Raw genomic sequence first — 60851 nt, 5'->3', positions numbered from 1 at the left:
CCATCCCTTTAACTCCTTTAACTTTTGGTCGAAACTAAATAGTAGTTATGAACTACTCAAAAGAAGTCTAACATTGGGTGGTAAAGATACACAAATATGACCACAGAAAAAACTTTATGCAAGGCTCAGTACTTAAGCCAGCGTGATGCTTCCCTTTCTTAACACTGTTTGATTTTGAAGATACGTGCAACATTCGTGAGGATCAAGTGACAATACTTTATTGTTTATATAACGCCTTAGGCATTTGGAGTATTTGGGGGTGACGGACTGTGTTGATCAGACCCCTTGAAAGACCGATAAACTCAAAGCATACAAAGCCAACGGTTTATTATAGTTTAACATGGCGTCTTTCTGAGCACTGACTTTACTTGGTTTTCTGTCCGCTTGCTTACTTTGCGCAGCAAAACAGGAGCCGTTCGTGATAATTAACGCGGCAGGAGACAGCTCTTCAAGGGTAGAGGGAGATGTTTGTAAACCAGCGTGAAAACAGATGCCTTACGGGGGGATCAGCGGGACAGGGAGGACTTTACTACAGCACAAACACGTGGGGCGGGGGGGAGGACACAGCCCCGCGGCACCCAGCGGCGGGGGCACGGCGGCCGATGGCGGGGGGCGACGGCGGCCCCGCCCCTCCAGGCCTTCCCGCCGGAACGGGACAGAACAGCCCTGCGCAACCCAGCCCTACCCCGCCGCTCGGGCCCGGGCGCGACCCCGCCGTGCCGGGGGAAGAGGGGCGTGCGTGCCGCCGCCGGTCAAGCGCCGGGCCACGGCGAGACGAGCGCCTGCCGCCCGGCTGCGCCAGGCCGCCTCCGCCGCCGTGCCCTCCCCCCTGCGCTACCCACCCGGCCTCCCGCCGCCATCCCGCCTCCTGCCCGGCCTCCGCCAGCGCCCGCCGCCCCGCGCCCGTCCCCGCCCCACCCCCGCCGCGGGGCCGCGGGCCGGGCCGGGCGGTGCAGGCGCCGAGGCCGCCCGCCAGCAGCGGCCGCCGCTCCCCCCGCCAGGCGGCAGGGGCGGGCTCCGGGCCGTACCTCACGGGCTCTGCGGTCATGTCTCCGCTGCCGCTGCTCGGTGCGGCCGGCCGGGCCGGAACCGGGCTCAGGCGCTGGAAGGAGACAAAGCCGTTATTGCCACCATCGCAAGCTCCGCCGCCATCTTATAGGAGGGAGGCTGAGGGAGACCTGCCTCCTGCCGCCTTCCTCCTTCGCCGACTCCCATTGGCTCCTTGCCGCCCCCAGCTATTTTCCAATTGGGCGGCTGCGACGGGGCCTGTTGCTAGGGTCGTTCACGTCACCGTCCCAACCTTCCCCGCCCTGATTGGCTGGCGCGAGGATTACATCACCGGCGGGGGCCTGACGTCACGCACCACGTCCCGTGACATCATTCCAAAACAAAGTGTACTGATGACTTTGCCCAGCAGGGGGCTCCAGCCTACGGGTGCCCCGATGGCCTCCGCCATTGTGGCGGGAGCCCGGCGGACACGCGGCCCGGGCAGGCGGACCTCTGCGGGGTGCGATGGGCGGCCAGAGAGGGAACGAGGGGCGAGGGCAAGGGTCGGGTCTCGCCCCGTCCCCAGCCGCCCGCTTCATCGTCATCCGCAACCTGGATTCAACAACATCAAGTGAATCATGGCATTTAAACACGACAGCCATAGGATGAGTAACACTGCGATGCCGGCCAAACTCTAACAACGGCACCAGAACGACCCGCGTCCTCGGCGGGGATCAGCCGTGGAACTCAAAGCAGAGCAGGGCACCCGCACAGAAGCAAGCTTTGGAGGAGACGGTTTCCCGAGTACAGAATAGACAGCCAGGTATCAATAACGTAAGCTGTATTGAGAGGTATCGAGGTTGAAGTTGTTGAACAGCACCCAAATTACACTGCCAGCTAAAGCTTCACTTAAGCCCAGCTTTGCTAGAACGTCTTTTTTTTTTTTGAAAACAGAAAAATCTTTCTATAACGAAACACATCGTTGGCAGCTTCACATAAGTATGCCAAGATTACTTTCCCTGCTTGTACTAGCAACTTCTACACTCCTGTCAGATGTTAAAACGTGTACAAAAAGAAGAGGATTGGAACACATCCCCATTCAGAGGGAAAGAAGTTACACTTCCGTGAGGCTACCCAACTCCACTGGCTGAGCTTTTCATGTAAACGTCCGTCTCCCCACGTGACCAAAACAGAACAGACCACCAAAACCAAGTCCAGTACCACACACAATCTGAAACAACTGACCCAAGTATTATTCACTTATTATAAAGATAACCAGTTTTGAGAATTAATAAGTTTTTCTGCAGAAACTAAAAAAAAAAAAGTACCAACTCACCTGGTTTCATAAAGCAATGGGCAAAATACGAGAAAAAAAAAATCGTAAGTGAACGCCTTGTCATCTTAAGTATTACTACTCCTTATATCTATTTCATTCGAAAAGGCAATGATAATAGAATAAATAGCATTTTCGCACTTCAGCACATACAAGCTTACACATGCCAGGGAAATTCTACAAACTGCTCTAAACAGAATTCGCTTTAGAATTTAACATTTTAACCAAGAACTGCATCCTGTATTTGCTGAATTTTAGTAACATCAAACAACAGATTTAATAACAGCTTTGCTAACAAATGCTATGTCATGGTCAGCGCTGCAGTTTTAAAAGACCAAAGCATCACCTGCCTTCTACTTAAATTTTAGAAGGAAAAAATAAATCTGTGTTACCTGACTGCTACAAATTCCATTAAAAAAATTGCAAAAAAGTAATTCTATTTTTTTTGCTACCAGATAGGCAAATTAAACCGGAAGCATTACCTTCTTAGCTCAGCATTAGTAATTCATATTTATTTTCCTCTTTGAGAGATTTAGTCTGCTTTATGGACTAATACCCTACTGATTTAGAATAACTACATAGATACATTTATTACTTTTACTCCATATTTTTTTCTTTTACTATTTCCTTGGGAGATGGAAGAAGGTATTTGAAAGCAGTTTGAAAAACCAAATTTAATTGCCTCCAATTCTAACTTATATCTGTAAGTTGCACATGAAAAAGAAATCCTATTGCGAGAAAAGGTCAAGATAAAGGAAGAATGGAAATGCTTCCACCTCCCAACAGTTACTCCAGAAGACAAAACCCGATACCATCATGAGGTTGTCAAAAACCAGCTTGTAGAAGCACCCTGAAATCTGCGTAGGGGCAGATATCACGTGCATCTGTAGAGAAACATTCTGCATATCTAACATACCTACAGTTAAGTTTCCCCTTCCTCCAGCATTCTAATAGACGCTGCTGGCTGCCCCAATATACCTGGAAGAATGAGGATTTGGAGCTTAGTTTGCAGGACAAACCAAGGGCCACTGCAGAGTCTCATCACACTGATTTTTTTTTTTTTCCTCATAATGATAGTAATTAGTTTTCTTAAGTAGATATTAGCCTACTTTTAAGAAAAATGGCTGAAAGACATGTATAGTTATCAATTGACAAGAGAATATTTTAATAACTTTATGTGCTCCTGACCTAGAAATACAAGCTACATATACATCTTTTTCAGATTATTATCTGAAAAAAGTAGCACGATTAATCCAGAATAAAACACTATGCTTGAATTCACTTTATAGGAACGGTCAAGATCTGAGCTTTCAAATGGAACAGATTATGTGCAATGAAACTCATTCTCTATTCATCAGAGAAAAAGCAGGATAAAAACTGAAAACAGGTAACTGCTTACTCGAGAGCCTGGGTTTGTTCTTTGTTTTGCTGTCATTCTGTTCCCCTTAATAAAGTTCAAAGTGATGGTGTGGAATCCATTGGGTAGTGGTTTATATTTGATAATTAAACCTTTTCAGCATGAGAAAGCAGTAAACATCAAGGTCTAATACAGAAACAAAGTGCCAGTACTTTTCCAAATCCTTTGTGAGAATTAGTTTCTCATAGCAGATGAAAGCACGTTGAAATTTTACTTTCTTAAAACATCTGATTTCAACACAACTGATTTTCTGTTACAGACTGGATAATTTTTAACACACACTACCAGAAACCGTAAAGGAACACTACAGACCACTCTTTTCTCCCAACAAAGTCTGGCTATAAGATGCCATGATCTAGCATAATCTGATGTCATGGGCAGCATATCCAAACAAGCATAAGCAATTCAGGCATCTGATTTTCTTTGGGTGATCCAAATGTTTAGAAAGTTAAGTAATTGACTTTCTTCAGTACCTCTAAAACTTCTACTTTGATTAGTCAGGAATATAGACTAGGAATAAAAAAAAAAAAATTACTGTTACGCTTACTTTTGCACTTTTTTTAACAAGCAGCTCTGCCCCCGAAGAGCACATGTTTATAAAGCATCTCTGTTAAAGGTTTAACTGCAGGAATGACTACTAGGCACCACCATTAAAAAGTATGTCCTGTACTGAACGCTAGAATGGTTTGAAGACAGGAGCTTCCAGTAAGTTGAAGATAACTGAAACCATTACCTAGATTAATCCACAGAATCATTAAGGTTGGAAAAGACCTTTAAGATCAAGTCCAACCATCAATCCAACTCCCCCATGCCCACTAAACCCTGTCCCTAAGCACCACAGCTACAAGTCTTTTAAATACCTCCAGGGATGGTGATTCTACCACTTCCCTGGGCAGCCTCTTCCAGTGCTTGACAACCCTTTTGGTGAAGAAGTTTTCACTAATACCCAATTTAAACCTCCCCTGGTGCAACTTGAGGCCGTTTCCTCTTGTTCTATCACTTGTTACCTGGGAAAAGAAACCAGCACCCACCCCTCCACAACCTCCTTCCAGGTAGTTGTAGAGAGCAATAAGGTCTCTCCTCCAGCTTCCCCTTCTCCAGGCTAAACAACCCCAGTTCCCTCAGCCGCTCCTCATCAGACTGTGCTCCAGACCCCTCACCAGCTCCGTCGCCCTTCTCTGGACACGCTCCAGCACCTCAATGTCTTTCTTGTAGCGAGGGGCCCAAAACTGAACACAGTATTCGAAGTGCAGCCTGTCTTGCCTGGGGCTTAGCTCAGAGAGCTCCCTAAATTATTTTGAGCTATTATTCCAAAATAATTTTTAAATGTACCACAGCCCTGTCTATAAAGCAGAAAAAGCAGCAATATCTGAGGCCAGCCACATTAACAAAACCACACAGTCCATTTTCAGCTACAGAATGTACCATTGCCTCCTTTTATTGTAAGTGTTCTCTAAATGTGAGCCTTTACAGTACTTCTGAGCTGTTTAATGACTCGCTTTCTAAAGGAGATAGCCTCATCAAACTCCCAGTTTTAGCATACCAGTTCTTGAATGCATTGCCTTTTCCACCTTTCTTCTACTGGGCCAGAACTGTATTATATTAACTAGTTAGTGAGATGCACGTGCCAATGGTCCCAAAGAATGACTTTGGATACCAATTATAGCTGGCCATTACCTCTCAACTGCTGCACAAGTCACATGTTTCTAGAATTGCATGCTCTCTATATCTGCTACAGGTCCTTGCAAGCACTCAATCTTCTTTTGCTCCACTATCACACTTGTTCCCTCCTCCATGCACTTTAGTTTCAGCCTAGAGAGCAGAAAAAAAAAGTTGGAAATAGTAAGCATTATTTTAACTTCATATGTCAGCATGGAAAAAGAGGAAGATCCCAAACTCCCAACAACTCTACCACCTTAAGTGGAAGGCCAACATGTCTCCACCATCCACCAGCACGATGTGCAACTGTTGAAAGTTAGTTAATATACGATTCGATGGTTTTTAGAGAGATAGAATAAAATATGCACCATCAGAAAAATTAGAAACAAGTCTGAAAGTTTAAAAAAAAACATTATTTCTTTAGAATGAGATTGTAAGCCAATTTCACCCGCACTGCTAATGACTGAAGTACAACCAACCTATAAGTTTATTGGAAGCATTGTAGCAACAGGGCAGGAAAATAAGCAACAGGTACAGCAATCCAGAGTTGTTCCAGGCAAGTCTATACTGCTAACTAGATTCCACTTCCAGAAACGCTGTTAGTCAGTCTGTCTAGGACTCCAGGAAGCCAAGATTCTCACTTCAGGACAGCTGTCAAAGACAAGTAAAACCCATGCAATCTTTATGCTATCAGTTGGGTACATGAGAATATGTCTAGTATTGACATTTTGGCCTGTAATTTCCCGCATAAAAACATGTATGCTACTAATGCAGTCTACTCAGCCATACTCAGGTTATTTACTATACACAGACATTTTTATTAACACATTGAAGCAATAGTGGAAGAAGAGAGGTTTGTTTTATGTCAAAGTTCAAAAGACACAAGAGCATGGATTAGACTAAAAAATTTTATTGAAACTTCTCCAAAATCCAGTCAGGCACAAAATTTATCCATTCCACTAAGGCTTATCATTCTGTATGGCATAGAAAAATGCATCTCAACAAGTTGAAACATCAAACAACTAAATTAGTAAAGTTAAGGCACTTGAGATGTGTGTTAATTTAGCAAAATTGCATAAAAATAGCATTCTACTTTGAATGATATAGTCTTTTCCAAGATTCAATCTAAAGCATCCAAATTCTACAACCCCTTGAGACAGAGGAGAGACAGAAGCAGGAGATAAAGTCTCATCATACTTTCCTCCAACTACTAACCTCCACGGCCACCGCAGCCCATGGAAGGAAGTATTACTGAATCAGGCTGCAAAGATTTCCTGTAGTACAGGTGCTGAACTACACAACAGTTTGGGCTGAGGCACAATCTCTTCCACTCAAGAATCCTTAAGGCAAAGTATCTTTGTGACACGAGAGAACAAAAGGAGAGAGCAAAAAGCATGTGCATTCAATTGTAAGGCTAACAAATCTTTCCTGGGGTAACAGTGTTTATCCTGGGATTAGATATCTCTGCCCACTCCCATATCCTCCCCAAGGATAAAAAGTTGAAGAAAATAAATGGAGAATGCAAAAACTTACATAGTGACCAAAATCTGATACCTGTTGGTCTGTCAGGGCTCTGAGCAATAATTTGAAAGCCGGTTAGCAACCTTTAATTCATGCTACAGATAGCTAATTACCTTTGTAGTTTTGGTTTGTATTTTTGAGAGTGTGAGTGTTGGTCAGTATATTTTTTTTTCAGCTGTGAGCTGATGTTTACAACTTAAATGTTGCAGTTTCAGCATTTGGCAAAGAAAAGTTTTAACGAATAATTGAATTAATAACTCAGTTCTACCTGTTGAAAATTCTTCCTTCATCTGTGAAACAACCTCTTGCACCACACAGCAGTTAAGTACTCTTCTCAAAAATGAGATATAGCTCTAGGATATGCACATTCCACACTGAAATTTGGAGTATGGTCCAAGGGTCACACACAGACTGAAGAAAAAGATTTCCAGGTACATGAAGATGTTTTGTCAACTGTGAGAAGGCATGACAGAGAAGCTATTGTCACCTGCTATGCACAAACAGGAAATAAAGTGATAAATATTCAACGGGAAAAGAAACATACGGAAAACAGATTATCCAGTTGAATTTAAAGTACTGTTTCTAGTTAGTCTATGGAAGTGTAGTTTTAAGCATTAAGTTCTGAATTTCACTAGAAGTAGAGTTGTTTAAGAAGATGTAAAGCTTATGAAGAAGAGATTGCATCTTAATACTCTGTGTCCTTCAGAGCAAATTGCTTGTTATATGTAAGGCACTACACGTCGTCTTTGGTTCAGTGTTTAACTATCTCATTCCGCATAAAGAGAGGTAGCACGAACCATACATATTTAGCTCTTCCATTCCATTACAAGTAATTTCAGAGTCGCCACCTTTCTGATGTTACAGGTTCTGGAATCCTTTAACTCATTAGGAAACTGCAGAAACAAAATAACAATCATTAATTTTATAAGAAAAAGGTGTGCAATGTTCCACTTAGCTTTCAAATATGCCAAAAAAATCAGAATGAAAAACAGAGCCTGATTCAAATATGAGGTAAATAGCTGTGGAGGAGTCACTTACAAGCAAGTCTTCCAGTAACTCAAAGCCAAGACAACCACATCTTACCTACAGCAAAATTAGCAGACATACCAAGACTATTGCATAGACCAGAATAAAAGCTGACCAGTTTTTAAACAGGGAGTAAGTTCAGCTCTCTTCTCATTTTGAGAAAAGTCTTTATGAAATAACAAGTTTTATTATTTAGACATTTTTAAATAAGAACTGACTTCTCATAGAAAGGGGATAATATTTGCCTATGGGATTAGCCTTCCAGACAAATTAAACTCTTTGCAGAATCTGAGATGGTTAGAAGCTGGTCCCTCAACATGTATTTATTCCTTCAAAATGCATAAGACCTAGTAAAAAAATACAAAGATATCTATACCAATCACATATATAAATAGTCAATTAATAGTGCTAGACTCTTTACAGAAGCAATGCCAAAATGTATGCAGCTTTAAAGCATCAGCCGTCGTTGTTCCCACAAATAAGGATTAGTAAATCAAGATGTATGAATACGGAGGAAGAGAAAAGTCGAAGGAAAAAAAAAAAAGACACGCTTGTTTTCAGTATAAGTTGGCTGAGATATCACTATGAAAATAGAAATATTTTATAATATGTACTGGCATGAAAAGGAGAGTACCACAATCTTTCCTTTGGCCAGACTGAAAATGCGTGGTATCTGCCAAATACCGTTATTTCTGTTGATTATATCGACCAATATTGCCACTCTTTGAGAAGCAAGTGGAGCATTTCTAAAAGAGTATTTCTCACCAAATTAGATTTCAGAAAATAGGCCCTTTGCCTATTTCTCCGTTCTGGTTTCTGTTAATATTATCAGACAAGGAAATATCAGTCAGCGGGAACAGATTCATTCATAAGCATACAGTCCAGATAAAAAACCCCAAACTTGTAGCACCACTCTCAATATTTAAGTCCTCATTTGTGTTTACCCACTTCCTTCAAAAAACTCTATGGTGTTGTAGCTGTATTGCAACGCACAGGAAAACAATGACTGAAGCAGCAGAAAAGACGTACCTGTATGGGTAGCCGTGGTATTTAGATCTGAAGACAGACAGCAACCAGCTGAAGAACAAGACCACCAAGCCAATACCAGCAATGCACATGACTGCAAGAGATGTAGAGTAAGATTCTGGTAATGTGACAGCTGTCCCCGAAAACACCACACAGTGACTGGGCTTTTCAAAAGCAGTCTGTAATGTTTACAGATTTGGTCAGATGAGACCTCTGTTAGAGTCACCAAGAAGAACTAGATTAAGACCAATTTTCTTTCAAATTCCTACTGTAAATGAATTTTATACTATTGCTTTAAGAGAAAGTAAGTCCCTCCTTCTCTCCCTAACTAGCAAAATGCTGCAAAGCATCTTTGTATCTCCCCTTCTCCCAACCGGGCTTTGAGTTTATCTTGCAGTTTGCCAAGCAACTCCAAATGCTGCTGAAAAACGAAATGATTCACTTCTGCTTAAAGGTAGGGAGTGTACAAAAACCCACAGTCCAAAAGCATTTCTATTAAATAGTGTATCAAAAATCTCTACTGAGTATGCCTTCTCTTAGAGAGAAAAGTATTAGTACTTACTTTTTCTTTTCCCTACATCCATGTCAGAAGTAGCAGCTTCGTGGAGGAGTACCATTCCTAAAGTAACACCACCATCTACGAACGCTGTTTAAGGCTAAATCAACAAAATACAATAGACTCAATATAATTCACTTATGCCTAATCTCGTAAATTTAGCTCCCACTCCATACCTGGGGCATTAAAACTCACTGGAATGAAACAGTATTCCTTCCCAGAGAGCTCAGTCCACTCCTACTACTGTTCTACTCCACTGGAAAATCCCAGAAGGAATTCAACTTCTGCATTTTACGCAGCTAATAGAATGAATGAAATGCATGCAATATTTAATCTAACAGGATATCTTTCAAGTAGCAATATTTCAGTCTTTTCTAATTCTTCAATTAAAAAAAAAAAAAAAATCAAAGCTTGTAAAATTAAGGAAGCACAGACCACTTAAGAGGCCTGGCATTTGCAAAGAATGAATCCTAGCAAAACAAAATAAAAGAATGCACAAGCTGACACAGGTGACAAGACAAGGAAGAAAAGCTTGAGTCAGAGATGACTGAAGTTACAGACAATGGATCAAAAACTTACATGTAGGAACAGAAGAAAAGAACATTGAATTTTACAGTATTCTTATGGCTCCAAAGAAACATTTTTATACAAATGTGAAAGGCAAAAGCTCTCAACCTGCAGGTTTCCACTTGCCTTTCTTGATGGCGTAATACTGGCATGGAAAAATCCTGAATCGTTAGCAGGAACAAGTAGTAAGATTAAAAGTACAGAAGGTAAGCAAAGAAATAAAAGAAGAAAGGTCAGTAATAGAGGAAGGAATTCAACACCAAAGCAAGAACTAAGTGAGATTGAAAAGATGAGAGACATGCACAGAGGAACTGGGGCTATCCTGAAGAATCGTATGATTCTACAAAGATCCACTTCTTTAACACTGTATTCAGTTCAGTCATTAAGCAAGGAAGAAGGTAGTGAGAAAGCAGTAAACATTTTTCTATGCAACTTGAAGACCACTGGCATAGGAGAAGCATAGTTGTCAACACAAAAAGGCTGTACAAGCTTCTGCATCAGAATTCGGTGAAAGTTACGAGCCTTGACAAAATACTCTCATAGAAAAGGCATAAGCTAACAGAAAAATCGTCACCAACCACATGTTTCTCAGTAGGAAGGATACTAAACAGAAGAACAATGTGTGTTTCTGCCACAAATTGGGCTTGGCTGCTTCCATGGATATAGTTCTGTAAGAGACAAAGAGTAATTGAATTTAGAAAAGACTGGAGTCAACATTGACATGATTAACAACAGCTATAGAGCTTGGAACTGATTTTTGCACTCTTTCAGGAGACAGAAGCTGGAGCACGAAAATTTTCATCTGATTTTTTGGGAGGAGCTGTGTCAGCATCAAAAATCCTTCTACTGTGGTGTGCCATCAGCCCAAAGTACCATTCAGATTATAATAAGCGCCAAGTGCAGCTACAACCTTCATAGTCCAAATCCCCTGTTCAGGAGGGCAAAATACCATAATTATGCCCTCCTGCACCCACTGTGATCCAAGTCCGATCCATTCCCTAACTTAGATTCTTTGGTTACGTACGTTGCTCCTCAGCTTAGGGACAGTCTCTTCAATCTGCATGTGAACCCTACTTACTTGGGTCCAGAACCAAGCATGTGAAATCTTTTTCATGGCATACCAGGAAAAGGAACATTGCTACCAATACCATTGAAGCTTTATTCTTCTGTGCCAAGAAAGCTTAGGAATGATGTAAACAGAAGAAAGAAAACAAAGCATTTTCAAGAAAACATTTAAAATATGAGAACTTCCACTCAGTAAGTAACCAACTGGGTTAACAGAAAATTTTAAATTTGTGAAAGAATACCATATTTGAATCCCTTATGGGAAGCTCTACATCACTATGGTTGACGATGTTATATCTAAGTAGAAAAAAGGCTGTTAAGCAGATCCACATCTTATGGAAGAATACAGAGGGCTTGACCCACCTAACCGAGCATGAAAGGACATTTCACCAAATTAATTCCCTTCTGAGTAAAATACATGAGAAGAGCCAGTATGTGATGTGTAAGCACCTGAAGAGATGCAACACACTCAATACTTTCTGACTACTTTTACAGGGTATCGCATTCTGTATTATGTACAGAGCAGTATATTTCAAGTGATGTTAAAACTGATTTTTCCCAGGAATGAGATTTCATTAACTCTAAGATCACTAGACATTAATTTTCCTCAAGAATCTCTAAGAAAGATGTTTTTATATGGAAGTCATTAGACAGGTGTATAAACTCATACCAGGTTAAACATGAAATTGCCAGACTCAGCAATAGGACTGTTTAGCATGTAAGACTCAACATAAACACCTTTATTTTGCTGTTAGCAATTTAGAACTATCATGTCTCTTCATCACTAGAGATATAATATATGTACAAGACAGAGGAAAGCAAATGTCACAGGTAAATAAATGCTGAAAAGAAGACATGAAAACAAATGGGAATGGTTAAAAGAAGCATAGAAAGTCAGAGAGATGGAAGAGATCAAGTAATTTAAAATAATCTACCCTCAGAACCTAAGCAAAAAAGCACTGTCATTATGCTTTCTCCAAAATGTATCACTTATTTTACATTTTAGAGAGATTGGGAACAACAGGAAGGGTGAAAGAAATGCTTACCTTAGGTTCTGAAGCAAGGGGGAACCCCCCCCCCCATCCAAATAACTTGTTAGCAAATAGTTTTGGCTACTCTGTATGCTATCCTCTTTACCCTAGAGCATTATTTTAGTACTTTCTGAGCTTTCTGTGATTACTAGAAAAATCAAAGTTCCCGCACACAGAAAGACCCTGAACTCTCTAGGGATTAACACAACAAAAATAAACTCCAAGGTAACACTTTTGAACCAGTACGTCCCGTCTACAGCAGAGTCCCATCCACATGACTGCTGTCTAATGCTTTACTGCATGGAAAGCACTCTAAGCAGTTTCTAACAAGAAACGGAACATGCTGCGAGATAGTAAATTAATCTTAATATTTCTCATCTGATTAAGAATTGCACTTCTTCATCTATCTCTTATTACGGAGCACAGAAAGCCATACACCTAAAAAACCCCCATGCAATGTTTGTCCTTAGAACGTCACAAAACTAATGCTATCATTCTCACAGAATCAATGAATCATTGAACAAAAAACTGTAGGAATGACTTTCCTATCAAAATTAAACTCTAGGTAATGGTTGAAGTTATCACACGGCAATTACACAACAAAGCACTTTGTTTTGGATTAAGAACAGTATTTTGAGATTTCTTAGTAGTAAGTACGAGTTCGCAAAGAGAGTTTCTTCTTCTGTTTGAGCCAAGAAAAGGATAAAGCTAACTGGAAGAAAATCTAAATCTTGACTGGAGCTTTAACACTCCTTCTGTTTCAGACAAAAGAAAACCCCTCTTTTACAGGCATATTTTAGAGAAGACAGACCCTCTCTGAATTAATCAACAGCTCTCTAATTTGCCTGGCTCACTGAAGGAGAGGTTAGCCTCGCTGACTTACAATGGAAGAAGCCAAGAATAGAATTTGCACTCTGACTCGCATCTTTTAATAACAGCTGTACTCTGTAGAAATACAACAGAAATGCAGAAAAGAAAACAAAGAAAAGACTTACCACTTGCCCTGTATGGGGATTCTTATGAGCGTAGGGTGGACCTCTAATGTGGTTCCACATCTGGCCTGATGTCATTGCTAACACAAAACACTGAAAAGGAAAGAAGAAACGCTATTTAATAAGGATTTTTAAATTATTTTTTTTTACCCAGTTTCTTTTTATTTCATACAAAAACATACTGGTTTGGAACACAGTCTTAGGCTAGGCATTGCCCTACCTTTTATTTGTATAAAAGGCATCTAATCAAGCATTAACTGAGCTGAAAAGACCGAGATCAAGTAATATTATCAGACTACCAAAAAGTAAAACTAAATGCACCTCATTTTCTTCTACCAGGTTTAAGCATCTTTAAATACAAAAGCTTTTGAAGACTTGAATTGCTACAAAACTCATGACAACAGGCAGACGAGAGTTATAATTACTCACCAAAGCAGCAAATGCCCAGCCAGTTTTGTTATACAGAAAATCCAGATTGCTTCCACGCAAATATACAAGGCCTCCGATGACAGCCAGCAGCAGTCCTAACATCAATGGTCCAGCATAGTTTGGTGGCCTTATCACACGAATCTAAACAGAAGGTATTTAAATTCTTTTCCCTCAGTGGGATTATACATTATACCCGCACTCCTGCTAACAAAACCCACAATATATTAAAGTGGAAAAAAACATCAACACTAACACAAAAATTTTCTATGTAACAAATCTGACTAGGGAAGTAAGTAATGCTTTTTCCCCCCTGTTAATGTAACTTCAGTTTTATACACCCTTACCCTACCTAATAATTTAAAGACTGTTTTTCTTCCATAAGAACAGAAGAGGGAGAAGGAAGGAGATGAGTTTTACCATCTTACCAAAAACAGAATTACCCAAAATATTAGAACACAGAATGTAAGGAAACATAAAGATGTAGTCATGTGCCAAAACAAGATTTTGTAGCCAAGAACTATTTAGAGTACCTCATAGTAGATTAGCCACAGAACACAACTGACGTATTTCATAGCTGGAATTACACACTAAGGGAGTGTGGCAGAGGTGGTGACGGGGAAAGTCTGTGTATACTTACATTGACATCAGTTCTGTCAGCCACCCAACGAGCAAGCTGTTCAGCTGCAAAGCCCCGCACCTGAAGTTCGTATGTGTCACCCCGTTTAGGCTTCCCTTTAGCAGGAAAGTTAATGAAGGTTGGAGCAGAATTCATGTTTAGCTGTATTTAGAAAATTCACAGAAGACAGAGCACCATGAAAGGTCTACTAAGTAACACACATTTCAATTCCATTTGTATCTTGCAACATCATCACTAAATCTATCAGAAAAAAGTAACTATTTAATAAATAGAATTCATTGACAAAGACTTAAAAAAAGTAAAGACAGCACACAGTAGCTTGCATTTCTGTATTTCATAAAAGTAATCAATATACTCCTGCAATTTCCCTTTTGTGTTCCATGCTGTTTTCTCCTTTTAGTATTGAGAAACAAATTTTTTTTAGCTCTGTCAAAAGCTGTTCTGGATGTCTTCGAAAAAAATTGTTACTACCGAGTAGGCTTTTTTTTTAACCACAATTGAGCATGCTTTCTAAAGTGATTGACATTTCTTTGTGAGTACTCAGATTTATAGCTACTGATTCAAAAGATGCCGGCTGGTTAAGAGCAGAGCCGATTATAATAGGTAAATAAAAGTAGTTGCTTTTAAAATGCAGTTCTATCTTTTCCTAACACTGTTCTTCCCCCAGCACTTCAGGTTTTTTAAATCTGTTTCTTCTATAAATACTACTTTCGGGAGGGAAATCTGTAAAATGGGAATATATACAACAATCTATAAAGGTCATAGCTTGATGAATAAATTTTTGATGTAACACTATGGGAGAATTTAACAAGAATTATAAGAGAGATGCCTTTCTACTTCTCCAGCCCCAAAAGCTTCCATTTAATAAAATATTATTGCCTAAATTGTGTAGCTTTTAAATAGACATGAGTATCTCTTAAAAAAAAAAGTTAAGATTTGCAAAACTATAACAAACTATTAATTTGATCTACAATTGCAAGCATACATGGAATGTTCTCGTACATTTAAAAAATCTGATTACATAATGTTAGTAGAAGAGCAAAACGACTGTGTACTCGAAAAGAAATAAGTTAATACTAAAATCTTATTTATCATTCTCTAGTAATCTAGAAATTGTAGTAGCTGTTCCTAATGACATCAGTGCTTTCTATCTTGCCTCTTCATGTATCATAGAAGATTTCCATTAAAAATTACATTGTAAGTTATTATAGGAGAAACTCAGAAAAAACAGTCAGAGAAGCCTGTTCACTCCTTGTGTCTGTTCCAGATTTGTCATTTCTGCTAATGTTACTGCCAACATGCTACTGCTCTCGGCTCTTCTCCTCATTTCTTCTGAGTGGCAGCTTTTAACTTTTCAATTATTTCTTTAATCATTGTAACACTAAGTTTTGCACACATCTTAACCTTCTTGCCCTCAGTCTCCAAAACCCGAGTTAAAAGTAATGTTAGAAGAGGAAAAAAAAAAACAGACATTACCATCTGAAATACATCTGAGCCTTCATCAAAATCTACCATAGCAAAAAAAATCTTATTGGTAAATGCACTGGAGTATCGCCAGGAGTTTGCCAGAATCTGGTATTCCTCATCAGCTTGCCTGTAAAACACACAAAGTGAGATGCTGTATCGTACATCTGTCCAGAACACAAGTTACAAAACAGCTGAGGGAGCTGTAACCACCCACCCCTTCAATGGGTACATCCCACACACCCCTGTATTAATTCTCTAGTGTTAAAGTTTAAGGCCAGACACTCATCTAACAATCAAACATTTGGCACCATTGTTTTTTTAAATGCAAGGGCAAGTTTTGTTGAGTCCATGAACACAAGCAGTGGCAATTTCTAATTGAAATTTGAAATGGAACCCAGCACCTCATGATTTGCTCACCCACAGAGCACCAAGACAAGTATAGGTGTGCCCTCTTCTCCATGTCAGAGGATGGGCAACCAATTAATTTCAACTAAGTAGGTAAAAAAAAAGAAAAAAGTCATCTTTACAGACCTCTGCCACCTCCGGATTAACCATATTATGGCTTTCATGTGTTAAGGATCAGGCATATTATAATTGTAAATAAATAAGTGCCAATCAACCTATTAATTAACAGCAGCTTTTAGACTGCATGGCCAGCAGTAATTCTACAAATGTATCTCCAGCAGCTCCTGCCAGGAAAGTTGAGTTTTCACCCCATCTTTCTCCAGAAGCCTGTCTGTGTGAATATTGTTTCTGCAAAGCAGCGATTATTTTAGGAGGGAGGTAAATGATTAAGGACCATGTTGTTTTCTCACATACATTATTATACATATATTCCCACACATTTAATTTCAAAGATAATCCTACTATAACATGCCTTACTATATTCCTCCCATGTACATGAAAGTTTTATCCCATTCTTAAATTTGTTTTCCTACAAAGCATATGATGACTTTCAAGTTCTAATTTAGGACTAAATTAAGCCCATACTTGCACACAACACACTGTCTGTGAGGCTGAAGAGCAGTGAACATCACAATCACCGAGTAATTTCTGGGTGGTGCCTTCACAAGGCGTCGAAATTTGTCTCCGTTCATTCGAATAACAGATCTTTTACTAGCCCACTCCATTAGCTGGTTCACTTTTTCTGATAACACCATCTGAAAATAAAGTCAGGGAAACACTGTTGCTTTTTTGTTGGGTTTTTTTCCTAGTCTCACAGTAGAATCTTGAAGGTTTTTAGATTTTACGTAAGAAACAGCTGCACTGTATTTCATAAGAACACCGACCACATGATGAGCTACTTCATTAAGATTCTTGAAGGCATTTACAGATCTTTTTGACAGTCGTGTTAATATTATTCATTTACTTTAACCACTTGGTATTACACATGCTTTAAGCACTTTGCCTTTAAGCACTTAGTATTACACATGCAGGTGAAGACTGCCAGCTCACTAGTACCTTCACATGTTGCTAATTGTAAGATTTCTTTCAGATGTACAAACTGCCCCAAATCACTCCTCAGTATTTATTCGATACTAAGCATCACATTCTGGTTTAGATTTCAAAACATGGTGGAAGTGGAATCAACACTAGAGATGGAAGCACCATGGAAGTGAGCTCAACATCTAATTTTCAGCGTTGCTGGAAAAAGCTTGATTCAGTATGTATTTGGAGAACTCAGGAGTGCTCAACAGGAAGCTCTTCTTTAAAAATAAGCCAAACAATTCTATAACAGCATACAAATTAGTATTAGATAAGCGACAAACCCCCAAATGTTACATTTATCATAAATTACTTCTCTACTCCTTACTAACATTCTTCTTCAGAGAAAGACTTTAGGGTAAATAATAAACTACTCTTCTTTGACTTACAACTGACACAACTATATACAGAGGGATCTTTCCAAGTGTGTGGAAGTAAGTGACACCGTCCTGATGACAACCAAAGCCTGCCAGTCCTCCCACCCTCCCCACACAGCCGGAAGACAACACGCCGACAGTGCTTTTTACAAGAACAGGAGAACCTGGAATTAAACACACTCGAAAATAAGAAAAAATTTAGAATCGTATAATCTTAAAAAGACAACTCCCCAGGCGTGCCCGCGGGCTTCCCCTCAGGGCCTAACCGGTGCCGCCGAGGGCGGCCGAGCCCCAGGCTGCGGAGACCAGCGGGCGCCCCGGGGGGGCCAAGCCGGGCCCCGCCCCGCCCTCAGCCTCCCCGGAGCTGTACGCCCTCAGCGCAGGCCGGTGCCCGCGGGAACCCGCCGCGGCCGGCTCGGCCCCGGCCTGCCCCCCGGCGGCGACCGCCCCGGGCAGAGCGGGGGCAGCCCGGCGGGGCTCCCCGGGGCGCCTCACCTCCTTCCGCTTCTGCCCCGCGGCGCGCGGCCCGCCCCAGGCCAGTAACAGCAGCAGCAGCGCCAGCACCGGTACCGGCAACGCCGCCATGACCGCCCCGCTCTGCCGCCTCGCGCCCATTGGCGGGCGCCGACCCACTGGCAGCGCGGCCCCGCCCAGACGCTTCCTATTGGTGGCGGCGCCGGCCCGCGACTCGCCGCTGGCCTCCGATTGGTTGAACCTGTCTCCCGGCCGGGCTGCCGCTAGCCCATAGGAGCGAGGCAAGCTGGAGCCGTTCGATTGGCAGAGCCCCGGGGGCGGGCGGGCCGTGCCGGGCTGAGGCGGGCCGGGACCCCCGGGAGATGGCCGCGCTGCGGGGGTCTCCTCGCTGCCCGCCTGCGGGAGGGCGCCGTGGCTGTCCTGCTGCAGCAGCCCCGCACCTTGAGGGTACACCCGGGCTTTCCTCAGCGCCTGCGGCTCTTTTAAGCTGTTGCACGTGCTCGGCCCGCCCGGGGTCCCGGGGGGCGGCACCACGGCGGTGGGCCAGGCCTCAGGTCGGTAAGCCCCGAGAAACCAAGAAAGGAATCTAGAATAAAACTCCAAGGAACTTAATCGATAGCTCCCCAAAGCCGTACGCTTGCTTAATTTTATACACGCACGTATATTGCTGGGTCGTGTGTGAAAAAGATTGTTAAAATCGTGAACGCACTCGGGAAATCCTCAGCCGGTGTGTGAGGGGTTATGGGCTCTCGAGCGTAATCGCCACAGAAAAACATGGGTTTACTCGTGCTTCGTTTTTTCTTTATTTCTCTATTCGAAGACGTGTCCGCTATAGAAATTATTTGTGGGGCCGTGGGCCTCGCTGCAATTTCTATTTGCACTAAAATCTCTGGCTTTAGCTCTTCGGCCCTTTAATGAATTTAAATTCACCGAGGGGGGGAAAAAAGAAAAGAAAAAAGTGGTGTCAGAAGTGGGATTCGAACCCACGCCTCCATACGGAGACCAGAATACCCAACCCGCTGCGGGAAGGCGCGGAACGCCTTGAGTCTGGCGCCTTAGACCACTCGGCCATCCTGACACTGCGACTGTAGCCGCCGCCGGGAGGTTCTTACCGCTTTCCTCACGGCCGCGAGGCCGCCCCGCGTTCCCCAGCCTTGCGTGGAGAGCGTCTCCGAGCCTGTAAATGGGAGGGGAGCCCGTGTCTCTTTCCCGGCTACGGAGCGCGCCCTCCTCGCCCTCCACCGTAGCGAGGCGGGTCCTTTCCTCCGTCACTGCGCGGCTACGTTACCCACAGGGCTCCGCTCAGTCGCGCGGCGCATCGGCCACTTCCGGCGCGACCATTTTGTTTTTCACCGTTCGCCAAGGGTACCAGCGTCCCGCTTGTCAGCATGTTCCCTGTGGCTAGAGCTGCTCTGAACCTCACCGGTAAGCAAGGAGGAGGCTGTCTGGAGTATAAAGTGCTGGGGGTGTTTCTCGGGAGTAGGCGGTTTCGTCAGGGGGTCTCCCCCCGGTTTCTCGCCTTCCCTGTGAGGACTGTCCCTCAACAGTCCCTGCGCTCGCTTCGCCCCTGGGGGAGGGTCGTGAGGGCAGCTGAGGGGGCTCTCGTCGTCCTTTGCTGCTTTTTTTCCTTCCTCCTGCCTCTCTAACCTCCTAGTTGCTTTTACTTGAGCTGACCTTGGGTTCCTTTCCTCGGTGCTTTTCTTCCTTGATAGGAACTAAAGGCGCATCCAGGTTTTGTAAGCTGAGGTGGCGAGGTGTAGTCAATGACCAGCCCTTAACCTCGAGGGTAAAGTGACCTCTTCGGTGGTAGACCCCCCCCGGGGCTTAACCCGGTCCTCTCAAATCTGAAGTGCTTAGCCCCAGGCGCATGCACCTAAAATAAACGTGCTTAGCAGTGTTTCTCTCGGTATATGTTCAAACTTCCTTTTGCTGTTTAAAAATATCAAAATTGTGCAGCCTCACAGAGCATGCTAGGGATGTAGTAACATTATGGGTATTGCCATCATCTTCTCTAGTCATGTTTGGGTATATGTGAACCCTTGACCTGAAACTAAAAGATTATATTCTGTGATGTCTATGCACAGATCACCATCTCATCAAATGCTTTGTACGCAACTACTAAATGATCTCTGTGTTTTGAAGCGCGTGGTTTGATTCTTCACTCTGTCTTCTCCTTAATAACTGTACCTTTTGTAGTGTACGTTTATAATGAACATCATACATTCTGTCATCTGAAGATATCCTCCTATATTTCGTTCTCTATTATTTACCTCATGTGAAGGCCCACAGTTATTTCCACTTCCTTCTTCACCTCCCTCTTCTCCTTTCAAAAATCATGAAGGAATGAGAAAGGTGTTACCCATACCCACTATCTTCAACCCCTTAATTTGATGGTGAGCATCATCCTGAAAATGCTTATATTAGGTACACATATTGGCAATATAGATATTTACATATAGAAATCTGAAACTGCTAAGTACTAAACAAAATATTTTATTAGAGAAATAGTAATACTTAAAAGTGTACTTGAACTTCCACACTAAGGGCCCAAAGAAAACCTATTAATGAAAGAGGTAACTTAGAGGATTTTCTTGCTGGAATTAGACTTCAGGAATAACTTTCTAGGGAGAAATTGGGAGAGCTGAAACAAAATGCAAGGCTTCCTGTATATCCTATGTTTTGGAATCATTCCAAAGGTCTAAGTCCAACAGATTAATTTTTTTTTTCAGCTTTTCTTAAAGTCTTAATGCTTACACTTGCCTGTCTGTTGGTGGGAGATGAGGATTGCGAATGGTTTGAATGTATATTGTAGTTGATTTCTGTATTTCTCACTCTCTTTGACTCTCATTAGCTCGTGGCATTCAGCATACTGCAGTAAGACAAGCTCATCGCAAATATGAGCCTAACTTCCATGATAAATATGGAAACCTGGTACTCCTTGGTGGAGCTGCAGTTTTTACTGCTGTCTGGGCATATGTAAGTTGTCCTTTTCTTCACCGCTCTGTTGTGACTGTAGCTGTAAACTTGCAAGCTGTTAAGTTTCACAAGACTTACTTGTTTGAAATAACTTCGGTGGTCGGAATTTAGGAGCTTTTTATAAAAGTGAATAGTAACGTGATAGAGATGAAAGTTGCGTTAGTTCATATTTTGAGTTGTTAGACAAATTTCTGTGTCAGTCTCTTGCTTGATTTTAAAATGTAGAAACACAAGTGTTCTCTATTTTACTCGGGATTTCTAAGCTATACAGGTAGAGGTTTTAGCAGAAAGATTTATAGACTAAAATAACAGTATGGTAATGTGGTTTTACATTCCACATTCTTTGTTCTAAAGCTAGATATTTTGAAACAGAAAACTGAAATACTTAAATATTATTCAATATAAATATATTCCACTTGCTTTATTAGAAGATGAATGAGATGTTGTGTTCCGATAAAAGAAATCTAAACTGAAAACAATAGAAATCGCCCTCTGTCAGAAGACTTCTTTGATTTTGGAGTTAATAATCTTCATTTTTATCCTCTCACAGGTGTTTACACAAGCTGGAATTGAGTGGGGCTTGTCACCTGTTGGCAGAATCACTCCAAAAGAATGGAGGGAGTAACGGCCTTTGCTTATAATGAACTGGTCTAAACTTTCACTGAAAAAAATGACTATGTAATGGTATTTGTTCCCTGATTACCACTGGTACAGTGGCATTCCTGGTCTAATAAACATACCTAGAAACCTGTCTGCCTCGTCTAGGTTTCCTGTATGCTCCCTGTCTGCTGAAGTATAAGAAGTAGTGTAAAACCTCTAAATAAGAAATCCTATTTTAAGCAGGCCCAGTTGTTCCTGTAAAGGTCAGTTGTGGATAACTGCCAAATCCAGAAGTTTGTATTGTTGTCCGTTTAGCCAGAGGTGTGTGCTTAAACGAACCTCCCGTGCATTCCTGCTGCAGAGTTCACATCGCTTCACCTCTGACTTCTGCGGCACATCTGATGACAAAGTTTGTATTTTCTGTTGAGATGCCATTTTTTTCCACATAAGTATTTTTATGTCTTGAATCACTCTGCAAATAAGTTGCTTCTGAGGCCTTTGAGAGTTGCGAAGAATTTAAATTAGTTTTCGAGTCAGAGACACTCCGCAGAAGTAGGCAGTATTGCAGCGCTGCTGTTCACTGATGCTGAGAGAAACGTGACTTTTCTAGCGAGTTCTTGTGACTCGAAGCTTGTTAGGAAATAGATTATGGTTAGATGCAGACTCTGTAAACCTCCGCGTCAGTTTGAATCCCTGAAACACACAGACATCCTACTTTTTGAGACAGCAGAGATGTGTGAAATGGCGGCCTTTACTCTCCGCGGAGATTTTCATCACCGGTTTCTTCCCGACTGCTGCGTTTCCTGGGGCTGAGGTGCAGACGCTCGGTTGACCCGCCGGCGCGGCGCGGTGCCTAGGCCCGTGAGCGGACGGAGCTCTCGGAAGGGCCTTCAGCTCTGGGGCGCTGTGAGCGGCGAGGTCTGAAGCCGTGGGTGGGATCCGACGGCCTCGGGGGAGCTGAGCCGCCGCGCTGCGCCCACCGCCCGGCTGGCTGGACCATAACCGTGTTCCGGCCGCGGGTGCCTGTCGCGGTGCGGCGCTAAGGAGGCGGTAACGATCGCAGTCAGCCTTGGCGGCGGAGGAGCGCAGCGGACTCCCGGTCTGATGGCGCCGCCACTTCCGGCTTCCCGCCGCCGTCACGTGTCCCGCGGCGCCGCCGTCTCCGTCCGTCCCGCTCATGTCACGTGAGCGGGCGGGAGCAGGCAGGCGCCCTCTGCTCACGTGACGGCGCCCTCCCGGCGGGGCGGGGCGGTTGCACAGGGCAAAGTGCCAGGCGCGGCCCCGCGGCGGGGAGAGGCAGTCGGCGCCGCCCGCAGCCTCCGGTGAGTGAGGGCGGCCCTGGGCGCCGGCGGGGCTGCTCCGCCGCGGCACGGCCTGGTTTTTGCCCGCCCCCTCCCCGCTCGGCGGGGCTCCCCTCTTCCCCCTCGATCGCGGGGCAGACGGAGCCAGTACGCAGCTCCTCGGGGGCTGTCCCGGCTGCCTCTGCCCAGCGCCGGCGGAGCCATTGTCGCGGCGTCCCGGGCTGGCGGCGGCGGCCCGCCTGTGGCTGCGGGCAGGGCTTTGCCCGCCGCTTGCCGCGGGAGGCGTGAAGGCGGCTGCGGCGGGACGCGGCGCCGGGCTGCGCTACGTGTCCCCTCAGCGCGGGGCGGGGGGGGAGGTCCCGCCGGGCCCCTGCCTGAGGCGCAGCGCGGGAGCGGGCCGTCCCTCAGCCACCCGCGGCCGGGGTGGGGGTCCGAGCCCGAAAATAGCAGCTTCGGCTCGGCCGCGGCTCTCTCCAGCACCCCCGGGCGGTCCGCTGCGGAGGTCTGTCGCCTCGGAGGGGCGAGGAAGCGTGGTGAGGGGGGTCCCCCCCGGCTCTGAGGTAAACCGCGCCCTGTGGCTCCTCCCGGGGGAGTTCGCGTGGGCTCTGGGGGGTGCGAGCAGCGGGTGGGTACGGGGGTGACTCGGCGTTTCGGAGACAGAGCCACCTAATGAGGGCTGCGGACCCAAAACACGGCTCTGAATGCCGAACGGTGTTTCCTCCTCAACTGCTTCCCTCTGTGCAAGCTGCTCCCGCCTTCCTATTTTTTCCCGTGCTGGGCAAACGCCGGTGGTAGGGACTCGCATCAGCACTCCTGCGGTTTCTTTGGGATGCAGCCGGTGCCAACAGGTTGAGTAGTATCAAACGGGGAACTGAAAGGAAGCATAACAGGCTGTTCTTACCAGCAGACATCCACATTTGAGATCTCATTGCTTCTTGGCATACAGTAAGTGTGCGCTCACTGATGAACTGGTGAAAGTGCTGCTTCTACCGTTGGCGATCTTCAGAGAAAGGCTTGTGCGCGCTCAGATGCACAAGTCACCGAGCCTCTTCTCCAAGGTCCTTCTTTTCAAATCTGAGCTGCTAACCTGTACCTCTGAAACATCTTTCTTCGCATTTTCCCTTGTGATGGCAGCACTCCATGTGCAAGTACATTTTCCCAATGTTTTCATTAAAGACATAGTGTAAATAATCTGGAAAAGGGCAAATAGTTGCTTACAATGCTTTGGGGTAAAATCTCATGAAAACAGGCAAGAGCAAACCCAGCTTAACTATTGCCTCTCTGTCTCCATGTTCTGGAAATTACACATAATTAGTGTATTGTTCCTTAAAATCTATGCAGTCACCAAAGATTGCATTTCTGTACTTAAATACTTGTTGAATGGTATTTGTGGATGTAAGTAGACGAAGAAATAATTTTTTCTCTTTGGTAATGTGAAAGTTAGTTGTGTGCATTACGACGCACGATGTGAGGACAAACACAATTTGATTAGAAATTAATAATTACAGTATATTTTCTTGTAAAGACCTGAAACTTTTTTCCTTCCCAGGTGGCGAACTGGGAAAGTAAAAGCTACCACTACATGTCATTTATCGTTTCATTTTTCTTATTTTCACTTATATAATGCATTCCACATTGTTCTGCCTTGTATTTTGAGACTACGCTCAAGAATGAGGAGCCCCAGTTGGCCTTAGTATGCTCACATAACAAGAGTTTATAAATTATATCCTGTTCCTAATTGCTATAATTCTTCCAGGGGAACATTCCTGTTCTCCAAAAATCTGACTTGAAGAGGTAGTGCAAGGACACAAACAAGTAAAAGGATTTGCTAAGAATTTGTCTCAAGTATTATAAAACTCTTGTTATAAGTGAAGTAGAATGTTTTCAATGCGTACTTTTTTCTTCATCCAGCTTGTATAGAAGTCAAGTTCCTTACAGCAATTTCCATAGTCTGCTGACCAAGCAAGGCTTGTTAAAGTCTTGAGCAACATGAATTACAGCCTATTTAGAGTATCACTTCGCTGTCTGTGACAGGTATTTATTATAGATGTGCAGTTTCTCTCTCAATGATTAAGCCTCATATATCTAGTCGTACTTTCAAATGTAACTGTTTGCCAGTGAACGTAATAAAACCTCATTCTTTCGTGTTGGACCAGATTTCCTGTAACCCATTCTCCAGCACTTTTGTAAGCCCAAGGATGAGATGATACAGCTTTTTCCTTTCATGCTGTCCTTTGCTCTTTTTCACAGGTGTTTGCAAACTTTTAGGGACAGGTACTTTTTTTCCATTTAATGTAATTAGTAACTTATCTTTCTGCTACCATAAATAAAGCAAGCTATAATGTAGGACTCAGCCATTTAGAAATTTAATGAAGTCCAAAGCCTGTTAAATCTGACAGATTCTGTTTCTGACATTTGTGTGTGTTTTGATTATTTTTTTTTGCCTAGCTTTGACCTCTTTTACTTTCACCAGCTATAAATTCAAGATAATAATACGTAGAAAACTTTGGTGAAAACTGAAGTTGTACACTTAGCTGGAAACATTGTGTGCTTCTCAGTTATGTATCTTTACTGATCCTAGAACAGGCACAAAGCATGTTTGTAGTGCACAGTGCTTTGTTACACTGTGATGCCAGGCTTAGCTCGGGCAGTGTTTTTTGGGGGGGTAAAGTGAGAGTCTGGGTTTTTACCAGTGTTGTAACTTCCTATTTGCATTGCTCATATTTTCTTTTTTCTTTTTTTTTTTTTGAATAGTGTGAGGTTGTGAATGACTTTGACTTCATCAAACCTTACCTTGCTTCAGGTATTTTGCTTACAAAGACTGCTGTTAGCACACTGGGAAAAAAAGTGGTTTAGAGAGATGAATCTAAGTTTCTCAGTCACTTTGTGCTTGATCACTGTTTAATTTTCCTCTCCATAGGAAGAAATTGCTGTTGGAAGTAGAAATTATTTCTCTTTCTGTTGCTTCATTTACTTAATAGAAACACTAGTTGACTTTCTTCAAGAAAATGAAATGTTTTGATTTGAACTTGCACACAGGCAACCCAAGTATTAAGCCTAAAATTGTACCTGAAAAAACACATACAAGGGCTTATGTCTATTCCCAAATATCATTTTGGTTTTAATTATCCTTTGTACACCTCTTGTTCTGTCACTGAGCATTGCTCCTCCGCGTGTAGCCTACCGTATTTGGTTCTGCACTATTGCAGAGACATTATTTGTAGGGCTCTGCTGCTTCATTGATGGTGTTAATATACAAACAAGGAAGTACTGCTGCCTTGTGTACTGCAAAACACAGGTAAAAGTAATGAAAGAAAATAGAAAATGGGAGTTCCTAATGGTATTAAGCAGTGAATAGTGTAGTAGAGAATATAAAAAGCTTCTACAAAGTTTGTTCAAAGCCAAGGCTCTTCGTAAGATGATGTATTATTAGATGATGTTCCAAAACAGCAGTAGTTGAATTGAAGCCTTTTGGTTTCTTGTATTCTAATTACATAGCTGTTAGATTAAATGGGGTGTGCCCTGCCATTTGTTTGCCTTGTCAAATCCTAAAATTCTTTACTAATTGATGATGAAGGTGTTTTATAGATGGAGCAGTACATTGATTAAGAATAAAACCATTCTTCTCTAAAACAATGTGTGATCCATTACTTAGCATCTTACTTAAAAGAATACATCCATGATAACTTTGAATTACAGGTTACTTATTAGCAGTCATTTGCCTTGCAGTCAGTGGTAATAATTGAGATCTTCAGCATCAGTTTATAAAATATATGTTGCCACCTGAAAGCTTTTGAAATAGTACAGAAGTTTTAGATTTGTTGATTGTTTCAGCTGCATCCTGCCAGAACCGTAACTATCCCTTGTATAGTGAGGTTCTCTTTTGAGCTAATGCATCTATAGATACACATGTATATATGCATTGTTGTAGATAAATATATAAAAAATTTAAGAACTGGGGGGAGAAAACACACAGAGATATATAGTGATGGATGGCAAGAGTGAGGAAACAGGGTGTTCCAAGTTCAAGTCATCGCTGTAGTATACAGGGATTGCTACACAGCCTCATGCAGATCTTTTGACTTCTGCATCCATTTTCATGTGAACTTGGTAAAATATTAACACATATAAGGAGAACTCGGATTAAATTGTCAATATTTGTACACCTCTTGTGTGCATCTAGTCATAATTTATTGGTGTAACAAATATTTTTCAGGCTGCTTAGTCATGAATTTTTCTAATTAAATGTTGTCAGAAAGAGGAAATTATGACAAAAATATTTATTTTCAGTTTCAGCCAAAGTATTTCTACTAGGAAGCACTCACAAGGGAGGCAGAGCATTAGAAATGAGATACAATATATAACAAGGTAGAATACTCTCGGGTGTAAGCGTGTATTAGCTTTTAAATTTAACTTGTTGTCCTGGGCATTTTGTAAGGGGATGAAAAAGGATGTGCGTATACTTACAGTCACTATGTATTAATCCTATACTTTCTTCTGAGAACAAGATCTCTTTAAAGCACCAGGAGCACTGGAAATCCGGATGATTTGGTCTTCAGAAATCTCAGTAGGACTGTACAGAAAACTGTGATTGTGCTGTTTCTCAATTCAATGTCAATAATACAATGTAACTGATGTGAAGAGACAGTATTGCTTACAAACAGCTCATTTTCTACCTTTAGATTTGGACACATCTCATATTTTAGAGAACAGCCTGTTTTAAAAATGGTATGAAAACTGTTAGCAACTTGCAACAAAGCAAATAAAAATCCTTGTTTGTTGTCTTCCCCACCAACAGAGAGCTGTTAATGATGCATATATCATATAGATCCAGTAGCATTTCTTAATTAAAAGTCAGAGAACCAAAAGAAGAGACAGTTTGATCCAACAGATAAATTCTATGATGGAAGTTCTGGATTCAGCCGTAGTACTTTGGGGCCTTGAGGGGTTAAAAAAAAAATAAAATCCCGTTTCTCTTGTGCCTTTATGCTTTTTGCATGTTTGAATTACAGTCTTTTCTGGGAAAGGATTTTCTCTACTGTGTTTATACAATGCCTAACACCATGGGGCCCTGATCAGTTGGTCCTAGGAGAGCAGTCTTTAAAAAAACCTCACCAACCCAACAAAAAAACCTTCTTGGGGCAGTGGAGTGATTGAAGCTTGATTGCTTTTGATTTATTGTTTAAAACCAAACACAAATAGCAGATGATGTGTTTTATTTTAAAGGAAAGATTGTGTCTGTATGAAGCATACACTTGAAATATAAGCAGGGCATTCTGTTGGCATAAAAGGGTTGTAACATGCTTTATAAGTGGTCCTGAATTACTGCAATCAGACTATTTCCTTCCATTTCTGTAAATATCATCCATGATATTTGAAGTCACTTTACAAACTTCATTTAGTTAATTAGGCCACTAAGGCAGAATAGCTCTAATAATTCCTGTTTCTCTTTCCATATGCTACCTTTTAAGTAGGAAAACATGAGGCCATGTAAAAAATGGTGGAAGTGATTATATGTGAAATGAACAGCAGAAGGGCAAGGAAACAAACTGAGAAAAATGGAGGAAATACTTTGTCCATAACAAATTATAATAATAGTAGATGTTTAAAAAAGGTATAATGTTATTTTTACATATATAAGCAGCTAATTTTTTTAATGCGTTGGTGGGCATTTGGTAGCAGTGCTGATGGCTACTGTAATCACTTCAATCGTACTAGTTCACCCTATTACATGCGTGGCTGCTGTTAGTTTGACATATGACTTATAGAAAAGACTCTAACGCTGTAGCCTAGTTTCTTGTAATAATGGGTATTATTGTAATGTAGCTTGAGCCTCTTAAACCAAAGAACAGGCAAGATAGCCAGGAGCTCAGCAGACTTTCTCAGACTGGCATACAGCTGTACCCCAACTCTCATCCAAGGCAACATCTTACCAACCTTTGATTATTTCAGATAGCGGCTCACAGCCAAGGTGTTGCCTTTTTTTTTTTCAAAATACAGTAATAGTGCAGTTGTCAGGGAAGTTCCAGTTGATCATGTACCTGAAATGCTTTTAAATTCACTTCTGTCCAAACCTTACTAGAAGACAGATTGACTCTGTCTATGATAGGCTATTGTGTCTCATTTTAGTTATTTGTATGTGTCTGGTTGTGCTCACAAAATACACTGTAAGTCAAGTACTTTTTGAAACTTTATTTGTATTTCAACCTTGTGGGAATATTCATTGCTCCCTGACTGTGGAGTTACAGTTATGTCTTTGTTTGCTCTATATGGGCTGAGCATTCCTTAGGGAAGAACTGAGGTAATCAGTGAGGATCGTATTTCAATACGATGACATGAAGGCATCTATTTTCTTGGGTAGCTTTATCATGTTTTTAAAAATATCTTGTTCCTCTGAGTGTGCGGATGAGCCTGAGTAATATGAAATTTGCTTAAAATGCGCTCTTCTGCTGATTCCTAATTAATTCTCTTTTGTGTCAGGTGACAGTTCTGTATTTCTGTAATGTGTGAATATTTACATACAGATATTTGCGTGTGTTTCTAATAAATCTTGTAAGAGTAGGCGAGAAGTGAGATCTGTAATAACTCTTCAGGTAGACTTGTCTTATTTCTGTTCTTAGCAGGGATAAGTTATTGTTACTGTTTTTTACTGACTATAGCATAATATGATGTCTTCTCTAGTAATAGTAACTTACTGTTTTCTCCTCTGAGGTAGCATTAGCTGGTTAGTATGGCCAGTGCAAGCGTTAATGCTATTTTCTTGGCCAGCCTTAGCAATAATCAAAGCTCTCGTTGCCCGAGGCCCCGCTTTGTGGGAGCTCTTGCCTCTGTCTCCTGGCGCTGAGACCACCACATCATGCTGCAGCGTGTCCTGCATGCACCTGCATCCAGACACAGGACGAGAGCAGGACGAAGCTTTTCATTCTGATCCTGCAGCCACCGACAGTCTCGAGTTGTGCTTGCAGCCCTTACGCTTCCTAACTTCATCTGTGATTGGGATGGAAGCATTAGCGCTTTAGGATACTTTCAGAGTAAATACTTAATACCTTTCAGGAAGATGTCGCAGGTTGTTCAAGGTTCTGATAAGATTTAAATAGCTGTGGGAGTGCTGCTCGGGCTGTCTGCACGTGTCAGTGAAAAAGGTTCCTACGTTGTTGCATACAGTTACAAAAGTGGCTCTCCTATCTGTTCAAAGTCCTTATGGCTGCAAGGTTTCCTTTATGCCTTGCTGAACGTTCCTGTCCATTAGCCATGCTTGCCATTAACATGCACTAATTCTTGGTTTGTCTAGTCATGTACTGAGTAGTTCTTGACAATTGCCTATCCGAATACGAAGGTTCATGCCATAGTTTAGGTGAATTAGCTGGTCATTTGAGGATTTTAGGGGATGCATTGGGAAAATAAATCTTTAAAATCAACTTCTTAGACTACCTTTCATGTTGTTTACATAGTTAAACGTTTTTCTTTTTTGACCTAGAAATTATAGTTAAATTCTCCCACAGGCTAGCAGCTGACAGAAATTTGCAATGTGTTCTGGCTCTTCACACAAAATGCAGTTAAAGGAAAAATACGTATTTCATCTGTTGGAAATTTCACTAATTCAGAGGTTTATACTGTCTTTACTTCTTGTTGATTAAGCTTCAGCATTTAGTTTTGTGCATCAGTGAGGTAAACCTGTTTCTATGATGAAACATCCTTGTATTCTTACATGGTTTGTAGCACATCTGAAAGTGAAACCACAAACTTTCAGACCTTCTATAACAGGAAATGGTTCTGAATTGTCACCTAGGAGTGAGAAAATTAATTCTATTAAATGTTGTTAATACTTAATATAATTTAGTTTTCCAAGATAAGTCCCCAGGGTAAAAAAACAAGTTAAGCACGTGTTTAACTTTAGCTGGTCAGTTGTCAAAACTTGCTGTTGCTTCCACTGCAGCCAACCATTAAGTAGTTGACTGTGATCATTTTCCTGGTCACTAACCTCTCTGTCATTGGAAAAAATAACGCAAATTTTCAAAAGGTTAAAAAAAAATACCTGGCAATCACTTCTTTTGACCTCTTTTCCTGTCGGTTTATGCATTGGACAAAAGAAGTCCTTGGCATTAACCATTATTTCTAAAAATTAATTTCATTTAGGTTCAGTCTTTTTTTTTTTTTCCTGGGCTTGTTTTTATGAGCAAAAATAATAATTATAATTTTCAGAGGAGCAGAAGTTAGACTTTTCTGAATGACATGTGGAAAAAGCTTGATTTGCTTCCTAGGGCTGATTTCCGTATAGCTTGTTTTTGCCTAGCATAGGATAATACATGAGATATGAATGTGGAAAAACACGATCATCACCTGTGCCCCCGTGGCTTACGTGCCGTCCTCTATCGTTCTAGCATTCCAAGAGCTGGTGTCTCTCTCACTTGTTTCTCCTATAGTTTCATCTTGCACAGCAGTGAATCACAGCTTGCTGCGTGTGATTAAATGATCTCAATTGTAACACAAATAATAAATGTCTGTGAACATGTTCCCTTTTTGAAAATTCATTGGAATAAATACCTAAAGTTCTCCTTCCTGTTCAGCTTTGCTCCGATTTTGACATCTGCTAGAGTTACATGTGGCCAAGTACGTCATCTGTTAAATCCCTGTTTTGATTTCAATCTTTGTGAAATTATTTAAGAACAAATGTCTTATTTGTTTTTGGCCAACAGCAATGAGAAGACTTGAGTAAAACTTGACAATGGAGGCAAAATCCATAGTCATCGGTGTGGAGGGTATGACATGCAATTCCTGTGTTCAAACCATTGAGCAGCATGTCGGGAAGATGAATGGTATCCATAACGTTAAAGTAAGTAACACTGTCGCTATTTCTTACAGAGCTTTGTTTTTATACGGGGAACCATGATAAAGTATGCACCAAGGGAGGAAAGTATGTGGAGAGAGTATATTCGGTACATTTCATGGGAAGCTGATATTAGAAGTGCATTAGTGTATTTCTGGTATAAGAGGAAAAACAAGTGCTTGCTTTACTGCAGTGGGAGCTAAGTCATTATCTGTTACTCTTGAGTCATTTTCTGCCTTACAATTAATTCAGTATTGTAAAGTAATGAGAAAAAAGTCAAAAAAGGCAAGAACAGGAAGTTTTAAAATAAGATAAAGAAAAAGCCCTAGAACTTGCACTGGTGAAAAAAGCAAGGTGTCCTTGTCCCTTATACTGAGTAAATGTCAGTATTTGCTCACAAAGCCTCCAGGCCTTTTCTTTCAAACTGATAGTACACAGAGGTCACTTGCACAGGTTCGAAAGCATTTGTGGGCTTGAGGTGTCCAGTTAAGCATGTGGTAGTTGGCTCACCATGAAAAATAAAGCTGTTTTGTTGTGGTTCATGAAATAAGAGTAGCAGGTAATCCAGGTGAGAAAGGAAAGTCTTGCTAGCTCTTTCAAGCATTAGATGTTTCGTTTCCTTTGTACTGTCCATCAGGAAATGAAAGAGCAGCTGAACTGTAGTCTTGAACCATTAACAGAGCTACTTGGTTTGCCCTTAAGCCACACTTCCTTGATCTGACTTGATTTTAGCTTTTTTTCTTAGCTCAGAGGAGATAGCAATATTTTGTTAGTATTTTTCTATCATGGGCAAACTATTGGACTGTAGTATTTCAGGGTGAGCTGATTATTCCTACACAATACATCATTTTATGGTAGTTTTAATAATGGAAACAGTTTAAAAGCTGGGAGATTCCTATTAGTTTTATGACCTAATTTGTGCTAGAAAGAAAAGTCTTAACAACAGCAGCAACAGAAAATTGCAAAGTTTCATTACTTAGTGTCTAGGTTCTGAAATCATGCTATAACATTCTGTAGTGGTTGATTTTTACTCTAAAGAAAACAGTATCTTCCTGGTTTCATCAAAAGATAATTACTATTTTAGTGGATATGTCTTAGATGAACACTTTCCTTCCCAGCACAGGGTACACTGTCTTAATTTGGGGGGCATGTGATTGTTACTTCTAGCTGATTTTGAAGGGCTCATTGTGGTGCACCATTCTGTATAAAGGCAAGTGATGCACTGGTTAGTACGGTTTCCTTTTGCCTGAAGTAGGCGTTCATGTACGCACACAGAAATTTTGGTGAACAGCAGCAATATTTACAAGACACATAATTTTTCATCTTCCTTCAACTTCAGTGGAGCTTTAACATGATAGGAGGCTATGGTCTGACACCAGAACCTTGGATCACTGAACAGACCATTTTAGAAATAAGGATGCAGCTGTTAACATCTGTGGCGTGGTATGGTCAGATGAATCACTAGGTATCTGCAAGCATGAAGTCAAATGAAAGCTAAAAGCAGCCTGTAAAATAATACCCCCAAATAATCTGACTTCAGAATCCTCCCTGGCTCCCTTATTCTAGCAGAAGATTTAATCTCATCAACCTTGCATTTTTATTGTTTCAGCTAATTTCTGAGAATATACAGATGACTTGAGATAGGAGAAGGAGGAGAGATTCATACTATAACTTGATTGAAGACAATGTGCATCCTATAGTGTCTTTTACATAAGGAGTGAAGCAGGTTTTTGAAAGGACAGTATTAAGAGGTTTGTATTTAGGTGTTAAGGTAAATACCTTATCCCAAAGCTGAAAACTATTTCCAAAACTGCTCTTAGCAAGAAAATATATTACAAAAACTTAGTCTAAGTACAACAGGAGTGTAAGAAACTTTAAGAGGTCAAATTTAGTAATTATCCTCATTGCAGCATCAGAACTTCAATTTAGGCAGATCATCTGTTTCAGAAAAATCTCTGAGAATAGTAAAACAGGGTTTTGTTTAGTGATTGTGAATTAGGTCAGCAAGGGAGATGAATGTTAGATGGCTAATACAGACAAACAGAGCTGCTTTTAGGTTATTTTGCCTCTAACAGCAATAAAACCAATAAATGTCCATGTTGCTAATTCTGCTAAGGCCCTTAATTGGGACAAAAATGAAGAAAGGTGGTTCTTAAAATGATTTAACTGGTCTAATTTAATCATGACTGTGGTCTTTAAGTTGTATCTTTGCCCAGAGGAAAGATAGAATTCAATGATAATGTGTTGGGCCTCTGGCAGGCCTTGGCTTTCCCTTTTGGAAACTGCAGTAATTGTGTTTGATATATCATCAGTTGGGAGCAAATTAAATTGGGGATATTTGTACCATCTGGTGTGAAAGGTTAGTACCAAATCTGGACGTCTCTGGATCACCAAAATGTACAGGGAGAGGAAAAACAACTTCTTTAATGTTTGTCGTATATCAAATTTCAAAACTGAATTTTGTTCTGTAAAGTCTGATGCACTTTATTGCTCGTAGCAAGTTAGCAGCCTGTGCCTAAGATGCCTAGAAATACTGGACTCCTTTCACTGCTACTTAAATCTGTGGGTTTTCTCAAAGTGTTTTCTTCCATCCTTGTAGCCTAAGGGTAATTACTGCTAACTGCAGAATTGTACATGTGATTAGAATTTTTTCTGTGGGCTGTTTTGCTTTTAGGATTTAATTGGGTTAGTCATCTTAATTCAAGACAGTTTGGCTCTGTAAGTTTCATTAAATGCATTGATGCTGTCTGGGTGTCATAAGTAAAAGTGGCCAGACTTGTAAAGGATTCTGAAACTGATGGGGAAAAAAAGAAGTCTGTTCTTTCTAGCTGTGTTGTTGCACAGATGAGCAGAAGTTACTTTATGGTGGCTATTGGTATGGCTTTACTCTTCAAGGTGAGTAGTGATGGAAAAAATTATACTGGACAAGTATTACTAATATATGCAAGTAAAAGCTCTTTCTAGTCTCATGCAGGGTATTAGTGCTCATCTCTTAGTATTGCAGTGTGCTAAATTGTTTTTTTTTTCCCTTGCAAGGTATCTCTAGAGGATAAGAATGCAGTCATCATTTATGACTCAAAACTGCAGACTCCAGCAACATTGCAGGAAGCAATATATGACATGGGATTTGATGCTACATTAGCTGATTCAAACCCACAACCTGTTTTACCTGACACTATTTTTCTTACTATTCCTACTCAGTCAGCTCTAACGTCTAAACAGATTTGTAATACACTACTGAAGAACAAAGGTATCGTGGATGTTAAAATGTCCTCCGATCAAAAAACTGCAGTGGTGACTTTCATTTCTTCCATTATAAATGGCAAACAGATTATCCAAATGGTCCCAGGAGTAGATTTAAATATCTCTGCACAAGAGGTAACGCCTGGAACTTGTGAAGATTCCAGCTGGTCTCAAGCAAGTAGCGTTGTGCTGCGCCTGAAAGTAGAGGGGATGACCTGTCATTCCTGCACCAGCACCATTGAGGGGAAGATTGGCAAATTGCAAGGAATTCAGCGGATTAAAGGTAAAACCTTAGTGTATGTTTATGTAAATTGAGGTTGACAATGCTGTTCTCTGATGGCATTGTGGAGATATCTTGGGTTTAGATTAGATAGCTTAGTGTGACAGTTACTCTTTGTGGTACCAGGTATTTAGTTACATGTTTGATTTGGACTAGAAGTAAAGATAGGGGCCCAAATTGTGGTGAGGCTGTTGCTATTATGTGTGTGACAGTATTCAGTGGTTGCTTTGTATTTTGGTAGGGAACTTGGAGCAGTTGTGTTCCATAATTTTATTACCAGTTACAGAAAGCTCTAATACCCAATATGTTTTTAATTGTAATTAATATTAGGTTATATTTTGTGTTCAATTAAAAATTCATATTGTCATATATATGATTGTATCTAAAAGGCAAGACAAAATTATCTGTATAAGTAGCTTTGGCATAAATGTATTGCCACAGACCCTTGATAAATTTAGTAAGAAATAGTAATGCCATTTGTGAAAGTCCTGGAGAAAGAGCAAAAAATTGAGGAAAAGAGGAGTTGAAAATAGTACTAGAAAAAAAAGGGTTGAAGAACTAAATTGTTTGATATTTACCAAACCAATTAAATCTCCTTTCAATCGCGGTTATGTTTCTGAACATTTAAAGCATTCTTGGAAAGTTTTTGACAAGATCTGTTGCTCTTGGGGCAATATGCTTAATTATGCTTAGGGCAGTAATGCACACTTATTTTTATTGATTAATTTTCAGTGTCCCTGGACAATCAGGAAGCCGTTGTTGTCTACCAGCCTCATCTAATTAGAGCAGAAGAAATAAAACATCAAATTGAAGCTGCGGGTTTCATGGCATCTTTCAAAAAGCAGCCTAGACCCCTCAAGCTCAGTGCTGTTGACCTGGAAAGGTTGAGGAATACTCAGACCAAAAACTCTGAGACAGCACTGAAAGAAAACTCGAATGGGAATGATACAAAGACAGTTGTCTTCAGAATTGATGGCATGCACTGCAGTTCATGTGTCCTCAATATTCAGAGTACCATATCAGCACTCCCATCAGTAACAAGTATAGTTGTTTCATTAGAGAAGAAATCTGCTTTTATAGACTATAACCCAAACTTAATTAGCACAGACGTACTGAGAAAAGCCATAGAGGCAGTGTCTCCAGAGACTTTTAAAGTCAGCCTTCCTGATGAATATGAAAGTGTAGGACTTTTCTCCACGCTGGCATCTGCAGTGAAGTCACCTCATCCAGCTTTGAAGGATGCTAGCCAGCCACTTACTCAAGTTGTTGTGATAAATATTGAGGGAATGACTTGCAACTCTTGTGTGCAGTCCATTGAGGGAGTCGTATCCCAAAAGGCAGGTGTAAAATCTATTTGTGTCTCTCTCGCAAATCATAATGGGACTATAGAATATGACCCTCTGCAAACGTGCCCAGAAGACTTGCGATCCTCAATAGAGGATATGGGATTTGATGCATCTTTATCAGGTAATGACATACCAAACATCTAAATTTAAAAGGATTGTGCAGTTCTGTTTAGGATTTGGTGTCACCCAAGGTGAAATTCAGTAGTTGACAGGTAATTTGTGCTTGCCAAGAGAAGCTTTGTATCTTCACTGTCAATGAGATAATTAAATATACATGCATTTCCTTTAGTGCATCAGATTTATTAAAAATCATTGAGATATCTGGAAATATAAGTATGTTAGATAAATACTGATGTTCAAATGGTGCTCCAGTTTGCTACTGTGTAATATTCATGGCATGAATATGGAATTGGAGCTTTGTTAGTTGTGAAGAATATTACAGATTGCTGTACTGAAGCTTCTTTAATAGCGAATTATCAAAGACTTCGCTCCTGTGGAGTAACTAGTGAAGGGATGTTTAACCAGGCTCAGGCGTGACTCAGGAGTGCCAAGAACCTGAAGAGTGTGGTCATCACTGGGGAAGTTAAAAATAATGCTGTTGTGAGATAATCCTTGTAGGCAGCTAAGCACCACCCAGCCACCTGCTCACTCCCCCACAGTTGGATGGGGAAGAGAAGGGTAAAAGAGCGAAAACTTGTCGATTGAGATAAAGGTGGTTTAATAAGTAAAGCAGAAGTTGCGTGTGCAAGCAAAGCAAGGAATTAATTCTTTACTTCATATCGGCAGGCAGTTGCTTAGCCATCTGCAGGAAAGCAGGGTTTCCTCTTGCGTAACGGTTACTTGGGAAGACAAACGCCATCAGTCCGAACATCCCCCTTTCCACCTCCTTCCCCCAGCTTTATGTGCTGAGCATGATGTCGTATAGTATGCGATATCCCTTTGGTCAGTCGGGGTCAGCTCTCCTGGCTGTGTCCCTTCCCAAAGTCTTGTGCACCCCCAGCCTGCTCGCTGGTGGGGCAGCGTGAGAAACCGGAAAGGCTGTTGATGCTGTATAAGCACTGCTCAGCAATAACTAAAACATTGGTGTGTTCCCAAAGCTGTTTGGTCACAGATCCAAAAGATAGCATGGTATGAGGTACTATGAAGAAAATTAATCCTGTCCCAGCCAAAACCAGTACAGATGCTTCCTGTGATGACTGGTACACTAGAAGTAATTGCACAGTGGGAGCAGATGGCTAGATAGTAGAATGCAGAAGACTTATGGTGAGAATACAGGTGAATATTAATAGGAAGAGAGGCCTCCTGAAGGACAGGGAAGCTCCATTTCTTGATTCACTAAGATTAAATTTTAGGAAACACATTATGTGAGCTATTTTATGGCAATAACTGAAGAAGTGGTCAGGTGCTCCCACTTAATTTCTTTCATACTGCTCCTGCATAAATATAGCATCTCCTGAATTGCTGTAAGAAGCAGTTGTCTTTAGTTTGAGAGTCCTTCTCTAAGGTCAAAAACACTGACTTTGCTTATGAAACATGCACTTGCTTACAAATTCAGCTTTGTGCCCCAGGTAAAGTCAGTAAAATTATGTGTAAAACTAAGGTTGCAATGCAGAGGTTTAGCTTACAACCTACAGAAAAGGACAAAGGATGTGCAACAGAACAGACAAATACAATGAGGAAAGGCAAAAGGAAAAATAGTAACAAAACAGTAAGTTAATCAGCAGCCCAACCCTTTGTCTTGTTTTCTTTTGCTTACTCTCAGTTGACAGATGGATGAATCTGACAAGGCATGTACAATTACCATTTTTTGGTCTAAATTTACAGCAATATGTATTTATGGCTGGTTTAGTACCAGTTCATACCTCATTGCAATGGCTATTCATAATGTCATGAATTGCAGTCTCCTTTTCAGCAAAGGCAGAACTACCTGTGGCAATAGCTCAGCCCTCACCCGAAGTGCAGCTGGAATCTCACAAACCCCAGCCTCCCTCCAAAGTGTCGCCAAACCACCTTGCTAGACAAGAGACAAAGACTATATCAAAGTGCTATGTCCAAGTCACAGGAATGACATGTGCTTCATGTGTAGCCAACATTGAGAGAAATTTGAGAAGAGAAGACGGTAAGATATATGTCAGTGTAATCTCTTAAATTTCTAAGCATTTCTTTTAGAGAATCCATCTAGCTTTTGTACAGCTTTTTTAAAGTGTGGGTTGTCAAGAGGAGTACCATTGCTGGTGTGTTTCATGGGTGAGAACACAGTCTGCTCACTGTTGGTTCGTAGGATGAAAAAAAATGTCGTTCTTGCTGCTTTATGGGCATGCTGGCTAGAGACTGCCTTTGCAAAAGCAGGAGTCGGAATGCTCTGAAGAGAGTATAGGAATCAAATACAGATCCTTTTGAAACTAAAACAAATCTTTTCTACTGGAGGGATGTGCTCTGGTCTGCAACTTAAAGGCAGCAGTATACACGCCTGTATTAGAAAGGGAGCTGTTAGAGAGGGACAGTATTAATATGGATTAAAAAGACATAAGTTAATTTTAGCTCTGCAAGTCAGGACAACGATGTATACTTCTGTCAGCCTGATGATTATATTTGCAGGAACAAATAGTTGCACGACTATGATGTAATGAAGAGTCATTAATGTAGACTGTGTTTAATTATTGTAATGAAGATGGATGTGTTCCAGATTAACCTGGAATTTAATTTTTTTCCTCCTAGGAAATGGATTAATCTAAATTCTTTTCACTTAGTGTACAGTAGGATTGCCCATTGTTAGATCTACCCTTTCTCATATATGTTCTCTCTTGAAGAAAGGCTTTTAGAAATGCTAAATGCAGGTCAGAAAAATATGCAGAACTGTATTTTAGAAGAACTTCTATTAAGTAAAAATAGACCATCTTTTCATATAGCGTAGATTGAATGTTTGTAATTAGACTGTTAAAAATATGCAACTGGTATGGAGTAATACTTTCATCCGTCACACCTACACTTAGATGTTTTTGTTGCATTGTTGATGTATCTTCTAAAACTAATAATGTTTTTCTTTATATGTACCTAAATATAGTAGCTTTCTCGATTTCAGTAAATTGCTACTGTGCCATCATGTTACCTTAAATGCAGTGTTTTTCTTAAACATGATCTGCCATTCACACATTTTGTTTTCTAGGAATACATTCCATACTTGTTGCCCTAATGGCAGGAAAGGCAGAAGTGAGGTATAATCCTGCTGTCATACACCCTTCAGCTATTGCAGAGCTCATACGGGAACTGGGATTTGGAGCTACCGTGATGGAAAACTGTGGTGAAGGAGATGGAATTCTGGAACTTGTTGTAAGCTAGTAATTAAAACCAGCCACCCCTGTCTTTGTTGTTTTTATCTATTGAATGTGCTTGTATAAGCATCCACTTCTTAAGTGTTAATCATATAATAGAGCTTAATTTACAAAAAATAAAGTCTGAGTGCATCAGGTATGTATCACAAACTGTAGCTTATCTTCCAAACTCTGCTGGCTTACTACTACACTGAAGTCAGAGAAATATTCCTGTGGTTTTTTGATTACTCTGCCTATTGCAGGAATTTCCTTTTTTTTCTTTTTTGTAGCTGAGTCTAGCTCAGCGTACCCCAGCTCTGCTAAAGCTCTGCTGGCTCTTGAAGCTCACAATTTAATAACCTTGTCTGTATGCTATGCTTCCTCTATAGTGCTCTCATCCTTAACTAGAGTGCTCTATCTCACTGCTTCAAATCCCAGAAATATACAATAAGTAATTCAGTATAATCATAAGCATTCTCTCTTTTCCTACTTTTTAAGATGCCTTTACCGAGTTACCTGTGGTTTTTGATAACAGGAAGGAACCTTTATTTTACAGGTGAGAGGAATGACATGTGCTTCTTGTGTACACAAAATAGAATCCACCCTCATGAAGACTAATGGTGTTTTATACTGCTCGGTAGCTCTTGCGACCAACAAAGCACACATTAAATATGATCCTGAGATTATAGGTCCTCGAGATGTTATACAAGTGATAAAGGTAAGTTTCATGAAGGCACAAAGTCTCATAAAATATCCAGTGTCTTTCGAAGAGTTACATACCCCAGAAACAGAAAAGGGAAGACTATTAAAGGAAAAAATCTGTCCCTCTTCTTCCATCTGCTATCTTCTTAGTGCAGGTTTCTGCAGACTGTATGTGTGTTTTGGCTCAAAAGCAATGCTCTGTTATGACCTTGCCTAAGTTTTTGAATAGAAGTATCAGGAAAGCCAGGCTATGGTAGAGTTGAAGATACCAGCTATAGGTTTGCAGAAAAATAAAGCACATCCATCAGTACTGTAGCAGGAGAGAGGTGAAATAAGTTTCTTGTCTTTCTCTCTCGATTTCTCTGCTTCTGTGCTTCAGGAATAACCATTTTGGAAAGCCCCATTTTAGAATAGCATTTTAATGTTCTAGAAAGGCTGATTTCTACATCAGATTGCTTTTCTCTCTTTGCAAGGTAACTAAAAATTAGTAACAGTCATCAGAAATGTTAATGAAGTAAATCAAATGTAAGGCATCAATAATCTGGCAATAACATTACGTGAGCACGAAGCGTCTTTAAAAATCGACTGTTCTCTTTCTTATTATTACGCTTTTTTCCTTAGGGTTTAGGTTTCACTACTTCGTTAGTCAAAAAGGATAGATCTGCTAGTCATCTAGATCACAAACAGGAAATAAGACAGTAAGTATTCTTGAACATACTTAGATTCTATAAACATCTTAGATTCTTCTTTTTTAATCAACAGTGAAGTTATAATTTTTTTTTGTGACTGCAGACTTACTAGCTAAAATGTTATCCAGCACTTGACTGTAAAACAAATATTTTTTTTCTTCTTCTTTTTAAATCTGAGGTGGAAAAGGTCTTTTGTTGTGAGTCTCGTTTTCTGTATTCCTGTCATGGGGCTGATGATTTACATGATGGTTATGGACAGTCAGCTTTCAGATGCTCGCGCACATCACAACATGAGCAATGAGGAAATGGAAGCCCTTCACTCCTCTATGGTCCTGGAATACCAGCTCCTGCCAGGATTGTCTGTTATGAATTTTCTGTCGTTTTTACTTTGTGTCCCTGTACAGGTAAGTGGGAATATGACAGCTCCTAGTTTGTTGGGCTTAAGCACTCAACATGGAAGGCGGTGAAGAAATTACATTTGAAAAGTGACTGTAATCTTGCTGATTCAAAATGCTTTTGGGGTTGTTATGTGCTTCTCCTGTTGTCAAAATAAGTGGTGCTAGGGACCATTACGGGCAGGCCAATCAGTGTAGAGGTGCTACGCAGCCAGGGAGCATCTGAGGCAGCCTACCTAGCTGCACTGGTGGGCGCGGGGAGGAGCTGGTGGAACTGTGTGGTGGTCAGAAGACCTGAGAGTACTGTGGTAGAGATCACAGCCCTCAGCTAGAGCTGGGATTTTGTTCAGGAAGAGATGGAGAAGGCAAATAACACAAATAAAATGGGTTTCTCCCTCTCTTCTGGAAATGCTGCTGCTGTGTGTTACAAATATGTGTATAAAATACAACTGACGCTCTTATTACAGATGTTTGGAGGCTGGCACTTCTATATACAGGCATACAAAGCACTGAAGCACAAAACTGCAAATATGGACGTGCTCATTGTTTTGGCAACCTCCATTGCGTTTGTCTACTCGTTTGTTATTCTTCTAGTTGCAATGGCTGAGAAAGCAAAAGCAAACCCTGTAACTTTCTTTGACACACCTCCTATGCTGTTTGTATTCATCTCATTGGGCCGGTGGCTAGAGCATGTTGCAAAGGTAAGGGGAATAAAAGCCCATGATATCTACAAGCTGCAAGACAGTAGGAATCTTTTCAGAATGTTGCATACCTCTTTTAAAAAACAAACCTTTGTTAGGTTATTTTAACGTTCTTTTGTTGTAAAATCATCTTCAGTAACTGCACTAGTAAAAATATGAAATTACTTAATATAAGTCTGTTTGCAGAAAGTATTGTCTTAATAGGGTAAATTGCAACATATGCAGTTGTCATTTACCCAGCATTTTTTTCAATAGAATAGTCAGAAAAATATGAAAATTATTATTCTAGGGTAAAACATCAGAAGCACTGGCAAGACTAATTTCATTACAAGCTACTGAAGCTACTATTGTTACCTTGGGCCCTGATAACGTTCTTTTAAGGTATCTTGTTTTGTCATTTGCTTTTTCTGTTGTTCCTTTTCTGTTGTTAATATGCTTAATACACAGAAAAAAGTTACCATTCTATAGAACTATGAAGCAAATAACTTCAGATTTACTGGCAGATTTGCCAGATATCAATGTTAAAATGCAGAAAAATTAATGCTGCTCTGATTTGTTTTATTGGAATCTTGCTAATTTTTGCTGTTATGAGAAAATCCACTCATTTTCTTAACTGAAAAGAAATAAAATTATGCAAAAATAATCACAGTGCTCTTAAAATGGCCTTTCTTCAGACAATTTTTGTCTACATTAACAATGTCAACCAGTGGGATTATGCTTTGTGTACAGTGACAAGTCCTTTTGCCTGGGTAACTTCAGTTAATAATCTCTTATTAAAAACACTATACATCATTCTAGTGAAGAGCAAGTTGATGTCGAACTGGTTCAACGAGGTGACATTGTCAAAGTGATCCCAGGAGGCAAATTCCCAGTGGATGGTCGTGTTATTGAAGGACACTCTATGGTAGACGAATCTCTTATCACGGGTAGGCATTTGCTTTTTGCAAGTGTAAAAAATGTTTTTCTTTCTCTTTAAACAAATCTGAAGAAGGGAAGTCAAAGCTGATGTTCTCCTTACTCTTGTAATTGCATGGTAGGAGTTTGTAGTGATTATAATATATACCTTAGTATCTATTGTTGACCTTTCCTTAGGTGAAGCGATGCCCGTGACTAAAAAACCTGGCAATACAGTTATTGCAGGTTCTATTAATCAGAATGGATCACTGCTGATTTCAGCAACCCATGTTGGAGCTGACACAACTCTTTCCCAGATTGTTAAACTTGTGGAGGAGGCCCAGACCTCAAAGGTAGAGTATTACCAAATTAAGCATTGGGTTTTGCCTTATCGTTTAGGCATCAGCATACCAAATCATTTAAAGAGTGGTTAAGATTGTTTAGATTTGAATTGCAGTTGCATAATGAAGTGTCTTGCTGAATAAGGACTTTGATATGGTCTACTGTTCCGAGTCTCATCGTCTTATTAAGTAAATATGTAATTATAAAGTGTGGTATGCCAAATATGCGGCAACCAAAAGCTGTGATTATATCTGTGTCTGAAGGCATAGGAGCAAGTAAGCATAATGTTGCTGGAGCTGACGTGTTTCTCCTTCCTAGGCTCCTATCCAGCAATTTGCAGACAAACTTAGTGGCTACTTCGTTCCTTCTATTGTGGCTGTCTCTGTGGTTACCCTTTTTGCCTGGATTGTAATTGGATTTGTGGATTTTGAAATAGTAGAAAAATACTTTCTGGTAAGTAAGTCTCCTTGAACACCTTCTGAAATATTTAAAAAATAGTTAGCGTACAAGTCTATTAGGCTGCAATGATTCCCTTTCTGAATTACCCTTGCAAGCAGTTGCAAACTACAGATATTATATTGTTGTTTGTTATTGTTGTTGTTATGTTTTTCATACTAATTTTTTACACTGTATCATTCTACATTTATACTTAAAGAGAATCTGCAGTAATTAATCAATTCCTGAAAGTTAGTATTAAAAAAATTCAAAAAAGGTAAATACTAAACATCCAAATTTCCTACTTTCCATTCCTCTGTGGGAAAAAGTAGTCCCCTGTGCCACAAGCTCCAATTCTGCATCTAGTTCCATTAGCATAGCTCCCTGTAAATTCATCTTAGAAATTGGTGGAATTCATATTCATTAGGGATGCCAGAGGAGGATCAGGTTCCTGACTTTTAATTAAGGGTTGCTCAGATCACAGGTTTCTTGGTTCATGACTACTTCTGATTAGAATTTATTAGTTTCCAGGAAAGCAATCTTCATATCCTCTTTCTTTGTTATTATATATAGTGTTGATAGAGTATCTTTAATTACATTACAGCATAAAAGAGTTACCATAGCATGTGGTACCCTATTTAGGAAAATGTTCTGTAAATAAAGCAGATCGTGGGTATATGCAGTGTAGAACAGAACTTAGTCGTTAATTTAGTCATTAATCTTAACTTTGCATAATTTGCCTGTGCTTTGCTTTTTCAGTTTAATACTTTAGCTTATATATTTGCAGATTTTTTTTAACAGCAAAGGCAGTGTGTAGTTGAATATGTTGTTTCTATTGTTCAATTTCTTCTATTACTAAAACAAACTTCTGTCACTAGGGTTACAATAAGAGCATTTCTGCAGCCGAAGTGATAATCCGCTTTGCTTTCCAAGCCTCTATCACAGTCTTGTGTATTGCATGCCCCTGTTCTCTGGGATTAGCCACCCCGACAGCTGTGATGGTTGGTACTGGAGTAGGAGCTCAGAACGGCATACTGATCAAAGGAGGAGAGCCACTAGAGATGGCACATAAGGTAAGAAATGTGGGCTATTGTTACAAGAACTTGAAAGGCTGGTATCGGTGGCATTTCACCAATTGCTGCCTGAGCAGACTGTTAAACGTACATCAGTACACGTTAGTAAGTGATGTATGATCAGCACGTTAGCAAGTTTGGTTAAATGGGGTAGTTTTCTGAGGAAGCTATGCATTAAAGCTTTGTTCGTGTTTTGCTGCAGGTAAAGGTGGTTGTATTTGACAAAACAGGTACTATTACTCATGGGACTCCAGAAGTGATGCAGGTGAAGTTTCTAGTGGAGGGTAACCAACTACCACGTAATAAAATGCTGGCAATAGTGGGGACTGCAGAGAGTAATAGCGAGCATCCTCTTGGAGTAGCAATAACAAAATACTGCAAAAAGGTAAGTTATTTATACGGGAAAGAGTAGTTTGTGTTATGGAAGGACCTCTCTTGCAGTACTTAATATGTATGAATAGTCTTCTGTTATTTAGAACGTAATTGATGTATTCAATTGGGAAAGCTGAAGATTGTGGAGCCACCTAAATCACTTAATACCATAGTTGATGCACTGGATACTCAAACTTATGTTTTGATGATTGATTGAATATTCCTCTGCTCCTGTTAGTTAGTTTGACTGCACTTTATTTTGTGGGGTTTGTAAATGCGGTATGCTTTTATATATTTAAAAATTTTCTCAGTTTGCATCCTTTTTTCTTTAGGAACTGGACTCAGAAACCCTTGGGACATGTACAGATTTTCAGGTAGTTCCAGGCTGCGGCATTAGTTGTAAAGTCACCAATATTGAAGCATTACTCTACAGGAAAAATAAAATGGTTGAAGAAAAAAATATTAAAAATGTGACACTTGTGAAAATTGAGGAAAGGACAGAGGAATCAGTGCAGCCTGCTTTGATTATTGATGCTGAACTTCCAAGTAAGCTGACTCTGGTTTATAGAATAAAATGGGTAATTTTTGCTTTTGTGTCTTTAGGATCCTTAAGAATGAAGTAACTTTTTTTCTGCCCTGGAGAACTCACTGGGCTTGCAACAAGGCATGTGTGAAAAAGTTGGTCGTTAGTTTATTTCATGCTTACACATCACTCGGCATTTTGATTAAATACAATTTGAAGTTACATGTTGAATATGGAGCTGAAAAATCATACAGGAATTGTCTTCCAGCTCTCTGTTTTTACTTTGCTTCATCCCAAGTTACCATTTGCTAGCCAAAACTATGTGTATTTGCACAACTGAGTGGTTTTCGATCAAGAACAGCTCATTGTTACATTTTTCAACTATATTGGGCTGTTACATGTAAATTAGAAGCACTGAAAAAGGGACTCGATCCTTTACTGTCCTTTGACCTGTGATTCTTGGTCCACTGACGTGGTAACTACCCATTACTGAAGAAATGTTAGTGTATTTCTTGTGAAGAACTTGTGAAAAGATTGGTAGGGCAGAAAGTATTGAGAGAGGCTTTCTTTCCGTTTGGATCCTCTGTAATGATATTTCAGTGCATACTGGGAGAACCTGGATAGCATTAGCTGGAGGGGAAGCTTCCTGGTTATCCATGTGATGGTAGGATTGTATTTTCTTCCTTCAGCTACTATGACTTCTCAAAAATACTCTGTTCTCATTGGGAACCGGGAATGGATGAATAGAAATGGCCTCCTTGTTAAAAACGAAGTTGATAAAGCCATGATGGAACATGAGCGGAGAGGTCGCACAGCAGTTCTAGCAGCTGTTGATGGTAAGCTCAATGCTGGCTTTTTTATTCAGAGGTTGACTTGTCACTATTTAAACAGAAAGTAACAAGTAGTAATGTCATAGCAGTTATACCTGAAGCAGAATAATGGGATGAAAAGAGATCATTGCTAGTTTTAGAACACTTTCATGTGAGAAAGACCTCTTCCTACCTTTTTTCAGTTGACAGGAGAGTTGGACATAATGCAAAGACTTCAAATCTCTCTGAATCTTTGCATTATGTCCAACTCTCCTGTCAACTAAAAAAGGGGAAGGAGGAAAGGAGAAAGAAGGAATTTTTTTGTTGTTGGACAGTCCATGCTTTGTATTGCTTAAACATTGCTGCCCTAATACCTGTTCTCATTCTGCTTTTTACTGTCGCTATTACTGTTTCTGGAATTGGTCTTACTGGGGAAAAAAAAGTTACCTTTTTTTCCTAAAGCGATAACGATCTTTATTACAAACACATTCTGCCTTTCTGTTCTTTTAGGAGTGCTTTGTGGCTTGATAGCTATTGCTGATACTGTGAAACCAGAAGCTGAGCTGGCAGTCTACACTTTGAAGACTATGGGATTAGAAGTGGTCCTAATGACTGGTGACAACAGCAAAACAGCAAGATCTATTGCCTCTCAGGTAGGCTGTTACACGTGTGTTTGGGTTTGAAGCTTTCTACAACCGACATACAGGAAGCATGTTGTATCATGTTGGTATTGCTTGTTGGCTGACATAGAACTGGTCTATTGTGAAAAATGGTAATGTAAACAAATTCAGAATAAGAGGAGAACTAAAAAAGCCTTTTTGAATGGAAACAGCGTCAACTTTGATTTCAGAGCTATTTTCTCATCAGATAGGTTTGGTCTTTAGCTCATGGGTGATAATATGGGTTTCAACCTTCCTAGTCACATTATTAGAGGCAGAAGCTTTGATAATAGCTAGTAGAAAAGCTGCAAGACAGTTTTGTACGTTCTCTCTCTTTAGGTTGGCATCACCAAAGTGTTTGCAGAGGTTCTTCCCTCCCACAAAGTAGCCAAAGTGAAACAATTACAAGATGAAGGAAAACGTGTGGCCATGGTTGGAGATGGTATTAATGACTCCCCAGCTCTTGCTATGGCCAACGTAGGAATTGCTATTGGCACGGGTACTGACGTAGCCATTGAGGCAGCTGATGTGGTTCTAATTAAGGTAAGAAATAGGAGTGCTTCATTAAAATGAGACGGTAAGAGAAGTTAGAAGGCCCAGGATGTCTTGAATCATTCAGACCACTGCTGAGGTATACAACCTTCATAAGGCAGGAGAACTGGAGCAGGGAAGAGATTGTCATCTTCATGATTGTTCAGTGTAGTGGTAATGAAGGAAACTTCCCCATTTTCTGGGTACTACAAATTTTGGGGTAATTAAAGTTTGAGAACGGGCAAAGGAGGAAAAAGTGACCTGAGCTTTGGCAAACATAAATTATATTGCAGTGACATAACCACAGTACCTCCAAGGCTATAGTCACTTTTTTCTACATAGCAACACCACCTTGACAGAAATTGTGGTCAGTGTCTAGAGCTGTACTGTGTGGTGCTGTACACATCATTTGGATTACGATGACATCTGGAGTAAGATTGGCACTGATTGTATGGGCTCTGTGCAGACAAACTAGAGCAACCTACAGAATACTTACTGCCTATGGTCTGTAACATCCAGCGTATGGTAGTTAGCTTTAAAACAGGAGTATGATGACACTACATGTATGGGGTTTTTTTTCTCTCTTTGACTTCTCCAATAAACATATTACCTTGCAGGATGACTTGATGGATGTGGTAGCAAGTATAGATTTATCAAGGAAAACCGTGAAAAGGATCCGGATCAACTTTGTCTTTGCTCTGATTTATAATCTCATTGGAGTTCCCATAGCTGCTGGTATGTGAATGTTTTCCTGCAGTAATAAGATTGTGCATAGGGAGTACAAGATCGCAGTGATCTACTATTGTGTGGAAGCGTATCTTTTCTTTATTTCTGTCAGTAAGTGCAGAGTTCTCTGCCTGGAGACATTGCAGTGGTACATTTGTGCGCTGTCCTCCTCCCACATTATGGCTATTGTGGATATGCTCAGCACATCACAATAATTTTAAGATACAAGGTTTATTGAATGAGTCTCATCCTGTGAACAAGCAGTTTACTGTAAGGCAGGCAAGACATGCCTACCTCTGAATTTCAGACTGCGTAAGTGACACATCCAGCTGTATTCACCTGTAGGTTCTAGCTGAGATAGAACACAAATATTTATGTATTAAATATTTGTCATTTAACACATAACTAAAATCCTATTTATTAACATATTGAAATACAACTAAAATTAGACAGTCTGTGTGAAATTGTATGTGTTAATGTATGAATAATGCTGTGTTCCTGGTCTGAACTTAGTGCCATTTTCTTCTCTAGGTGTCTTCCTGCCCATTGGTTTGGTTTTGCAGCCCTGGATGGGATCTGCAGCAATGGCTGCCTCCTCTGTTTCTGTTGTGCTTTCTTCTTTGCTGTTAAAGATGTGAGTATGAACAATTTTGTGGTTCGTAATTTGGATTTGAAGCTCAGGTCTTTTGCTTTGAGTGGCAGAAAGTAAGTGTGGGACTTTAACAGATTTCAAAGCTTTCTGAAGAACAGTTCAGGCAGGTCTGTGTTTAGCAGAGGAGAGGACTCGGTTGGTCCAAAGTGCTTCAACAGTAGTGTTTCAAAATGTCATTTCTAATGTGAAGAGAAATGTACAAATCAAAGTGTGTTCAGTGTGGAAAATTCCTTAGGGGCCTTTGTATATTTGTGAGAAATCTTGTCAGGACATGCTGGCTTCTGAGACAGTGCAGCTGTAAACACCACACTGACAGCGAGGGTTGTTGCAGTAAGTAAACCAAGCTGCTGCATTTGTCATTGCGTTACTGTTCCTTACTCTGCATTTAGGAGCGCCATGGTGGGAATGGTATCTTTTGCAATGTAGTTAACACACGAGGCTTGAGAAGGAGAGCAGAAGGGTTATTAAATAATAGCTACAGTGGTCCACTCTCAGTAGATAGACTTTGCCGATACGTTTTGCAGATGCTTAGCACCACTGAAGCAGTTAAACACTGAGTGATGCTTGTCAGCTTTACCTCTTCTTCTGCGTCCTGGCCAAAAAGCACTGAATTAGCTTCTGGTTGTATAGGAGCCTTGCAAAATCTGAAACTTTCATCGCTGTATCATTGATCAAATCATAAATGTCTGTGGCTTGTGCATGATCACAGTACACAGGCTAGTTTCTTTCCATATTTCAGCATACATTACTTCAGCCTGAGGTGTCTTGTCATCTTTTGTTTTTTCCTTCTTTAGGTACCAGAAACCAAGTTCTGAGAAACTCGAGTTCCGGGCCCGTGGCCAAATGAGGCACAAGAGCCCATCGGAAATCAGTGTCCACATTGGAATTGATGAGTCTGGGAAAGGCTCTCCTAAACTGAGCTTAATGGATCGAATCATCAATTACAGTAGAGCCTCTATAAATTCTCTCTTTTCAGACAAGCGTTCAGTGAACAGCATAGTTCTTAATGAACCAGATAAGCATTCACTTTTGGTGGGAGATTTTGGAGAAGATGATGACACAGCATTGTGAAAGACGCCCCTCCCCTCCCACCCCTGCTAAGCAAAAAAATAACCTGAAGCAAAATGAAAAAACAGCCAGAAGAGCTGTCTAGAAGTCTGTGCATGTACCGATCATTTCTGAAGGTCTTTTCAGATGTATTTCTTCTTTAATGTAGAAAGCTAGTTTATTTCCAGTGTCTCTTTTGTTTTGTTTTAAACTAGACTTACCAAAAATAATGGTGCGGAGGCTGTTAATGCTTGCGAACAGGGCTGTGTTACCATTCTATGAAGCTTGCAGTATCGCTTTTTTGGCAAAATGTCAAAATACAATTAAGGAAAGTAAGGAACCAGAAACTTATTTCCCAGCCTTATAACAGGCTACTTTGTGCATAGTCAAGTTTAGTACTGTGTTGAAAAATTATAAATTACTGCATCTGCAAAATACTGAAGGTTCTGTGTTTGCAGATGGATGTGCCTTACTTCAAAACTTCCAGGACCCCTCTTGTTTCCATAGCCTGCCTCCTACCAGAAATTGTTCTTCTCAAATACCTTTTCTTTTTTACAAACATCTGGTTCCAGCTTTTCACACTCCTAGCTTCAAATCACCTCACTGTTTGTGATCTGGATTCCTGCAAGGCAGAGATAGCTTGAGAGGTTTGGGGTTTGCTTTCTAACATCATATGCACATTTAACTCTCTACATCCATGCCCCAGTACACTCCTACTAAAATTACCTGCTCGAAGGTTGAATGGGTTGGGAGATTTGCTCGTTCCCAGCCTGTCCCAAGCCAAAAACTCCTGCAACATCTGAATACGATATGAATGTGATGTGGCATTAGCTGAAACGTTTAGCTTTTAAGAAGGCAGCAATGTAGTTAGTGCTCACTACCATTATCTACTAGCACTCCTTAAATGAACCAGAATAGTTTGGACGTGTGTCATGTAGACTACCTTGAAAATCTTTACAGTTCAGTTTTTGCAGATATCTAACACCATCAAAGAATTTTATTAAGTGTCAGATACTGCACTAACATCAGTTTCTTGTAAAGATAAGTGTCTATATGCCAGGAATGGTCCAGAATCCACTCCATAGATTGATCCAAACCTCCTTTGCTTGGGGTGTTCAGATCCCCAGGCTGTGTGAATTAAGACAGCCTTCATTTGATGCTGAATTGAAATATCAAAATGCAGGTTTTGATCATTAAATCATTAATATTAAAAATACTTCCAATGAGAAATAAAGGTGTTCATCACCCAGTAGCTAGCTACCTGTTTGTTAGTTAATAAACCTTGTTCTTTAAATCCTCTGCTGAGACAGCTCTCTAAAGCAAGTACTAGGTTCGATAATGTTGAATTACATTACGAAATACAGTCCATGGTGTAAACATGTAATTCCAATTTGTGCTTGTAGAGAGGAAATACTCAGTTTGGCATACTGTAAAGAGATCTCTGTAACGTTCTAGTTTTTAACTTGAAGTCTGATGTCAGTGCATAGATTGTGTATGTTAAAAATCATAAGTAAATAGCTTTTGCATTTTATCTGAGAACTACCAGAAAAATACCAGTGTATGAAAACAGAAGAGTTGTGCTATGGAATATGTTGTTAGTAAATCAGTATACTTGTTATATTGCAGTGAGGAGAACAACATAATTTGTTGCTGCCGCAAGCTGCAGAAACAAAGTATTTCTGTTGCAGGATTTAGGTTCTTAATATCTCTACATGAATATAGATTATTTTTTTAAATTAGATTATAGCTATATGTATGTATTGTAGTGTTAAGAAATGCTGAGATACATTACTGCAAAGCCGTTCCATAGGATGTTGTTCTCAGTTTTCAGCAGCAAAGCTGTTTCTCACAAAGCAGGTAGTTACCTAAAAACTGTTTGATCATCCTGTGACGGTGTTTTAGTGCTTCATGACCATGCAAACTGTTTCCAAAGATTTCAGTTTTCTTGTTTATCCACACTCATTCTTGGTGGTGTTCTGGGCAAGATTCTGCAGATGAAAGGGAAGTATTCTACATGTTTTTGTCTGGATTGTGCTGACGGGTGGTCTTAATCGTGCAGTCAAGACACAAGGCAGATCCCAGCATGCTTTCAGATGGGAGTTTCACTCCTGCAGGTGCTGGTCCAGCCCCTGGTTATGGTATATATGGCATGTAAATGATAGGCATCGTGCTCTTACTGCAGGAAAGAGAGTAGTAATTTAGGGTTAAATTCCTGGTTGGTAGATAAAGCAGAATGAAGAATTTGTTAAATTATTTCCAAATATATTTTTAGACCACTTCAGCTTCCGCCTTTTGTAGTCCGAATTGTAAATAGGTTGAATGCTGACTTTATCACCAACTTTTTCCCAATACAGATGTTTTTCTAGGCTTTTCCATTTTCGATGAAACCTGGCATTTGTTCCAGTTACAGCAAAATAAGGCTACTTTTCAAAACCAGGATACTTACGGAGGTGCAGAGATGATTATTGGGGAATAAGGAACAGTACAATGCTGGCTGAGAGGGAATTGGGGTAGCAGCTTGTAAGTACAGTCAGAGGATCAGACTCTAGAGAGAAGACACGACTAAGCTAAAGACCAGTGTTAGCCTGAGAATGAATGGATATAAGGTGGTTGTGATTAAATCTAGGCTTGAATTGAGATGAAGCTTTTTAATTGAAACAGCTATTAGGTTCTGAGACAGCTTCTGTTACAGCTAGTATGGGTGGCAAGCAAATTGCTCTTGTGTTTCTGAAAGAGGCTTGTATGAAGTGATGCTGGCAAAAGCAGTGGTCAGGACTTACTGACCCAGGAAGACCCTTTTGATCCAGTTTTCCTCTTTAGGGAAATCTGTCTGGACTTGCCTTTTGAACTTGAATTTAGTACACAGTGCGTTTGAATAATGTGTAACTGATTAAGATCAGATCTTTGAAAATAGGTTGTCCAACACCCCCTCCAAAGGTGTGCTATTGACTTAAAAGAATGTTTATCTTGTGATAAAAATATTATCTAAGGTGCTTTATGTTGAAGAACCAAAATATTTTTCAGTTTGAATGTACAGTGCAAGTGAAATAATGTGGGAGCTAAATGTTTTCCCAAATGTAAATGTTGTAATATGTAAATATGTTACTCCTGTTGGAGACAGTTTGGATTCAGGAATTTAAAATATCACTTGGAAACACACAATTACAAAGGAAATTGTATTACTAGTTTGTCTATTTTATTGTTTTCTGTAACTAGCTATTTATAAAACCTGTACTCTATTTAAAAAACAAAGTACATATGCTTTGAGGCTTTAAAAATTGCTCTTTGAATCTTGCCAATAAACTTTTAAAAGAGTGGACGCTTGAAATTTTATACGAAAAAGAATGTGAAGCTAACACAACTGAGTTGTGTTACAACAATTGAAACACAATTGAAGCAAGCAAGCATTTTTATTTATTAAAAACTATGTTTATTTTTTTGCTTAGAAGTTCCAGCGAGATGTTTTAAATGTGAGGGGGTTTTTTATTCAATTTTGGTGTGAAGAATGGAGAAATGAATGCTTTTGTGGAATGTTAATTTAGTGCTGTTACATTTCGTTACATCTAGAAACACATAGTCTCACACTTCCTATCTTTTAAGACTGTGCCTCATCATTATAATGGCAATTATAAGCTATATAATAAAAATGTAACATCCAAAGACTGTTTTAAACCATGTTGTATGATCTCCTTTAAATATTTCTTTTGCTGACTTAACAGATTCTACTGTCAGTTGTGCAAAATTTCTCCGTGTTCCTTCCTCCTCACTGTTCAAATGAAAGGCCAAACATGGCACCTCGGGGACGTGATGATGTTGGATTGCCCTGCAGCAGGCTGGAGGGGTTCTGAGAGCAGCTTTGCGTGTTGCGTGCACTTCATCTTCCCCAAGTAAGAGCGCTCTGGGTGAAATGGGAAAGATAAACCACTATTGCTTTTTACTTGTTTGGCAGAAGGCTGAGGACCAGGCTTTCTTATGTATGCTTCCAGCTCTGCTAAACTGCATGGCCTCGAGCAGGATACTCAGCCTACGTGGAACTGTAGGGTTGTTGGCAAGTGGTATTAGTGAAAGCTGGGAAATTGTGGAATAATCATCATGTAAAGAGCATCCCTGTGTTACAGAATTGCGGAGTAGCTGAGGCTGGCAGAGACTGCTGGAGGTCACATAGTTGAAACCTGTCAGAGCAGGTGAGCTACAGCCGGTTGCCCAGGACTGAAATTTTTAATATCTCCACAACTTCTCTGGGCAGTCTGTTCCAGTGGTCAATCACCCTCACAGTAAAAAAGTGTTTTCTTACATGAGGATGAAATTCTCTGTGTTTCAATTTGTGCCTGTTGCCTCTTGGTCTTTCACTGGGCGCTAGTGAGAAGAGTCTGGCTGAAGTCACTTTATGCAGTCACTCCGTGCCCCAAAGAAAAGTGCCAAGCATGAAGCGGTGGGGAAAATTCTATGTGAGTGCTCCTGTGTTCCTCTCATGGAGGTGGCCGGGCTCCCATCCCCAAAATAATCATTTGGGTCAAAATCTAGGACCAATCTCCTGCCAAAGCCTAGATACTATCCTGAACAGTGTTTGAAGCAATGAGGAGCAGTAACAGGAGAAGATCCCCTTCTTGGCTCCCCAGCTGACCTTGTTAGACAAGGTCCTGGCAGCCTGAGTGGTGCCCCGGCTTTGGTCTCTGATGGCCAGCGTGTCTCCAAGGGGGCTTTCTACCTTCAGTTTGTCAGGATAAGAGAAAAGGTGTGAAGCCTGAACAGGCCTTACATTTGAGTTTTCAGAAAGCATATCTCAAGCATTTTCAGTGAACAATGAATGCTCCAGTACTCCTTCCAGCTGTTTTGCTTACTTTCATTCAAAAAAAAAAAAAAAAAACCCAAAACCTGCTCTGTCCAAAACAATTCTCCTTCCCTGTGTTTGCCAGGCTGCCTCTCCACCATGCCTTATGCCTGTTCACAGGTAGATTGGCCAGGCTGGTTTCTGGAGTTCCATGGTGCCATTTTTATTGTACGGCCAGAAGAAGAGTTCCTTTTTGATTTTTCTGGATTGCTCAGGCCAGGGTCCTGCAAAGATCTCTCCCTTGGGACCTCAGCTCATCTCTGCCTAGTGCCGAGTTGGTCTTGGTGTGTTGTTTTTCAGTGTGATGCTACATGATGCATCTTGTGTCTCCTTCACTGTCTCAGATGACTCTGCTTGGCTAGAGCTGGATGGGCAGATCCTGCTGCACTGGGGAGCAAGCTGGGAGAGAGTCCACGAGACCGCGCTGCTGGGGAGTGTGAACTCGGAGGTGAATGTCTGAGGCTAGCTCAAAATCAGCAAGACATGGGAGATCCCATGGGCTGTACAGACGTGTTTGGTGACCACTAATTTTAGGCAGAATGAGCCTTTGTCTTCACTAGCTTTGCTGTTGTGTAGAAGACTAAGTTTGCATCCAAGACTTTCCAAGATGAGAATTTTGCTTTCAATTAAGACATGACCCTGTAATTTCATCATCTTGGACTGGACTCTCATTGGCTTAATATGCCCCAACAGGTGTGGAAACCTATAGTTTTTAACCCATGTGGTTTTGAAAATACAGGCTTGTTGCACAGAAATAGTAACCAAAATATTTAGGTTTGTTTAATTTAGGCCTTTAGTTATTCTGGGTTAAGAGAGCGTGAGAACCTTCTTATTTCAAATTGAACAGTCTATTTTAGCTATGACTGAATTAAAAAAAAAAAATTTACTATAATTTTTTGTGCATATATATCCAGCCACAGTTTTGCAGCAGATTGTTTAGTGAAGTGGATCAAAAGCACCTCGGTCTGCAGCCTCAGGCTTCTGTCACTGTGCACAGGATGGATACAATACTTGTGATGTAACTTGTGTAAGGAAAATTTGACTAAAGCCATAGTCACTCTCCCAAGGTACAAAACGCATCTCAGCCTCAGTTAGGATACAGTCAAACATTCTTTTCTAACACCTTTTTGGTTTTTAGCAGCTTTATAGTCACAAGGCTAAAATGGAATAAAATAAGCTATATCAGTGAAAGCGTGTTTTGAGATCTGGAAGATCTTTATCTTTTGAATCTCATAGAAAACAGCTCATTTTCATGAGTCAGTCCAGGCTGGCCAATCTAGCTGCAGTGTCACAGTAAGGTATCACGCATCAGCAAACTAGGCCTTTATACCTGCTGCACAGAACACAGCCATACATCCAAATTATCTGATGTCACTGGTAGTGTTAAATATCTTCCATAATTGACAGTCTTTTGTCTGCTACACAGTAGCATCTCCCTTAAGCTGTACTTCCCAGATTCTGGCATCTTGGCAAGAGAAGTACCCGACTCAAGTAAGTTACCCTGATGTGAAGCTGCACAACCTCTCTGAACAGAAAACTCACCAGATTAACACATCTGGATCTTAAGATTATCTCAGTTGAAGGTTCCATAGTTTCAGGGAAGATCACTGATTAATCTGGAGGACCCTGATCTGGATTCATTGAAACATCTTATTTATAACAACCTGTATTTAAAAAACAAACCCAAAACCCAGATGCTCGTTAAGTAGCCAGGACTCCCCAAATCCTGTGTCAAATGTTCTTGGAAAGAAGGTGTGATACAAAAATCTCTGCATTCATCTGGCCAGTATACATCATCTGTGGTTCAAGTAACACCAAGTTTAATGGATAGAGAACTAGAAATTATTACGACTCTCCTGGAATTTGAAAATGCCTCTCCTTCCCTGGAATCTGACTAGTCAATGATGTTTTCAAAGTGAAAATTCGAGTTGTCACAGTAAATTGTGTTTGCAAGCCACTGATTGCAGTTTTACATTAGCTCATACAGGTGTTTATTACAGCAGCCTCCCACCTGCCTCACATCCCTTGGCAGCAGCAAGCATCTGTGAGGGGTGAGCAGAGCTCTCATATTCGATATTACTGTTTTGTTTAAAAAAAAAAAAAGTTTAAATTATTTGGATCAAATATAGGTTCATTTTATCCTGTATGAAATCAGTGGAACAAATACCAGCTTCTAGGGCTCTGATGGAAAATGATACAGTAGATGTTGATAGGATTAATGTTATTCTGAAACTTATTTCCCTGTTTGGCATTACAGAAGCATTCAGAAACACTGTATTCCAGCAGCCTGCTGCAGCCAGGGACTCCATTGGTTAGTATTGGAGCCTCTGCAGCTGCTGCCTGAAACATCGCATTTTCAGGCTTGATGGAGTCCATTTAACCAGCGCACAGCTCCTGCATAGATTTTTTTTTTTAACCACTCCTTAGATGCTTTCATTTTAGTATGGCTACATTATTTTTAGAAAGCATCTCTGCAAAACAGTTTGACAAGCCCTAAAGGTCAGGCTTTGATTCAAAATTCAGCATCTGTCTGGATACCAGAGCTGCGCTACTGGCAGTGTGGCTTTTTTTTCCTTCCAGTTGACTGGATAATTTAAGTAGTAGCTGTGAATTTGTATCATGTCTACTAGGTCATGAATGAAAACTGCTGAAGAGGTAAGTTGTTTTTTTTTTGTATCCCATTAAACACATCTCTAAAATGGATTTCTTAAGGAAAGTTTGAGAGCTGTACACAGACATGCTCAGATGCAAGAAAAAAGCGACAGTGCGTATAGAGTAGGGTTCTTTAGTTTCCTTGCAACATTCTTTAGCATTTTCAGTTTAACCCCCATCTGATTTTATACTTGGACAGACCTGAAGCCCTTCGTTCCCTGCTAATGTTAGAAACGAGATTGCGGATGTTAGGCAGGCGATGGGAGCAGCCAGGAGATGTACATGTTTATTCTCTGGCTACAGCGGTGCTGGAAGCTTAGAATTTTGCCCACGCTTCAGGCAGTCTTTTCCACAGTGCCAGACTGGCTACTCAAACTCCGTATCCCAACAGATCATTAAAAGGAAGAGCTGCGAAGGATTACAAAAACCAGACAGCTGGAGCTGGTGAGAACATACGGGGTTTGTGTTCACATCAACTTTAATCTTCAGAGCAGTAGCCAGTTTGTGGGTATAAATCTTAATATTTTTGCCTAATTTGTCTTTAAATTCCAATGCTCCTACCTGCTAATGCTCACAGTGCAGTGAACACTTTACAATTGCGCATGGAGACAGCAGCCCTGCCTTGCCCTGAGGGGCAGAGAAGTTTGCCAGCCGGTAACTCCACCTTGTATTTAGGATAAGAAGGCGAAAGCTAACCTTGTGCATGCACACTGTAACAAATCCCTCACAATTTCTCTACCTGTTAGTATTTGCTAATTCCACAGAGCCACAGCTGGCTGATAATTTACAGAGTACAGAAACGAATGCTCCCTGCTATAAATGCTCGAGTTCAAAGAAGGTACGGTCACCTATAAAGGTGAACTCAGTAGACATCCACGGTGAATGCAGAATAGCCCCAAAATAATGACATCTTTTTTATCCAAAAGGCCTGATCTGCATGAGCAGATTTTTTTTCTTTTTTTTTCTTTTTTTTTTTTTTTTGTAATGGTTGGACTTGATGATCTTACAGGTCTTTTCCAACCTTAGTGATTCTGAGCGGCAGAGCACTTCGAGGAGCTGCTTCCCATTGATAGCTTCAGAATTCAGAGCTGAGTTACAGCTTCCTCCTGTCTCCTCTCTTTCTCTTGGTGCTGGGACAGCTCTTCAGTGGGGTGTCACCTCCGCAGCCTGCCCACCCCGGAGCACCCAAACTTTGGTTTGTGCTGTAAGAAATTGCCCTCGTTAAGGAGGTATGAGGAGAAAAAGACAAGATCTACTTACTCCTTCACTGCTCAGTGGCTTGGGAACTGAGCAAATTACAAATTAACAAAGCAGACTTCTAAGTTCCAAAGTTTAAAATAAGCGCAATTAAATATATTTAAACATGATAAAGTGGAAAGCCTATGAGTGGATCCGGTAACTAGAAATAGGGAAAGAGCATAAAAAGAGCACCTGGCAGAGTTTTGGGGAGAAATTTTCTTGACGAGGGGCAGCAAAAACCCCTTCCATTGCACTTTGCAGGAACTGTGAAACCACAGAGAAATACTGGTAGAGCATGAACATTTCCCAGTGAGTTCCCCTAGAGAGACTTGTTTCTTAAAAATTCCAGGAACGGCACCTGCTTCATAAAAAGCGGGGATGCTGGGCTGGCTCCGGGGCTCAGGCAGCAGCCCTGGGGTGGGGAGAAGGCGGGGGGCAGGTGCCCCAAACCACTCACCTCTGGTTTATTCTGTTCACTGAATGCACAGCTCAGTGGCAAATCTGGTGGGAGGGTGTAGCTGGGGATTTGGCTTTTTATTAGTTGCTGATTATTGTTAGACTAATTTGTTACCCATTTTTTAAGTAGGCAGTATTAAAGGTCTAAAGCAAAAGATAGAGGAGCTGATTGCATTAAAATAGATAAATGTGCCATTAAGATTGATGAGAGGAGTATGTCTGATATTGAATATCAAAATATGTGCCCCAAACACCATCAGCTTTGATTATCCAAGAAAATCTGTATTACGAATCAATTCAATAGGTTTCTACAAAATAAATATTTTTTAAAATCTTATTTTTAAACTGTGGTATTAAAACCCCATAGGGAAATACGTAATACATGTGTAAAAGCCTTTTAATATAAATAGTCTTGCTCTAGAATCATTCAGTGATGCTCCATTTCTGAAATCTAAGCATATAAGGTTGAGAGCCAGCATTTTGGGGGGGGAGGGAAAAGGCTATTTCTCAGTCTCCCCCCTGAACTTCTTCCATCTCTCTCTCAAGAATGCTCTCTTATCTTTCCTACAAGATACCCGTGCTTGAATATTGCATTACTGCAAGGAGAAAAGAAAACTTAAAACTTGTGCTGAAGCCTGTTTTTAAGTGGAAGCTTAAAACGCAGAGGGTGGTTATAAAAGCAGGAAGTTTCTGAAGAAAGGCGATACAGATGAAGATGCAGATTATTGGTCTCCAAACCACAGCTCTTCTGTCTGATTCATATAAATACGCAGGCCAGTGCACCAAAGTCCGTGATCTGTCCAAACTTGCCACAATCCCATTCCTTTTGGCTAACCGAAGCAGGCAGGATCACACAGGCGATGTCAGTCTGAAGTACAGCTTCTGTTTCATTTCCTAGAAATTACCTCCTAGGATGGTCACAGGTCTAACGCCAGATCCTTGGGTTTTTTTCCTTACCAGCCCTTTGCCCTCCTGGCTTTGTTGTACTGGATAGTTTGAAAGTACAGCTTTTGAACTGTTTGCATGGGCTTTTTTCTTCAAATATTTGCAGTATATTCTAAATATTTCACAACAGGAGGGAAGGACAGAAAGGTGAGTCAAGTGTGGAAATGAGCTCTGAGTCTTGAACACATGTCTGTAATACTTCCCCTTTCTTTGTAACTTCTTTATAACAAATCCTGGTGTCCTGG

General features: G+C 40.7%; 3 protein-coding genes and 1 non-coding gene across 4 annotated transcripts; 2 read left to right on the top strand and 2 right to left on the bottom strand.

Moving 5' to 3' along the window:
• Positions 1–6259: 6259 nt before the first annotated feature.
• On the bottom strand, positions 6260–18160 carry MAGT1 (magnesium transporter 1). Its single transcript, XM_059824277.1, has 10 exons — positions 18071–18160; positions 16704–16873; positions 15723–15840; positions 14247–14387; positions 13610–13750; positions 13184–13273; positions 10697–10760; positions 9532–9606; positions 8973–9063; positions 6260–7810 (listed from the first exon to the last, which is right to left on the bottom strand). The coding sequence occupies exons 1-10, from the start codon at positions 18158–18160 to the stop codon at positions 7795–7797; spliced, it is 996 nt and encodes a 331-aa protein (XP_059680260.1). The 3' UTR covers positions 6260–7794.
• Positions 18161–19011: 851 nt separating this feature from the next.
• TRNAL-CAA (transfer RNA leucine (anticodon CAA)) lies at positions 19012–19127 on the bottom strand. Its single transcript has 2 exons — positions 19090–19127; positions 19012–19057 (listed from the first exon to the last, which is right to left on the bottom strand). It is a non-coding gene; the product is annotated as a tRNA-Leu (tRNA).
• Positions 19128–19361: 234 nt separating this feature from the next.
• On the top strand, positions 19362–21776 carry LOC104261961 (cytochrome c oxidase subunit 7B, mitochondrial). The gene is made up of 3 exons (XM_009818172.2): positions 19362–19474; positions 20901–21025; positions 21576–21776. The coding sequence occupies exons 1-3, from the start codon at positions 19438–19440 to the stop codon at positions 21648–21650; spliced, it is 237 nt and encodes a 78-aa protein (XP_009816474.2). The 5' UTR covers positions 19362–19437; the 3' UTR covers positions 21651–21776.
• Positions 21777–31639: 9863 nt separating this feature from the next.
• On the top strand, positions 31640–54137 carry ATP7A (ATPase copper transporting alpha). Its single transcript, XM_009822388.2, has 22 exons — positions 31640–31759; positions 34790–35279; positions 36009–36743; positions 38535–38741; positions 39789–39952; positions 40490–40651; positions 41257–41333; positions 41503–41728; positions 42187–42420; positions 42710–42801; positions 43219–43346; positions 43513–43667; positions 43975–44109; positions 44970–45164; positions 45367–45549; positions 45869–46082; positions 46749–46895; positions 47379–47521; positions 47867–48070; positions 48676–48793; positions 49316–49418; positions 50231–54137. Exons 1-22 carry the CDS (start codon positions 31652–31654, stop codon positions 50505–50507), a joined length of 4497 nt encoding a protein of 1498 aa, XP_009820690.2. The 5' UTR covers positions 31640–31651; the 3' UTR covers positions 50508–54137.
• Positions 54138–60851: the final 6714 nt, after the last annotated feature.

Source organism: Gavia stellata, chromosome 14, assembly GCF_030936135.1.
Source record: "Gavia stellata isolate bGavSte3 chromosome 14, bGavSte3.hap2, whole genome shotgun sequence".
Taxonomy (NCBI): Eukaryota; Metazoa; Chordata; class Aves; order Gaviiformes; family Gaviidae; genus Gavia; species Gavia stellata.
Note: the sequence above shows the minus strand (reverse complement) of the source record. Positions and strands in the feature narration are given on the sequence as shown.

Excerpts from the sequence above, each read along its gene's own strand:
- MAGT1 (XM_059824277.1), bottom strand. The coding sequence starts at position 18,160 with ATGGCGGCGTTGCCGGTACCGGTGCTGGCGCTGCTGCTGCTGTTACTG. Across the intron at positions 13,751-14,246 it reads CTGACAGAACTGATGTCAAT|ATTCGTGTGATAAGGCCACC; the intron begins GTAAGTATACAC and ends CCTTCTGTTTAG. Across the intron at positions 9,607-10,696 it reads ACACATTGTTCTTCTGTTTA|ATGGTGGTGTTACTTTAGGA; the intron begins GTATCCTTCCTA and ends CAGCGTTCGTAG.
- LOC104261961 (XM_009818172.2), top strand. The coding sequence starts at position 19,438 with ATGTTCCCTGTGGCTAGAGCTGCTCTGAACCTCACCG. Across the intron at positions 19,475-20,900 it reads AGCTGCTCTGAACCTCACCG|CTCGTGGCATTCAGCATACT; the intron begins GTAAGCAAGGAG and ends GACTCTCATTAG. Across the intron at positions 21,026-21,575 it reads TTACTGCTGTCTGGGCATAT|GTGTTTACACAAGCTGGAAT; the intron begins GTAAGTTGTCCT and ends ATCCTCTCACAG.
- ATP7A (XM_009822388.2), top strand. The coding sequence starts at position 31,652 with ATGGAGGCAAAATCCATAGTCATCGGTGTGGAGGGTATGACATGCAAT. Across the intron at positions 43,668-43,974 it reads AGGAGGCCCAGACCTCAAAG|GCTCCTATCCAGCAATTTGC; the intron begins GTAGAGTATTAC and ends TCTCCTTCCTAG. Across the intron at positions 45,165-45,366 it reads CACTAGAGATGGCACATAAG|GTAAAGGTGGTTGTATTTGA; the intron begins GTAAGAAATGTG and ends GTTTTGCTGCAG.